The following is a 61131-nucleotide window of genomic DNA, read 5'->3' as shown; positions in this document are numbered from 1 at the left end:
TTATTCCAGAAATATATTATATATATTATATATATAGGTATTTTTAACTAACTGGAATTTTAAACAGATGCTGAGCAGAAGTAAGGAAGCCTAAGGCAAGTCTAAGTGTTTTTTCTTTTATATGGTCGAAATAGCGGGGCAGGGTCATAGAAATTCYGTCTCCCACCCTGGGGAAAAAGCAGCCTGCTCTACAGTGACCTAGTACTGTATCCTTGACCAGGTGGGGATTCTCTTAGGTTTAACTAGACTGGTTCTGTTAGTCCTTGTTAATACTCTGTGCTGCAGCGTGGCAGGATGGGGAGAGACACTTGATCAATGCAAATTAAGACCCCAGCCACCCGTAGCGAACCCAGGCTCGTTACTGGCATCTCCACAACAGGGGCACCTCTAAGGAAACGACCTTTCTATTATGCAGAAGCCCCAAATTAACTGATTTTTGAGTTATTTTGAGTTTCCATAGCAAAATACAAGGCACGTTTACGTTGGAAGGTGACCGAATCCCTTCCATAGAGGAAGGCAGTTGCACGCAGGAGGGCTTGGGCGTGGAGCTCTATTTGTATTTTATTTTAACTCTTCTCTCCAGTAAAAGAGCCGTGTTAGTTTCTCGTTGCAGGYGAGTTGTGGTTTGTTGCTGCCCCCGCTCCGGCCCGGCATTCCCAGCCTGCTCCCGTCTGCCGGCGCCCGCTTGTGTCCTAGCGCGGGATGYGCCACTTCTCCTCCAGGTCCTGGATGGATTTTAAGCATAAAACCCCCCCAACACTTTCCCTCCTCCCTGCACCCCCCTCAATAGCATCGCTCTTAAGGAGTTAGACCAGGCTTAATGAGCTCCCCTGGGCTTAATGAGTTATAGTATGTTTCTGTGTGCTTCCAGAAAGCTGCGGGACGCTGTCCTGAGAGTGGAGCAGCCGCTGCTGAGCAGAACCGCCCTTGGGACCCGTCCGCTCGGGGCGCGCGTTTGCTCTCCTTTGTGCCATTAGTTGACCATTTGCACTAAAAACCGCCCCGTTTTCCTCTCCGCTTGTGTTCGTCTCTTTTGTTCGTCCCTCCTCCCGATGGCAGCATCATCCCGCGTCCTTGTGCACGGCGTCCGTCCGGATGCGGGGCCGGCATTCCGCGTTCTCCCCATGTCTCCTGATTTCCGATTGCTAACGCTTTTTCAATCTAAAAGGTAAAAAAAGCAAGAAAAAAAAGTAGCTTCCAACAGGAAGATCCCCTGGAAGAGCACGAGGGCCCGGGACTCCTTTGCTTCGCACCGGTGCGAGCTGCATGTGCTGCGCGTGGTTCGCCTCCTTCCCTGGCAGTACTGTGAGTCCCCCGGGGGGGCTCGCTCCCCCCCGCTCAGATAACTTTTTCTGCATGTAAATTCTTGTTTGTGGGCTATTTTTTTCGAAGCAGAGTCACTTCAGAATGAAGCATCCGAGCGGGAATTGGCGTTCCTCGCTGCAGACTTTTACAGGGAGCTGTTGCTAAATGCTACCTTCCGATTTTCTTTTTTTTTTAAAAAAAAAAACCTCCGTGTGTATATAAGAGATYTTGTTTATTAGACTTGTAAGTAGACATTTAAAATGGCCTTAATTTAAAAATAATAATAATAATAATAAAAAAACCAACGCATCTGGATGCAACTGTCAAATTTAGGGACCATCTAATGGAAAGAAGTAACGGGGTTTGTTCCAGCGAGGCCGGGGCGGGTGTGAGGAAGGGGCTTCGAGCCGGCCCCCTCCACGGGCGCAGAGCTGCTTTTCCAGGAACCCTTTGGGAATCCGAGCGGTTCTTCCCACAGATCCTGCATTTTGCTTCCCCCGAGGCCAGTCCCGCGGGAGCAGCGCGGACCAGCTCTGCTCCAGAAAGGGGGGGTTTCTCTTCCACCCCCCCTATTTCTTTTAACATCCTTTGACTAAATCTAAAGCAAAATCAAGGTGTTAAATGCAAATGCATCCATCCACTGTAAATGCCGTCAAATGCAAAGCTGGGGCGAATCGCCGTGGTTCCAGAGCAAAGTGTTTTATTGTAAAAGCTGTTGGTGCTGTTTGCATTTTAACCCGTGCACAGTGGGGTGAGAGCTGCTGGCCCGTAGGCTGGAGAGCAAAGGAAAAAGCATCATTTGACCAAAAAAAAAAAAAAAAGGATTATTGGTAACTTCTTTCTCACTTAAAGACTTTTGAACTCATCTGGTGTCTCAAAGGGTTGCTGTCCCTGTGGACCTGCCAACTGAATCCCACCCTCTCCCTCCAGCACGTGTTTTTATATATATATATTACAAAAACAATGACAAAAAAGTAAGTTTCCGAGCTAGACTGTTGTATTTGCCAATATATTGGGGAAATAATAGGAATAAACCCTCGTTGTGTAAAATACTGTGATGCTCCAAGGAGAAGCGGCCTCGCGCTGCCCGGGGGCTCCTTCCTTGTGCGCAGCCGTCCCCGTCCCCTYGCCATGAATCTGCACAGGCCCCTGCCCCTCTCGCTGCTGCTTTTGCAGCCCTTTGCCTGCCATCTGGAACTGTGCAAAACCTCCCCGCACCCAGAACTTTGGGGTTGCTTTCCTTTTTCTTCCTTCTTTTTAAGAGACGAAAAAGGTTTCCAGGAAAGAGGCTTCAAATTCAAGTTATTAATCATTTGTACATTTTACAACTTTTTTTTTTTTTTATAAATTGCAATTAATTTAGTTTTCCAAAGCGTGCCCCAGCAMCATAGTGCAAACCACAAGAAGGGAAAAATCTGCCCCTCTGCACGTGCAGAAAAGCAGCGCCCGGGACCGCAGGGAATCCCAGGACCTCCCTGCAGCCCAGACCTTCCCTGTGTTCGTTTCTCCCAGCTCTTGTTTTCTGTGAGCCCAGGACCTAAAGCCCGAGCCCTCCCCGGGGACCTCTGCGTGCAGCGAGGAAGAGGAGGGGCCCCTTCGTGGCGCTGCGGGTCGGAGCGTGCGGGTGCCGAGCGCCGATTCCGCTGCGGACGGTCACTGTGATGGCAATGTGAAAGCGCAGGTAGCGGTTGTTACGTGTTTGTTCTTTCTAAAAAAACACCCAAAAAAGGCAAAAAAAAAAATATATATATTTGTAGTGTTCCTGTTCTTTGTATTTTTAGTTGCGTATTATTTATACTGCGCAGTGTAGGCATGGGTTGCATGTCGGGTTTCTATGCGGGCGCCGTGACGACATGAGAACTGTGTATTATAAATCATTTTTACCTTTTTAAACAGAATCATTGTGTGGACTTTCTATACTGCAAAACAAAGCACTACATGAAGTACTCTTATTCATTTGTGTTATTTATTTTATTATTTTGTGGGGGCGGCCGGGGTGGGTGGTTTGAACTGTGGTGTACATTGCCTTATGTGGGCTTGACCAGTTTTATCAAAATAAAGGCCTAACGGGGTAAAATGTGTTTACTGTTTTCTTGAGTTAAAGGACTCGGGGCTGCTGCAGGAAGGTGCGTGGTAGAAAGCAGAAATAGGAGGTAAATGCGAGCGGGGGCAGAGCTGGAAGGAGGAGGACGCAGCTGTGTGATGCAGTAAGTGCAGGGAGCGGGAGCGCCGCTCTGGGCATGATCCGGCTTCTCCGTGAGCGCTCGGTGGCAGGGCCGCTGTGATGGGAACCAGGAGCCTTGTCTCACCCTTTCCACTGCTTCTGCTCCCTAGTTTTCCCTTAAGGCAGTCAATAAATACCTGCTTCCATAGGACAAGCGGGAAGAAGCGCGCGGGGCTCCGGAGGAGACRGCAGCTCTCCGCCTGCTGCGGGATTCCCACCTCGGACCTGTGGGAGTTGGGAGCTTCTTGGCGTGAGTTCTGCTTTGCTGCTRTCGGTTCTGCAGTTTCCCGGGGTCAGGGGAAGCGGCTCTGATTCCTGTCTGGATTTCAGCTGTTCCCGGTGCATTCCTGGTGCAGGGAGCGGGCGCGTTGGGAAGCCCATCCCGGTTCAGCAGGACGCGGGCAGCGACGGGGCTGCTCTCCCGAGGTGACTGATCCTGTCTTGTCACTAAACAGCAGGCAGGGAAATGCCTAAATTACGGTTTCGTTTGGTTTAACTTGACTCTTTTTACTGAAATTTTTGAAGCGAACGCCACGCGTTGCATTTTTTGGTGCGTATTTTCTGCTCGCTAGAGAATCACAGTCCYCTAATCGCGGCATTTCCCGTGTGGACGGCTTTCCCATTTTGTGGATTGTGCTTGAGAAGTGGTTCGGCTTTAACAGAACATAATTCAGAGCAACTTAGGTTGCAAGATCTGTGTTTTTATAGATAAAAGGAAAAAATACTAATAGTTCTTAACCAGTATCCAGCCATTGGCTATTGCAATGGGCTTGTTCCACCTCCATGGCCAGATTTCCATGTTACTTAAGTCATTATTTGAGTTGGCCTCATCGTGGAAGTGGAGATGATGGTTCAGGCTCCGTATTCCTTAATCCTGCTTGTCCTCAGCCTATGGAACATCCAGAAGTTGCTGTTACCTCTTTAAATTTGCAAATAGGGCGGCCTCCTCATAGCTGTTAATGCTCAATGGAATAAAACTGATAAAATATCAGCAGAAAAATTAATGCCAGTGTTTGCRGGAGCTGTGTGGGGAGTGCACCGTGTTTAGGGAGGCACCACCGTCCCCATCCCTTGTAGGGACCTGGCTCTGTCGTTGCAGAGGGTCCGTTTAAAACAGTCCCTGCTGGCGCTTGGACACGTTGGCCTTTAGTCTGGCCTTAGCGCTCTGCAACTAACAACAGTTTGAGCAGTGGCTTGAAATACAAACACTGGGGAAATTTAATCCTGGGTTAATCTGTTTTAAGCAGTTTCACTGGCAACCAACAATAATATTGTGTAGAGGGGGCCTTTTATTCCGGAGCTGGGGCAGGGATTGGTGCTCTACACTTCCCTTCCGCTGCAGGGCTTTCCTTTGGATTTGGATTTCCGCTGCAGGGCTTTCCTTTGGATTTGGATTTCCGCTGCAGGGCTTTCCTTTGGATTTGGATTTCCACTGCAGGGCTTTCCTTTGGATTTGGATTTCCACTGCAGGGCTTTCCTTTGGATTTCCCCCTGGTTTTATGCTTGTGCAGGCTCCCTGTTTTGGGAATAACTTGGCGCGTGGCCGTGGGCAGTGGCAGGACTGGAGCTGCCTCTGGATGAGCTTGGGCACTGGGAGGTTGCAGCAAGGGCCGGAAGGGAGCTGCGTTTGAGTCCTAGGTTAATTAGCCGCTTAATGAGGAAGGCGCCGTGTCGCTCGGCGCGCAAGAGCGCGCCTGAAAATGAGACCAAACCCCAAAGAGTTGGGGTGCAAATAGGRGCAAATAGGAGGGGAATGATCCGTATCGTGTCGCTCAGAGGCTGCTGTGCTGTAAAATGCTCTCTAGTGGAACACTGTGTGACAGCACATACGTCAAGTACAGGTTTGCCTGAATCTAAGCTCTGTTTCCTATGATTTTTTTGTTTTTGTATTGCATATAGTTACAATCCCATACAGATAAAGCTTTAACGCGGTTGAAGGGCATCCTTTGCTGCAGGTAAGCGGGAACAATCTTCATGGCGGCGAGATTTTGAAATGGGAAAAGGCAGCGTTGAGGAAAGTGCATATTCTGCTCCCGAGAATGTTATTTCTACCACATTCCAATTCTGCCAAATCCTGATTTTAAGATTATTGAGACCTGTGCAGATTCATGGAGCCTTCGCTTCTTTCCTTAAAYGTGCAATAAAAATTCCTCCCCAAATAAGCTTAAATTGTCATAATTGAGTAATGGCTAAGGGAAGTCTCGGATAAGGCTTCAGCTGGTGCTAAGAGCTTTATCCTTGTAATGAATCTTGGCTAAATCCGTGCAAGTAGGGCAGGGGCTTGGGGAGGTGGGGGCAGCCTGAGCTAATACCATTTAAAAAGCAAAATACAAGGCGATATATTCCCCAAATGCTGCACACGCCGTTGGTTCCCATTGGAGACACCTGCTTCCCCAGTGCTGTGTCCTACTCCGCCTTTGGAACTGCTGTGTTTGTACAGGGAAACATAAAGTTCATTTGTACGTGTCCTGTGGATTATTCAATCCATGTGTTTTTATACCGTGGTTTAGAAGAAAAGGATTAAAAGGCCTCTGTTTATAACTCTAGTTTAAGGACTAGTAGCAGTGGAGTGTCAGTATTTCTTTCAGGAATTTTACAGGTTTAAACTTACCGAAATTGAGTTGAATTATACCATAAAAAGGGGCAGTTTTTTTATTAAACAGAATCTGCTCAGGCTGTTTGTGAGGAAGGGACAGCAGTGGGGAAGGGTCTTGGCTTACGTGCCATGATAGGAGCCTCCTGAGAAAGGACCAGCTGCAGCTTGGCTCACTTSGGAGACACTGAGCACAGGTAGAACCTTTGTGCTCGCAGGGTAAGCAATGGATATAAAAACAATATGTTAATATTATTATCAAATAATCAAAATATTGTTGGGGGATAAGAGACCTTAAATCTTTCTTTACTTCCTGGATCCTGAATATTCCTGGCATGAGCATCTRTACAGGCAGAAGACAGCTACGTATRTAAATGTATTCTATACATATCCACCCTTCTTTGGGCACCGTTATACAGCACAGTAATTAAAATATTGTATTTCGGTCAGCTACTAAGGTTATATTTGGGGAGAAACTGGTACTTTTGGAGACTTTTTACCTTAAAGAGATACTGCGTTCCCCTTTCCCTCCCCTTCTCCCCCGGCCGTGGAAGGATTCCTTTTAGAAATGGCAGTAAAATGTATTAATATGTGTGAAGGGCAAGTCTGATTTTAATAAAATTAACTACAGCTGCTTTGGGCAGCTCCTCTCATAGACTGGCAGCTAAAACCAACTTTATGTCGTTCATTGAGCTTGGGAAAAATGTCGGATTTATGCATTTTCAGAGACAGTATAATATACTGTTCTTTACAAGCTAAACTTTTTCTATTAAAATAATTTGTGGATTATTTCACTGATATATGCAATCCTCTATTCAGCTACAGCTTTGGTGGCACAGGAACTCTGGAAAAATTGTCCCTGCGACATAAAACTTCTATTTATTGTGCTTTTCTATAGGTAAAGTGGAAAACTGAAGTTGGCTTTAAGTGTTTGCAATCTGAGAAATGATGTGAAAAAAGCAGCTCAACTAAATGTACATTCTTTTCGATCTTTTCTTTTTTTGTGTGAAGGCTTTTGTCTTTGTATCTTTGCATTATTTGTAAATGAAATGTAATAAAAGTTGGACTGGTTTTGGCTCTGGTTGCTTAGCCGTTTCTTGCTGAGTTCTGCTCGTTGTTGGGTTTGGGTTTGTTTCGAGCGCAGCTTTTCAGCAGCGAGATAGGAAGGTGTTTTCCGGGCTCATGTTTAAAAGGAAAGCTCAAAATCAAATTATTTTGGCTGTGAAAGCTGAATTCTGTTTTCCCCTTTCAGAGGACACTGCAGGCTCATCTAGAAGACGCGTGTTGTGTTAAATGTTGAAAGGAAAGCTGCCGTCCYGTCAGGTTTTAGGGCTTGGTGGCAGTGCCAGGAGCATCTGCTTGCCTGAAATGAGAGGTTTTGTCGCGTTTTTGGACTGCTGCAGAGTTTGGGAGCGTTCTCAGGTAAGCAGCATTTCTCCCTGCCTGTGAACCAAGAGGAAAGGAGTGTGGAAATGCTCCGACTTGCCGAAACCAACGGTCGCCCCTGCAGCCGCGGCCCTTTGGAGCCGTTACCTGCGGGGAATGCTGCTGCACTTGCTGCTCCCAGGGCAGGGAAGCGGAGCCACCCCAGGGGACCTTTCSGGTTCATAAACTGCTGCTTCTCGTCACCTGGGACAGGATAACCGCCCCTCTCAGCTCTTCTGAATTAATCCTGCTTTTTCCTACCTCTTTATACGTGGCTGTGGGAAGGGGGCACCTGTATTTCAAGCTAAGGGGCAGGGAGCTGAGTAGCAAGCTGTCGGTCTGGATTAGTTTTTAGTCGAGTGTAACTGAATTGTGCTGCTCTAGCTGGGTGAGCGCTGCCTCTTTCATGTGCAAGCAGCTCTGTTTTCAGCTTCATAACAGTTCTGCTCATGCAGAAGCTGGAATTGGTTTCCTAGAAGCAGTGTTAGATCCCTGCCGTCCCCAAAGCTGCTTTGTGGAGGGGTTTCATGCTCTGCACGGAGGTGCATTTCTTCCTGTTAAGAGCAACCTAATGACTTTTTCCGGGGRGGTCTAGAACAGTAGCTGAGGATGCTCTGTGATCAGCCAGGTAGCAAGACTTGTGCAGCTCTTTGCTTAGGCCTTTGCCTCCAGCCTGTGACGCTCGCATGCAACGTGCTGGGCAGGCATGGGCCTGGTTTAAGTGCAGCTCTTGTTGCAAAGCAGCGTTCTGGGAGGAGAGGAGGAATCCTRTTCGCTCGTTACGTGTCTGGCAAAGCAGAAGGCAGGGCCTGGCCCCGCTCCCTGTACAGAATTTAACGTCATTTCATTGCAGAATGAGGCTCTAACAGAGCAGTTTGACCAGCAGCTCAGYGTTGAACAGGAGCTGCCTTTGTCACGAGGCGATGCCCAGGCTCCAGCATCCTGCAGCATCCTGCAGCGCGGGGCCGGGCTCTCCCTCAGGCCAAGGAGAGGCTGCTGCCTTTGCCTGTGTGGAAGAGCTGGGCAGCCGGCCAGCTTCCCGAGTACAGGAGCCCTCGTGGTGCCTCCGCGTTCAGCTCGCGCGAGCTCCGGGGCATTAACAACAACTGCAGCTTCCCCCCTTTCCTACCTGCCTTTTCTCCCAGCCTGGAGCCTTCATTTATCATTGTGAAAGCGGCTGCCGCAGGGTAGTAGGAGAAGGAGTTTCTTGAATGAACAATCCTGTGCATTTACCCTGCCTCTAGAGTTACTAATTCAGCTGAGGATGCTGCAGAAATACTATTGCTCTCAGCAGGTGAGGACTTCTCTGTTACATAGTCTTATGAGAAGTGTTTTGGAAGAGCAAAATGCATGGAACCAAGTAGAAGTATATTAGAGTATTTATTATCCACCCTTCCAGAACAAAGATCCTCTCCTTAAAGTGCTTTTTTTTAAATGTTTTGTGAGCAACTTGGACATAGGCTGCTCTTGCAACGTGCTTCTCCAACCAGCGCGGAGTTTGCTTCGCAGTAGGTCTTGAAAAGAATAATATACACTCTGAGAGCCTCCAAGGMAGGGAAAGATCCCTGGGAAACATCCATGCTAAACCTGCTTCAACAATTGCAGCTACTGCTCGTGGCTCCTCAGCACATCCCTTTTCTTCCACGGCGTGTAGAGAGCTAGWGTGTACAGCAGCATAGGCGTCTATTTACACTCGGTGTCTACACCTCTGCAATTGCACTTGGTTTTCATAGCGTTTAAAGGAGGTTGCTGCTTTAGGAAAGATGCCAGGTAATGCAGTGAATGTGCAGGGTGCAGTGGTACGTTACTTACAGTTCTTTATACAGTATACCAGAGGCAATAGTGGGGCAGCTGAGCACTTTTTTYCCTTAAAAAAAGCACTTTTTTTCTTTTAATAAAAAAAGAAGCAAGTGTTGTTGGACAGACATTTAAGGCAGAGGTTCGTCTTGCTGAACTCTATATGTTTCATAATCTTCTGGAATAGTATCTGAGGAAGAAGAGATTAAAGCAAACAGAGATCAGATGCAGAAAATCAGCATGAGCTAGCGCATGATTGTGTTGCAGTTGTGTMTGTGCTAACCGAGAAAAAGAAAGGGCAAAAGTTTCTGAACTTGACCTTCGAAGCCAACTCACCATTGCAGCGGTAACGCAGGTTCGACCAGATGATGTTCTCCTGGGAGAAGCAGAAGACTCCGAGCCGCCCTCCTCGCATGGTCGTATCAAGGACCACTCCAGTGTCTGCTACTACCTCAGGGCCTTCGTAGAAGCGAGCTCTGCAAGGGAACGGGCAACGGAGCGTGAGCAGGAGCCGAAGGAACCGCTTCCTACGCGGCTGTGTCAAAAAGTACACATTGTCCCTCTCCTTTACACTGCACCCAAGATGCTCCTTTTGTCGTTAAACTTCCAGCTCGGCCACAGCGAGGCACCCGAAGCCCTCACCTGATGTACCCAACTTGAGGCCGATGCTGCAGGAACCAGCGATAGGAAGTCTTGTCCTTCCAGCCGGAATTGCGCGGGTCTTTCCAGAGCAGCTTCACCTGGTCCGTGGTGTCTCCCGTGTGCCACAGGGAATTGCGGAGATACTCACCGGGGCCTGTCTTGGATTTCACTGCCTGATGTGGAGAAGAGACAGGCAAATTGTGTGAATAACAGCGTGATCCACCATCGCTGCTGTCCCCTGTATGGGGGAATGCAGCAYTAGGAGAAGGGCATGAATCCATTAGTGACTTCCAAGCACTCATTTCTTCACCTTCAGCTGGATTCCAGGCTCTGCGACTGCTCGGAAGGGGTTTGCCTGCCAGTAGGTCTGTTCCATCTGCTTCCACATGACCACGTAGAAGCTGGAACTGTCCTGGTAGCCGAATATGAAGCCGGCGTAATCGTCGTCTGTGGCCGTGTTCACGTGGAAGGTGCCCTCGAAGTCCACTCCGTTGAAGGCCGTGTAACCTTGAGCGTTAGGGAAACAAATAGTCTGTATTCAAGGTAAAATGCAGATTGTTCCCTCCAAAAACAGAGAGGGAGGGGGCTGTGCTAAACCAATCTGAGGATTCTGCTTTCTGCACAGAAAATATTCTCCTCCCAAACAGGGGGCAAATGGGTGAAATCATTAAGTGGTGACTGAAATATTCTTACAAGCTGCACTAGGAAGAAAGATACCCAGTTAATGATTCTTAATCTTGCAACAGAACAAAAATAAGAGCCTCACCTACAGCCAGACCAGGATCACTGTTCATSGTTTGAACTATTTCCATGCCCTGTGAAAGATGAGTGTTGACTTATTAGTTAATACGACAAATGTAAGGATTTACACGCCTTTTAAACAGTCAGGGGAGAGATACACAGGGGTGACACTGGAGGACTGGGCAGTAGCATTAAGCCCTGCCCTGGTTTTAGTGAAAACTGCATCCCCCTCAGTTCAGCCTTGGCACCAGCTGACTCACCAACCGGTTCTGAAAGTCACCTACCTGGTTGAGGACAATCCAGTTGGGGTCAATCTGTGCATCACCCTCAGGGTCCAAAACAACCGTCTGGAAAGCCCTGAAGTCTGTTAGTGTCACTTCTGCATTCTCTGGGCACACATCAATTCTGTCAATCACCATGTCCCTGTCGAAGTCCTCTTCACAAAGGTCTCCCACACCGTCACCTGAGAGAACACGTTACAAGTGACAAACTTCCATCAATATTCTGCTATCCTTGGCATGCAAGTTTTGCTCACAGTTGCAGATGACTCTGCCTGTGTCTGAGTGTGTGGGCTACAATTCTGCACCCTTTCTTTTCCTACGAGGCAGCTGTGAAGAAACCCTGACCCTCTCCCTCCTCCTTGCAGAAATGCTATGACTAGAAGAAACACCTTAAATCACACAATACTTGTCAAACACAATTCTTCTCAAATATTAATGTGATGCCAAGTTCCTGGAGMCCTGAAAAGGGCCCAGGACTATCTCAAGTCAGCACTGAGGAGATTAAACTGCCTGCCTGTCTTTGGTGGTCAAGCAGTCCATGCAAAGCTAACATAACAAGCATTTGTTCCTCTTACTGTCTGAGTCTTCTTGGCCGGGGTTAGGGACAAGGCGACAGTTGTCCGGTCCTGGCGGTTTCTCATCTGGAATCCCGTCATCGTCATCATCGTCATCGCATTCATCCCCTAGCCCGTCGTTGTCCGAGTCCAGCTGGGAGCTGTTAGGCACTGAGGGGCAGTTGTCCCGGGTGTCTTGGTGCCCATCCCCATCACTGGTGGGGAAAAAGAGAATGCAGGTAAAGATTCAATGCTGCTAGGGGCTTTTAAAGGAAGCAGGTAACTATTTTCTAGGAAGTGGAACGTAGCAAGAACAGGGAAAGCTGGTCATTTTTAGCCTTACGGAGTCTTATGCTATTGGAGTTGTACATAAAATAGATCAGAACTACTCCAGCTGTAGTTACAGAAGGTGCCCTCCCCATGCTCAAGGTTTCATGCAATTTAAGTAGAATTTGTGCAGGAAGCTCTCACCTGTCTTGGTTGGTATCACAGACATCTCCCACTAGATCATGATCAGCATCTTTCTAACAAAAGAAAGCAGTAAGCCTTTAATTTAACACAGATGAAACTCGGTAATTTGGAATAAAGGAGAGCTGTTAAAAGTGGATACCCTCACTGCCGCAGGGTTTTGATCAGAAAGAGCCCTCACACACATTTGCAAGTCACCCAGATGAACTGAAGCAGCAAGAAATGCAGGTGTGCAGGGCAAGAGGAGATACATCCAGAATGCTAAGATCCCTCCTTGTCATATTCCTCTGCACAAGGAGCTTTTTGATTTCTAGCTATTGCACYTCAGCATTACAGGATGGTGGCTGCAATTTGCAAGTGGCAATTTTGGCAAGTTACAAAGTGCACAGGCCACTAGCTGCGAGTACTGTCTTGAGCAAGAGAAATGGAGTGCCGGGACTGTGAACCTGGAGGCGGCTACTTACCTGGTCTGGGTTGCTAACTGTGGGGCAGCTGTCGCACACGTCGCCTACTCCATCTCCATCACCATCTTTTTGATCTGGATTAGGGACCTTTTTGCAGTTGTCTTTTGGGTTTTTGATTCCTGCAGAACACACAAAAAACGACCCATCCAGTCGGTAGTGCTGTTGGGATGCATGCAGTAAGAACCTTCTGGATGTAAAAGGATTGTTAATAAAACAACCATACTGCACTGATATGGGTCTCTAAGCACACTGCTGAAATAGGAAGTGACCCTAACTGCGTTCCTTAGGGAACACCAAGGAACTAAGGAATGTTGCTGCAACCTGGCACCGTATCCATGCAGGACAGAGAGACCCAAACCATGAAGCTGTCTGCAGTTCCCCAAACCATAACAGAGCCTGTTTCCTCCAAAGCAGACGGCTACATAATTCTGAAGTAAGTCAAGGTTACCTTTGGCTGTTTTACATGGAAGATTTCCACAGTGTCTTTTCAAAGCCTGAGACAGACAGGAACAATCTAATCAGCCACCTGGATGACTTCATTTCCTACTTTTCTGCATTTACCTACTACCCCAGCAAACCATGCCAGCAGGGAGCTACTTGGCAGGAAGCAGCAAGACCCAAACAGCACTAGATGCACTGGAAATAATCTGTAAATAAATACGTATGTGTCAGGCCAGCAGCAGTTGTGATTGCTGGCTTTGGACAGCAGGCTCTGTGTAAATAAAGCGTTACTAGTACATAGACTGTTTCCAAAACCAGCTACTTTCCTCTCCTTTCCCCCTCCCYGAAGGCAGCCCTGAGACACGCTGCCCTGCGATCCAGTAGCTTCTAACAACATGGATCTCCCTGCCCCTTTACAGGAGGTTAAATTGCAGCACAAAGCCGTGTCCTTGTCTGCGTTGAAGCCTGTCTGGTACGTGTTTCTTTCTGAAAGACACCACAGTACTCATTTCCGAATGCATATAAGAAGCATGCTAACAGAAACTAGCCTGGAAATAATGTGTGACAGAGCCTGAAACCCTGCGAGGGCTGCACTGTGAACGACCGTGGCTCGACTGTTGATCTTGGTATCTAAAACCTGAGCTCTGCTTTATCCTCGCAGAAACCAGCTCTGTTCCTGAGAGCACAAGCAGGCTGCCTGCCATCACGAGCCGTATCTGGGCACCAAGGAGCAGTGCAGGYGGCACCTCTTGCAGGAGGTGCCGCGGCTGCCCTTACCGTCACCGTCCATGTCATCGTCGCACTCGTCTCCTTTGCCGTCGCCGTCGATGTCCCGCTGATCGTCGTTCTTCACGAGGCGGCAGTTGTCGCAGGCGTCCCCGAAGTTATCCTTGTCCGCGTTGCGCTGGTCTGCATTGCGCGTGTACACGCAGTTGTCCTGCGGGACAGAGGCAGCGGCTGAACGGAAGCGTTTGGCACCGGGCACGAGATAGAGGCACGAGGGAGATGAGAATTAGGGGCTGTGCCAGCGCTGCCCCCAGTGCTGCATCTGCGGGTGGTCTTGGTTTCCTCTGTTTAGCCTCCCCCAGGCCCACCAGAGCTCAGGTAGGGCAGCCTGCACCAACTGGCATCTTCATATTATTCAGATAAGGAGGAAACGTCGTATTCTGTGACCTGCAGGCTTTCCAAATTCACAGTAAAGATGGGGGCAAGTGGTTTGCAGGACCTTTGGGTACATTTAGGCATCACAGGGTAAGGTATGTATTTAGGTATGTCAGGGTAAGCCTTGGAATCCAAACCTCAGCATTTAAGATCCCGTCTCCATCAGCATCGTCATCACAAGCATCTCCAATCCCATCCCTATCTGCATCTTCCTGGCCAGAGTTGGGGACAGTCACGCAGTTATCCTGAAAGAAAAGCAAGGATCAAGTGCCAGGGCCTGCTGGCAAGTCGTGCATATCCCAAAGCCTTTGGGTGGCACCCGGCAAGGGCAAAATCATCCCCTCAAAGGCGAACCAAGTCTCGGACACAGGAGTCTCAGAGCCAAGTCTCCAGCCCCTCTTACCTTGCGGCACTTCTTGTCAGCGCAGCGCAGCTTTTCATCGGGGACTCCGTCAATGTCCGTGTCCTTCCCGCAGATGTAGCCGTTCCCTGCCCACCCCACGAGGCACTGCAAGGTGGCAGATAAGCAAAGGGAGGCTGCTGTCAATTCCTCTGACAGACATTTGCCTCCAAAACTGACAGTCCTACATGATAACAGTGCAGACRGTTGCAAATCCAGGTATACAACTGTGCTGGAAAGATACTATCTGTAACAATTATGCTGTAAACAGTATTAAGCAGCTGAGATACAAACTCTCTGCTTATTCCTGAGTCTATAAAGACAGACACAGCAGCAAAACCTCGGCTCYAGGAGGATGCAACAGGACTTTCCCCGTCTCAGCTCTGTGCAGGGCCGGGGGGCCAGCGCGGAGCTCGGGAGGCTCCGTCTCCAGGAGAGGGCAGTGGCAGACCCAGCCGAGCGAGCACGAGGCAGGGGAAGGCGGCGGGCAGACCCCGGCGCAGGCCTTACCACGCAGGAGATGGAGCCATCGCGCTCCACGACGCACCGTGCCTTCTCGTGGCACGGGCTGGCTTCTCCGTTGGGGCAGCGTCTGGCTGTCTGGCTCTTGCACCCTGTCGTTTGGTCCCCAACAAAGCCGGGTTTACAAGCTCCACACTTGTAGGAACCCTGCAAGAAGCAGCAATAAGGAATTAACCTGAAGGTTAAGCCCCAGCAAACTGTTGCTGTAACCTGTCCTCAGCAGCTGGACAGCCCTATAGCCTAGAGAGAAGAAGTGAAAAAGAGACCAACACAAGGTTTTCCAGTAATATTTACCCGTGTATTGATGCAGATGGAGTTTGGGACACAATTTCTGGCAGCTCCTGTCTCACATTCATTGATGTCAGTGCAAACCTGTCCASAAAGAACAACAGAGACATTAACTTCATTCTTAAGTGGCTACCTTGCCAGGTTATAGAACTAGGACATTATTAGCTGCAGATATAAAGCCCTCAACATACCTTCCCGGGCCCCCATCTCAATGGTTTCCTTAAGTCAAGGATCCCAGCAAGACTCCTCACCCCAGGCAAGTTTTTCATCCTCTATAGAGTCATCAGTRATTTTAGCCTGGCAAAATAGCTTAGCTCTGAGCTGAGCTCTGAGCATCTCCTTAGCAGATAAAAGAGAGTCAATGGAGGAGGAAGGTCAAAGACTGTGTCCTAGGACCAGTGCTATGACTCTAAAAAACAGAGGCCACAGACTGTTCTGCCTTTTTATTTTTTCCCCAATATCTATGGAAAGCTTTTCCTAGYGCTGCATAGCAGCCTTCCCATTAACACAGTACAGTCACGTATCTCCCGCCCATATCTCCGAGGGCTCCACGATCCTTGGATTACAACTGAATATTTTTTTTTTGAAGAAAACAAGAATTAATGACTCCTSAAGGAGACAGAAGCATCCCTGGACCTTACCTGTTTGTTGGCCCTTGCATAAGCGAGTCCAACCCCTTCGACCGCTTGCCCAGTGAAGCCAGGAGGGCAGGGATCACAGTGGAAGCCGGGCACGGTGTTAATGCACTGGACCTTCGGGAAGCAGGGGTTTGCACTGCACTGTAAAACAGAAGGTGCAAACACAATATTCACTGCMTTCTTGTACGCCGTGCTGGGTGAAGCATCGATTAGTGCAGCAGATCCCACGTTTTGGGAGCTAACTAGAACGTTAGCTCCATCAACCCCACAAGCTCGCACGGATCCTTTAGCTTCGCTCTTTTTAAACTATAACTTGACAGAAGTGATGGGGCTTTGCGAAACACAACAGGCTGCTGGACTAGCCAAGTGTCACAAGACTGTGGTTTGAGAACAACACAGCTAAGGAATCCTATGGACACGCAAAACCAACAGCTGAGCACAGCTTTAGCCATGCAGAGAGCAAACTTGAGAGAAAAATCTCACTTTCTAAAGACAGTTATGAAAAACAACCCTCCTTCCCCCAAATCTACCTCGCTAGGTTTGATTTAAAGGTGCAAGTGAAGCAATCTAAACAGTGTGGTACTATTTACTGTATGCACACATCTCTCTTTGTGGAATGTTCGATTCTGTTCCACACATCATAAATCTCATCTCTAACAACTCATCAACTGTAAGCTCAGTAGATTGTAGGAGCAGAAGTTTTGGTTTTCCTAACTCACCTTCTCATGCAGAACAGCCTAAAGGGTTTATTTTGGTTGAAGCTATTGGAAGAAATCTTTTTCTTTTAGAAAGAAATGTTTCTTTTAGAAAGAAATAGATGTAAAGACCCCACTGAACAGAGCAGGAGGCAAGGTGAGAGATGCAGACCTCCTTCCAGGGAAATGTTCCTGTTCAAATGCTAAGGGAATTGCAGTGCTGGCATCAACCACGGGACAAACCCCAGCACTCCGAGCAAAGCCAGCCAACTCCATAACATCTCAGCTAGCTTGCCTGGCCGTTACCTCGTTGATATCTGTGCACTGGGAGCCGTTGCCGGAATAACCSGGGGGACAGGGTCCGCAGCGGAAGCCAGTGGCAGTCTCGGTGCAGGCCACTCCGGGGAAGCAGGGATTGGGGACACATCTGTTGAACTGTGTCACGGTGATGACCGGGCCTGTCACCTCGGTGTGCATACCTAGGGGACAACGGGGACATTAAGAGCGGTCACAGTCCATCCTCAGGTGGTCCCGTCATCTCAGGACGCTTCCCACGCAGGAGGCTTCCTTGCAGCCCTCCCCAAGGTTGGGCAGTCGTGTCTCTGTTTTATAAATGGAGCAAAATGAAGCCAAAGGCAGCAGTGTGACAGATTTCTGAGTCAGAGAAGACCAAGGCAGCCGACTCTCCTCATGCTTCTCCTTCAGGAAACAACAAAAAGGCAACACGACTGATGCAAGTCACATTATTCAATAAACGACTAAAAACAGTTCTCTGCAGTGAGCAGCACAGAAGAAAAATGTACATATAGCAGAAAAGAGACAGACAGAAAGTTTGAGAGAGTTTTATGAGCCACTTGTTTAGGCAACTGCAATGGGTGAATGTATTTCCGTGCCTCAGTGGGAGCAGGCCTAAGGGCATTGCTGTTTGATTTTTCTTGTTTTAATTACATTTAAATTGTTTTAGGTATTCCTAACATTTGTCTTAAGCAGTATTTTGCTATGTAGAAGGCACACCAAGTCAAACTGTATGGGATCTTGCCATGTATTCCCCTGAATATCCACTGAGCAGGAGTAGGGTGAGGGTAAAGAGTGATTTGGAGGTCTTCAAAATCCTCTTGGATGCCACCCTGTGTCCCAGGTGTCCCTGCTGGAGCAGGGGGATGGACTTGATGATCTCTAGAGRTCCCTTCCAACCTCAACCATTCTGTGATCCTGCGATTTACTACTTGTTTGGACAGAAACGTATGAAGCAGTTGGACGAGGCAGCTGGACACTGGGCATTTCAGCTCAGTAACTCACCACAGGCATCGCACTCCATGACCGTGTTCTTCAGGAATGTTATCTCCTTAATCTAGAAGGAAACAAGAACTGCCACTTAGCTAAAGGATGAGCTTTCCTCCCACGCAAACCYACTGCCCCACTGCCAAAAAGGCCCTTTCTCTGGAACTGCACAGCTACTTACAAGCAAATTAACTCTTATCCCAAAGCCTGTGTTACAGGCTGCCTGGCAGCTGGAATGGCTTGTTCCCCTGCTGTAGGTCACTCTTGTTGCAGTGTCCCTATAGTCTAATTAGGTAAAATATTATTCTGTGACAGATGCAGGAAGCACTAGATTTAAAAACATAGAAAATAAGTGCTACAAAGAATGAGGAATCTACTTTATTTGGGTCTTGTACCCTGGAAGATGCTGAACTAGCAGTGCTAGAGGTCTACTTCATCCATAGAGGTCTACTTCATCCATAGTGCAGGCACTGCAAAGGTAAAGCCAGGGAGACACAAATACATCTAAAGATCCCTCTCCAAGGCTCCTCTCTCCAGGCTTCCTCTGATCTCCAAGCTCTTCCTTCAAGTTTGCTTCAGCACACAGACAACCTGTAGCATCAGCAGTGAGGAGAGCCCGTTCCTTGGGTGGAAAGAGCATGGGAGAGGCTCAGAGAATCTGCATCAGGAAAATAGATCTGGCCTTTTGTTRCTCCTCCTTTTTGCCATCCTTAATGGCAAAAATATCATCCATTTTGCTTCCTTTGCCATTCAAAATGCTGATTCAAGAAAAAAATACATTTTAAAACATTTTTGCATGTATTAATAAATGATGATCTGCCACCTTGGCTCTCCAGTGATATATGCAAGTTTCTCCTCTGATTGGGCCTTTCCTTGAAAAAGGCCATTGAGAAAAAAAAAAAAAAAAAAAAAAAGAAAAAGAGGTGGCAAGAGCAAGAGCAAATATAAAACCTGTATGGAGAAGCAATGTTAAGCTGGAAGGGAACACTGGAAATCATTGCTGCAGGCTGCCAGGAACCATGTCTGACCTGATTCCTAGTAAACACTGGGTATTTATGCAGCAGCCTGAAATGTGAGAGCACCTCAATGCAACAGATGTTTTTGCAGATTAGAGGCCGCCCAGTTTGCCCTGGCACCGAGACCCGTCTGCCATTCCCATCATCTGGCAGGCAGAGGCTGCTGCCCTCAGCTCCCGCAGCGGAGAAAGGGAGAATGGAGCCTTTCTCTGTGCTTTCAAAGAGAGCTGACCAGACAAACCACCGGCTCCTCATTAAAAGGGGAAAAGATCTAAGCACCCAAGAAGCTCCAAAATCCCTTATAAACTGCTGGAGCCAGACAGGCTTAGGATTAAAGCAAAAAGAGAAAGGAGTGAATGCAGACCTTGTTTGGACTCCATAGGACTTTCCTTTCCAGGACCCTAATAGAGGGCTGAAAGGTCCCCTCCATCTCCCGGGTTTGGCCTCTCTTTCCCGATCTCCCAAGCCCACAAAACCAAGGAAAAAGTGACTTGTTTTTCCAGCAAAACATATGCCCACTGTATTCACATTTTTGTTCTTTTGCCACTTATGCTGGTTTTTGGCAGACATGCTTCCAAGGAACAAAATTTGCATTCAAATGAATCTGCTTTATCCCAGAATTACACATCTGACTGCAAGGCTGTCTTCTGATCCTCGTCTTCATAGCAAAATAATAATAATAATTTGACATGAAGCAAGAGGCCTCTGTGCTGCACAGCTTGGCACACAGGCAGAGGGCTCGGCGGTCACTCCTGCACCGTAGGAGACSGGCTCCCTTCCTCACTCACCTGCTGCTTTAACAAGTCTCGCACTTCCATCAGCACCCGGTTCGTTTGTCTCATCTCCTCCAGCATTTCAGGGCCAACTTCAACTCCTATCAGAAACACAGGGGTTGGAAGGGTTAAAAGCAAAACTAAACCCCCAACAGACAGATGAGCTATTAGCAGCACAAACCAACCAATATTAACTACCTCCGTTCAGTATTAGAGGTGAGGAATCCTCCACACCTACACCTCCCAATTCCCATTTTTTCTTGTTAAGGAAGCCCCCTTCCTACAGGTTTGCTGGAAGGAGCAGTCTTGCACATAGGCTGGCTTTGCTGTGGGCAGGACGGGGCAGGGCAATGAGCCCTGCCTGGCGCTCAGGTAGGCTCAGCCACCCCTCAGCAAACAAGCCGGCCTTGGCAGTGGTGGCTGCTCACCAGGCTGCCCACGAGGCTTTTCTGCCAAAGGAAGGCTTTTCTGCCAAAAGCAGCAAATTCAGAATTCAGGGCTGTGCAAGCTCCTGGAGGGAAGCTCTTTGCTGAGTCTAACGTGAGCGTGCTGCATGCGAGGAAGGAAAGGCACTCCAGCCATCGCCTGCGCTCATGTCAAATAAGCTATAGGAGACTTTTCTTCTCGCTGTGTGAAGGTGGGTCTTTTGTGGTAGCAGCAGCTTCTAATGGCCTTGCAGTGGCTTTGGGAACCATCTGCCTGTGAATGCAGCACTGAAAAAGCCTGTTTAAAGGTTGGACAGAGGATACAAGTCATCCTAAGAGGTCATCAGTTGCCTAGACCTTTGAGACATGCTGATAGTCTAGACTATATCCTTCAGCTTTGCTCAAGAATAACTGAATACAGCTCAGTAGGTTCTAGATATTTGCAAGTTTTAAGAACATCTGAACAGCTGAAAAGCAAAACAACCACCACCATAAATGGATGGAACAGGGTAGAGTTCAACTCTGATGTTAAAGACCACACGTCTTTGGAGCTCACATCTCTACAGCAGAACKAACTACAGTCCCCCTTGCTAGGGACAGGGGCAGGACACTGGCCCATACTACTGACTTGGTCCAGAAATTTAGGCATTCTTGGAAGATAAATGAGCCCCAAAGCCTGGTGGATCCTCTATGCACAGAACCAAAATGACTTGGGGAATATTTGTAACCTCTCAATACATTTTAGTTTGGGAACTAAACCAAAAGCAACACCGATGTGTCAGTCTGAGACAAAAATAATGAATGAAAGGACTTTTTATTTAAGACGAGGAGCATTCACATGATTTCTAGCTTCAGAGTTTTTGTATGAGCTCCGCATGAATGCTCCAGGCAGCCTCTGTTACACCTAGGAAGAATTTTCTATCCCTAGGAASAAGATGTATTTTAAAAATAAAGGATTTGGTTCTTTTCAGGTATTCAAATTCACAAAAAATATGGGTCATCCACTCAGAAACAAATTCCAGAAGCAATTTATGCACTTGCAGTCATCACTGTGCACCCTTCCCCTCGGGCTCATTCTCCCCACACCTGCTCTCTGATCTTTCCAGCCGGAGCCTGCGGGATCTCGGAGCTCCTCCTGGGTAAGAACAAGYCCCTCGCAGGCTCTCCAGGAAAGGAGAACCTAGAGGGAATCAGTTCCTAGAAGCTGGGTTTTCCCTAAGCTCTGTGTACACAAATAGAATAGCCAAGGATCCTGCCACAGGACGCTTGGGAGCTGCTGGGTGTCTAACTCAATCGCATGCAAAATGCAGATTAACATAAAATTACATTCTGTAATGACCTGCCAGRCAGACAAAATGTGCATTTGCCTTTTATTTTTTTCCCCCCTTAATTAAAAATCCTCCCTGTTTGGAAGGTGAGGTGGAAGGCAGAGAGCAGACTGAGCATTTACACACTTCAGCTTAGAATTTCATATGAAACTACAAMTCTGAATGCATTGTTTCCAGGCTTGGGCAGATGCAGTTGAAACATTATCATCTTCTTCCTTTCCCTGCGACAAAACAGAATTTACACAGCAGTACAGAAAGCATAGAGCTAATTAAAATTACTTACCTGCTCTTCTCTGCTGGCATGATGAAAAAGGACAAGAGAGGCAAAGGAGAAAAACTAAGGCTAGAGCTGAAGGCATCTTTGCATCTACAAGCAGTCTGGATGCCCGGGCTTCTCTTGCGATGAATTTTTAACCTGCAGGTTTGCTTCTGCTCCCCATTAGTGTCTGTGGTTTGCTATTTATGAAGTTGCATTCCTTCCTCTGAAGTTCTTATTCTCTGATGCTGGACGAGGGGTGGACGTCATTTCTGGCTGCTAGTCCACAGAGAACGTTACAAAAGTAAACAATATGAGAAAGTCATCAGCAGTAGTTTAATTTTTTTTTTTTTTTTTAGGCCAGCATGCACCAAAATAGGTCAGAAAATTCCAGAATTAAATCGATTCTTTTGGAATCGGAGTTTTATTTCTTCTTTATAGACATAGGATAGACAGATGATTCATAGACCTATCCCTCACAGTCTTTTCCTTCTAAAACTGCTCACAGAAGCCACGGGACATCTGGACTTCACTAGAATTTCAGAAAAGGCTCTTTAAACTCCCCAAAGACAACTCAAGCACTCATGCTCGGGGGGGAATTACTGAAACAACTTCTAACTCCAAACTCTTGCATCTCATTGCAGAAATGGATCAGCCAAAGGGACTAGCCCGTAGGGACAAATGTTCTTATTGTCCCTGCCGGGGTTTCCAGGGGCAGGACACAGCACAGCAGTGACTTTGCTGTCCCTTGTCGGAAGGAACGAGCCTCAGTCCGACACTTTCCAGTCAGTCGGTCTCAATCCAGCCCCTTCCATCGGGAGACACAGAGCGGATTGAGAAATCTGCTTAGAGCAGCCAAAGAAAACCTGTTCATACAAGAGTCTTAAGCTAGGACATCAAAGAAACTGCAAGTATAACCGTAACCTGCGAAAAGGTTAGTCTGAGGAAAGAAAGACCAGTGAAATATTCTCCTATTCTCACTGCTCAATTGTGAAATGTGCCAGCACGACGATCATACAACATCCTTGGGGACACCACAAACAGGAGAGTCACAGAGAACAGGAGATCAGTCTTTAAACCGTCACAGCAGCAGGATCCTTGCATATTTACATGACTTTTTTTCTAGCTTTGACCTCAGAGACCTCCCATGTTCAGAAGACGACTTTTCATCCCTGTGGCCATGCACAGTTTGAGGGTAACTGTGCAGTCTTGTACTCCCYGGTGAGCATGCATGTCCCCAGAGAAAGCCACCAAGCACTAGTTTCATATGGCAGGAATGCTGCAAGAGAGTTTACATTTCCTTGCACCAGCACAGGTTTATACTAAAATTAAAGCTAATTATCTGGGTGATCCTGCTTGTGTAGAACATGTCATCCATGTCACACACAGTGAGTGACTTCTTGCTGGCTCTTCTTGCCTGTTTGTTACTTGTGGTGAATGTAAGTGATTTAGCTGCAACTCACAACTGCATTGCACAGTTCTTAACATTCCCCGGTCCTTCTTGATAAATCAAAACCATGCCAACCCATTACTAAAGATATTTAGTATCTATTACTAAAGATATGACAATAATGCTTCTCCCAGTGATGCTCTGGGGAATATTATTTATAATTTATATTTTCTAGCAATAAATAGGGGAGGAATGAAAGCTGCTCCCATTCTACAGAGACCAAGCCGTGGCTCCCTCACCTTATGTTTGAAGATGTTGTTGTCAAACAGCACAGCTCTGCTCAGGTGTCTCCATACCTTGCTGAGGGCCTTAGCCAGGGCCTGCACAGTGACAGAATAATGCTCCTTATTGCTCACTTCATCTAAGCAAAATGAAACAAAGCATATTGGTCTGAATTACAGCAATTGTAAGTATTTGAACAATTAGGTCTTTTGCATATTAAGGCAATGATCATATGTCTTGGTGCTCTTTTTTTCCAGAAACCCAAGACCTTTCTCTTTGGTCTGCAACAGTTTCTGGAATCACTGCTACTCATTGATGGCAGCAAAATAACTGTACCAAGAAACACGCAGCTAGATTCCACACAGCCTTCTGGAGTTGAGCAAGACACGGTGTCTCCACAGGGTGAGGTCATTCCTACCCTTATTTTCCTTGGAATCATTCGACAGCTTTCTATATTCAGATCTGAAGACTAGAAATCCCTGTAAATCACTGCTCTTAAACACACAGTAGCAGATCAGTGTTCAGTCAGAGCTTGGACATCTTGGGGCCTGCATCCGTTTAGAAAGGACAAATTAAAAATAAACTAATATGTCTTGAACTTCTTATTATCTGGTGTGGAAAATATCTTCCAGATTTATTAATATTGCCTTTTTTAAGGATTACAGATACAAAAAAAAAAAAAAAAAAAGAAAAAAAGCAGTAGCTAGTGTTTATTTAGGCTTCAGTGTAACAATATTTTTGAACTCCGTACGGTGCCAGGACAGTTACACCTTTTTCCCTGGAGTTGACATCACAAGCGAAGCTAGCACACAAACAGACAACAAAAAGAAAAGCTCATGCTAATTTCAAGTTTAAATATTTTCCATTTCTGTGTTTTTAACTAATGTTTGCCAAGTGAAGGACAAAAGTCAGAAGGAAAAAGTGAATTTTTTTTTGCAATTTTGTAAGGTCAAATTCTAAAAATAAGTGGAAAACACCTACACCCTCTGAAGTAGTTTGCTGTTTTACAGTGTTTCATGCACACCTATGGCCATAGCAGAACAAATCATGCAACAAGTGACCAGAAGAGACTTCAAAAGCCATTTTCTCCATTTCTTCCCCATATAGGATCAATTCTATACTAAGGTTTCTCTACTCTGTTCTTAAAAGCCTCCTCCGATGGGAGAGAAGGCACAGAAGACACCTTACCTGTTCTGCTCAACTGCAATACTACATCTGAAGCTGTGCTAACCTTATATATTTACCCAATATTCACCTGTATTCCACTCATTATCAACTAGCTAATGAGTAAGAAGCCTAATACCTCAGAATTTTACAGCTCAGCAAAGAACACTTGCGAATTCCTAAGATCTCCATTGTGCAAAGGACTGGGCAGTGAGAAGCTTCATGTCCTACAGCCAACAGACACTTCAGTTTTGTCCTACCTTTCTACTGTGTGCTTCCAGCCAAAACAAACAAAAACCTATTATTTTCGTAACATTTTGAAAATCAAGATTTTACAGCTTGATCATGTACAACGCTTATTACATCCGTTGCTAAAACATAGTCTCAACAAACAGGATTCCTGAATGAYCTGTACTTACAACTATTTGTAATGCAGAGATAACAAAGTTTAGGTGTGACTTCTAAACAGTAGCACTAATACTTTGTGGAGGGCGGATGCATTATCTGACATAAACACCTAGAGCAAATGAGGTGATATAGGAACTCCACAGGTGCCAGTGTCCCCTCCTTGGCCAGCAAGCAAGACGCAGTGTCACAGAAAGGCTGTTCTTGGTTGTGTGTGTGTGAAGAGTTGCAGCTTGCTGCAGTCTGGTTCATGTCTCCAGCTTTCATTCCCTCCAAGAAACAAGATGCAAGGTCACGGAAGACCTATTAAAAGCATTTTTAATATTGCTTCCATTTAACCAGCGGCAAGTGCAACGACAGAGAATCAATCCTGCCTAACCGAGTGTCTGTGGCTTCGTTCTGCACCATGTTAACTTTACCACTCCTTTTAGTTGTTGTTTTCTATCAATTAATGGAATTTGACTATTATCTGTAAAGCCATTTACACAAGTTGCAAACACTGCTGAGTTATTGCAGTACCACATCCGTGAAAGACTCGAGTTCTAACTGCTGTTTTTTTCACGGAGCAGCAAGAGCAGGGCTACCCTGTTAGGGAAGACAAGCCAGGAATGAAGCAAGAGAGAGCAAAGTATCAGCAKGGCAGTGGCCTCACTCACCAGGACAGTCTCACAGCACTTGAGGATGGAGCAGGGGACCAAAAACAGGGTCCAGCAACAGTCCCACACAGAGAGGTGACAAATCAGGTCCAGTGTCTGTCCAGGGAACAAAGGCAGGAACAACAGGAGACGAAGCCAGAGACGGGGCTGCAAACAGCCACACTGCAAGTAACTCAGGGCAGGATTAAACACCTAGACTTAAGCTCAAGTGTAGTCCCAAGCTAAAGGGTAAGGGTGGTGGAGTGGGGGTGCCAGATGGGGCTGATCAGCACAATCAAGGCCAGTAGGGCCCTTAGGGCTGACTTGGTTAATGTGGGATCTTTCTCAGCTGCGCCCGCTGCGGCGCATTCCTTGCGGCGCATTCCTTGCAGCACACCTAGCACAAAAAGGAAACAAGAGGTGGATTTCCTCCTCCCSGAGTAGCCTCTGAGGAAGGCCTGGAGTTTTCTCTCTGCCCAGGATGAAAACCTGATGTTTTACRATAAACCTGGGATCACCTTGGATGCAATGCTCTATTTAAAATGCCTTCTACTGCTTCCAGGGCCTTGATGGATTCTGATACTGCAATTTCTTTGTCATCTGTGGAAAGATCACAGCGCTGTCAAACATGCTGCAATTCTGGGTCTCGCGCTGATAATCCTACAGTTTCCAGAATGCCTCAGACATGGTGTCAACCTAATCTGAAAATACCTCAAACTCCATTTAGACAACAGAGGGCAGGAGGCCAAGGGGCTTTTAGAAGCCCCCAAATTTCCTACCAGCCCTCATTGAGTTCTGCTTTGCCTCTCATTGAAGCTGCCAAAGAGAAACCGTGAGGCATCAGAAGCCCAAGGGGTGGGAAAGCAGYGGCATGCTCCGATCAAGGGCAGCTTCTTCCCTGCTTCTCCCTGTAATGAGGCCTGCAGATGGGGGTGTAAAATACTGCCAGAGCTCCTGCTCGCCATCGCCACCCTGCTCAAAACCATTCCCTCGCATGTTGTAATCATACACCCAGGAGGGTTGTTGCCTTACAGGAAACATCTCACATTTTTTCCCTTACTATTCATGCCATTTTCTATTAGGGACAATAAAGACTTCTAACACTGGATTAAACTCATTTGCAACAATGAGCTACTATTGCTCCAGGAGCCAGCGGGAGCTCAGACTCATTGAGGGAACTGGGAATAATTAACTGAATTGTACTGGAAAAAAAGGAGAAGACTGAAGGCTGTTTTGACCAAGAGAGATGCAAACTGATGCTATGGTTAAGCCATCATGTCTCCCTGGGAATTATTGTTGGGACTATCATTAATGCTTGGAGTATGCAGGGTTTTTTTCAGTAAAGCGGCTTTGGCTGTGGTCTCCTTTTTGGTTTTTGCTACTCAAAGACAGAGTCATAATGACAATAACACAGTTTTACTGATTGCTTTCGCTCGTTGCTCAGTACGTAACTAAGTCCCTTCCCAAAACTCTCAGGGATGGCAAAGCTTTATAACAAAGGCCGTTCTAAAGAGGCTGGCGTTTCTTTTCCCCTAAATGATGTATATAATCCATCCCTGTGGTCAGACCTGCTATTGTGTAATCTAGGGGTCTTCGGCAGCAGTGTAAACAGGAATTGTCTCATTACAGAAGGGACTGGAAGTGCTCACGGCTCTGAGATCACGCATGTAGGTGGGCAGACAGCACGTATGCTTTTTAATGGTCTATGGACCTCTCTTAGGGAGCGCCGAGGGGCTTTTGATCATTTACTAAACTGCTTAGCTCACGAGAAACATCTGCTATTGACCCATTCATAAGCAGGATATTGAACTGAAGGSACCCTGCAAATCTCCTCTGATATGTTGCTGGCACCATCTGCACATGGCTAGTTCAGTAGCTACACATAAATGCACATACTGTGTATAAATTATACTATTTCTGCACTGTACACACAAGTATTACACAAACCAGTGTTTGTTGTCCTCAAATTACTGCCTTGCACCCACAAGCTGGCACATGCCATTAGTCCCTGGCCACGCAGCTTCAAAAAAAGGAGGAGTTTCCATAGTGCCTTTCAGCAAGGAAGACCCCAATGAGCCTGACAATCTATTCATACCTAATACCACCCGAACACAGACACCTTTGGGACAGCTCGCGCTGCCAAATACATAACAGAGTGCAGAAGAGCAGAAAGAAGGAAACATTTTGCCTTGGGGCTCCAGAGCAAACCTTCCTTTTTATGGAGACAGCCAAGGAATGGTGAGCATCCACTCGCAGGAGACAGCACTGTGCTTTCTATGGTCAGATCCCAAAGACCCACAGAGAAAAGGTGAATTTCACAGTTTATTCTGCCTCAGAAGTGTGAAGTGGTAAGTTACCTTTTCCAACACGTTGGACGAGCAGTTCTGTTCACTGTGTTCACACAGAGCACAAAGCTGTCCTTTCTGTAGGTATCTCAAGGGAACATGGAGAAATTTTCCACGCCAGAAGTTATATTAAGGGAAGCAGTTGAGGTCTTCTTGGACACATTCAGCAAAAAGCTGTAGCTTTTTAATAAGTGTTGATTCAAGATTAACRATAGTTCTCTTGACGCTTCCGCTCTCACTGACTGTAACAGGAGCCATTTTCCTTCCTATTTGCTCCTTTTCACATAACCTCTCCATATCTTAGGAGAAGCAGCAGCAATGTGTCGCCTAAGGGCTATCAAAAGGGACTTTAGGGAATTGGGGCAGAAGATCAGGAACTCAGGTGTGTAGGTCGTATTCTCTTCCATTCTTCCCCGTGCTGGCAATATAGAAAGAAACAGGAGGATACAGTCCATCAACACGCGTATCCGTGGCTGGTGTCATCACCACAGCTTTGGGTTCTTTGGCAAGAGGAAGCCTTACATGGCACCAGGCGTGATGGCATCTCATGGGATCCATCTTTCTCAAAGMGGGAAGAGAGCCCTGGCCATGGGCTTCTGAAGGCCACGTAGTGAAGCTGCAGCTGCCCCAGCTAGAATGAGAGGCACATTGGGAACCCAAGAAGCTCATCACTAGATGCAATACTCCATACTTACAGATGAGACCACAGACTTAAATCCAGCTTTAACATGAGTAGTTTAATACTTACAAGCAGATATATGACTTTTCTTGCACGAGGGAAGTGGGGGGGAAATGTCTTTAGGAATTAATGATGAAAATTCTTCTGGTGTAGGTGCTGCCTTCAGTTGCCACGAAATCACAATGACTAGGAGCTTCGTGGAGGGCCCAAAGAATGGAGACATACATGAAGTGCTGACAGGTTGTCAAGGCTATACTCTAAAGTTATCTCATTATCCATATGTAAAATGAGAATCTTGAATATGAAAAACAAAGCTTTATTGTTTTAGCAAAGCCTTAATATTCCACACACAAAAAAACCATTCTTCCTCTTATGATGGTGGTAAAGAGGAACATTCTCTCTCAAAAATTTAAGCTGATAGCCCACTTCAACTCATTTGTGGCTTTTGTTAGAATTTGAGCAAAGAAGAATGAATATCCATCCTGGAAACTCGTTTTCAGGTCTCTGTCCCCCAAAATCTTGCCTACCAAAGGGCATCCACTCAAGGATGATAAACTCAGTGCCTTCAAGACAGACCCCATTATATCACAGCARATCTTCCACACTGCTGCCCCCTTCCAGGATTTGCCGGAGGCATTCCATAGGCAGTCTGTCAAAGATAATTACAGCTGTCATAGGAATGAATAGACAAAAAYGTTCACGGGCCCACGCTCCGGAGGTGGGGAAGGACACTTACCGTCCTCAGAAGCAGGAGCACTTTGTCTCTCTCCAAAGAGAAATCTCATCTGATGTAAAGGCGAGGTTTCAAACCGAAATGAGAGCACRGGCCCAGGCAGCTGAGCACTCGTTCACACTTGGTTAGATAACAACATTAAATACTCAGCTGCTCTCACGCTACAGGCCCCCACTCAGGCCTCACCGCAGACAGGTAACGCTCAGAAACCTCCCCGAGTTGCTGCTTTCCCCACGCTGAGGGGTATGTCTGTGCCACCTGGCCAAGACCTGCAGAAAATAATTAACAGGTAAAAGTCAAAGGATCATCTCAAAAGATCTATTAATATATAAGCAGTTTCATTTGTGAAACTGTTTGTTCCACCAACTGCTTGTTTCATTGCCTGTGGAAGCAAAGCAGCTACTGGCTACTAAATTCATGCTTTTCCTGGCACATCAATTGTCACTCTATCTTATCATACATCTCTTCTCACAAGCACATTCTATTTCCATAACCTTTGAGACATTACGGATTCTGTCTCTATTTCAAATCCGTGCTTCTTTGTACATCGTTTATAAACTCAGAGGAAAATTCAGCATCATCCAGACCATGGACTTTTTTTCCATCCCCCCCTAGAGAAATGGAAAAATGGCAGGGATGTGCACAGGCTCACAAGTGGTGGGAAGTTCTCCAGAAAGATGGAGTCTGGAGGCTGATCCAAACCTCCTGAGTTTTCAAGAAAAGATCAGACCAGAAATCTCAGAGGAATGAACTGGCTCTGGAGATTTCTGGCAATTCCTTTTCCTGGCCCCACCCAAAGCTGAAGAAACAGCCACAAAAGCAAAACTAATCTTTTTTTTTCACAATATTTTTTCAGTGCCATGGAATGGACAAAGATTCAGAGTTAGTCCTTATTTCATTTAAACTGCTCTTCCCATCGAAAGATCGCAAGGACACATATTCGGACTGGTTGCAGCAGTCACAGAATTACTCTTAATTTTAATTCCACATAGAAACCAGAAGTTTGGTCCTCTGTATTTTTGCAACGCTTCCTTCAGCAAAGGCCAATTGCTTTTGGCTAGCAGAGCACRCAGTTTCTTCCATTAACCTTTACTGAAGCCAAAACACTTTGGGTGTAAGCGACATCGAGTTCCTGAGACAATAACAGCCAGAGAAATACCTATCATGAGAGTGGAATCCGAGAGCTCTCCCTGCACTCCAGCTGCCTTGCCTCTCCTTGACATCGTTTCAGTCTTTGAATGCTCTCTGCACAAGTCATTACACCCTTCAACCCTTCTTCCAGGAAAGTGCACACAATTCCAGGAACCCCACGCCTCAGGTGAATAAATAGCAACCACAAAAAAGCAAATTTCTACTGGCAAAGCAGGAGACAACGTTGAAATTGCGAGGGTCTCTATGTACAAATGCAGCGGAGGTTACAGCAAAGGCCTACATTTCCCAAGGAAATCAAGTATCGATGCATGGCTCGGACAGGAGACCTTCTGGAAAGAGTAATGAACGTGTCTAACCCTGTATACTCAGCAAAATCTGATCTCACCGCCTGAGATCATTTGCTGGCTTCAAGTCACATCTGGGAGTTACTCCTCACATAGTGGGAAGGAACGTTCTAAGGAGATCCAAGTTTGACTTCTAAATCTCCCTATGAAACAGGAGCTTTGGCCATTGAGTCCTGCAGGTGCCTCCTCTCTTTTTTTCCCTTAAGATGAGGTTTTGTGGTGGCCTCTAGTGGAACATGGGAAGAACAGAATAAAAAAGGAGGAGGAGGGAGGCATGTGCAGCCTCCTGCAATGCTGACCAGACCTTCAGCTATTCATACGGACCACTTCTGAGTCACACTATACTGRAAAAGACCTATAATAACAGTCTTTAATGACATTTTTGATGTTTCCTGCTGGTTATCAAGTCCTGAGAACGCCCTGTGTTTTGCTTCAGCATTTCTGCTCCCACAGTACAGAGCATAAGCGAATGCACTATCTGACTAGAATTACAGTCTCCCTCCTCTCCATTTTCTATTAAGCCCTCAAATTCATAGAAATTAGTGTTATTCCTCCTGCTACAGAATTTTCTAATTGGGTTTTTCATCCTTGACTTTGGCTTGCTTTGGACTTTCCACAAGCTATTTATTACTCTGTGCACCTTCTCCCGCTGTAGAAGGTCTTCTGCATCTTGGCTAGTGGCCTTGCATTGCTCTTGATCCAAAGGAGTCCTTTGTTCAGTGTTTAATATTACTCTCTTTGTTTAAATGACATCATTACCAAAGTGCTATTTAGAATTATTGCTCTGCAGACCTTCGCATCCTTTTTACAATCATCTCTTCCATTAGGATCACACAGTAGCCTGGTGCCAGGAAGGTGGACTAATRTGAGTATCTTGCCTAAGATCTTGCCTGGTACACCACTTACTTGCCAGGAAGTTTCCCCATAGTATCTTTTATTTGCCTTCATACTATAGCTGAAATCGAGGCCATAGGATCTAGTTCAACAACACTTCATTTTCTTAGCAACATTTGCTAACAACTGCGTAAGATTTCTGTGTTCTGGCTTCTTCCAAATGACATACGGCTCGGGGATTTCTAGACCAGAACGGAGAAGCAGTTTGCAAGCTTTTCTTTGATCCTAAATCAAGGGCAGTAACTCATTTTGTAGTACATATGGCCCTGTTGCACAGTGTCTGGACCTCATGATGGGTTGTAGGCTTGCCATGGGCCTGCAGGAATCAGGGAGACTGCACTCCCATTTCAGCACTTGTAGCAGCTGCTGACACATTATGAATCTCAAAACCTCTGCAAATCTGGGAGCTCGCTGTCCTCTTGATCTTTTCATATGCCTGTTGATGAAATCCCGCCAGCGGCCTGGGTACATTCCCGAGGAGCTCCCGACTTCTGGGAAGGCGTTACRCAGCTACACTGTCACCATTCACGACCTGTGTTCAGTACTGGCTTGGTTCCTCCTCAAATCCACAGCATCCTGCAAGGAAAACATTCTTYGCACGTCAAGTAAACCTCTCCAACCTGAAACCAGTCTGGTTTAGGCACCCAATATCTTCTTGCCCTGCATTCACCCCAAGTCTGCAGAAATACAGGGCTTTTAAGAAGAAGGTTTCCATGCTGGCAAAGATACTTCAACACCTAATACCTTTGTTCTCCTTCAATTATAGATCTGCATTTTCTGAAGCAAGGAAAAGAGGAAAAACAAATTCTAATATTACTTGCTCTACCCTGGAGCAGCTACTACAGGATGTTACATTTACTGTTTTCTAAATTTTTAGTATATACAGTGCAAAAGCAAGCACTAGTTCATAGATTCTGTATTTCACATTAAAAGGAGCTGACACGTCAGTGAAAAAGCCAAAGAGAATAAATCTTGTGAGCTGGCAAGGAGAAAATTAGATGGTTGGTATTTCAGGACAAGGATCATCTTGGGTGCATATGTCATATTGCCACATTATATGGTTTAAAACAGATTCCTACATGTATAAATTTCAGAAAATTTTAGATTGGGATGCTAATAGGTATTAGCAAAACCCAGAAGGTAACATAGCTAATAACTGGATGGCTTGCATCATTTCATTTTTAAGACAAGTGCCAAACTAACAGACTTCTCCCACAGCAGGAGGAAGGATTTACTTGGAACATATGTTGAGAATGGAACCATATTATTCACTCAAACAACTAGCAAATAAAATGACAGGGTGGGTCTGAAAAAATACGGCTTTTCATGCAATTTGTTCTCTTAAGATACTGTTTGCAAAGAAATAGCCTCACATTTAACCCTGTTCAAGTTAATTCCTCACAGTTAAAAACATGTCCAGCAGTAGAGCTTGCAGAAGGTTGTTATTGCATTGGAAACTAAAGCTAAGACTTGAAGTATTTACAAACTCAAATGAGATACCAGAGATAACCTAAAAATTCAACACTCTCATATTTTAGTCACTGAAACAGAGGGACACACACCAGTCCACAGAACTCAAGCGCACACACCAAAACCATTTGTGAAGTACTGGGTTTTACATTATGCCAAAATAACCTCACTGCTTCTCCATCCASCTAGGATAACTGCCAGAAATCAAAACAAAGAAAGATGCACAGTCTTTGTAGTCAATCAAGAGCTTCAGATTATATTTTCAAGCTGAGATGAAACAACAGTTATTTTGAAGAAATCCTGTTTAAAGAACTGTTGATGCCCCTCTACAAACAGAATATTTTTAACAAGTCTGTTCCCTCCAGAATTCCTACAAAGAAAGTCTTAATAGGCAACAGTTGCTCTCAAGTATCTTCTTGAATATAGTCATCAATCCCAGCACTTTTTCTTGGATTTTAAAGATGATGCYTTTCGCTAGCAACATGGATTTTATGGCCCATTGCAGAGAAGTAGCTAGCTCACTTCATCTAGTATTTTTGTTACCAAAAATTGTGCACAAAGCCATAATTCCTGTTCTTAAAAGGGTTTWTTTCTCTACATTAGTTCTCTGAACTCAGATTCTGTGTTATTGTGGTATTGCTTATGATGAAAACGGTCTTCTGAAATTCATACTCATACAGCTATTTTCAAGGAGCTTTGAAAGATTTAAATATATTTGGGCAAAGGGGAAGGATTTCAATTTCTGTACTAAAACAAGGTGTTTTTAAGCATTGTGACTTGTGCAGATCCCCTAAACAAAGCAGTTCACCCAACTAGAGGTGCCTTTGTCTCATCAGGGCTGGAAGTAAAGCTCTACTGACATTAGGGATTCATAGATTGCATGTGCTTTAATATATGTGTTGCATTACCTTTGATCTAATGCGGATTAGGATTGTGTCTTTTAATTCCACCAGAGTCCAATAAACCTTTCAACATCTGCACAGGGTTTTTAAATGGTCCACTTATTTCATGAAGGCATTTATMGGAGATTTGTTCTTATGATATTTGCATCAGCCATTAGTTCCTAACAATCAAATACAAGTGAAAATCAAATGCAAGTGAACAAATCCAGAAAGGCCTCATAAATGCTCCAATATTTGTAGGCTCAACAGCTAGCAATGGAACAAAAATACAGCCAGCTCAACCACTCTGTGTCCCGACACCACTACATTCCAATAGGAAAAGGTCAGGAAAGATTATGAAGTTCTGGGAAAAGATCCATCTTAGCTCTTAATACTTATTAGCACATTTTATAAAGTCCATGAAGCTTTTTAGAGATTATTTGGGATGATGGAAGCTATCGAAATGTTATGATCCCACATGACCCTTCCAAACAAAAGAAAAATATATGTTGCTATGAATCTGCATAAAGCTGTTTGGATTCATTTTTTTCCAATGCCATGTTAGCTTTCCTTCTATGTCCCTCTTGTGGTGACTAAGCAGAAGTGTAACATCTGCAATGGAATGGCTAAACCACAATCCTCCAAATTTTGCTTTCTTGTGGCATTTTTTTCATTAAACGATCTTCTCTTTCAAGATTCTTGAAAGAGAATAGGTGCTAAAATGCAGGAGAAGTGACAAAACAGGCAATAAAATGACTAAATATGCAAAATAATTTTCCTGATTACAGTTATAGTCATATAATATTTTCATATAATATTTTCATGCATTGCAAAATCTGTATAGAGTTTTCCAATATGTGAGTATTTCTTATGAATTCTTTTGCTGAGAACATGCAATACCAACTTGCAAGATATCTGATAACACAAAAATCCGCTTTATACTTATTGTCCCGTAGCCAGAGATGTTTTATCCCAGGATAAACATCCCAGGATAAGAACACTTGATTTTTTTTTGGCCAACCCTGTCATGTAAAATAACAGCTCTGCAAAGATTTTTCACATGCAATTTGATTGGCTCTGAACCCTGCACGTCACCACAACACTTCCCAACACTATCTCCAAGGCTTGGAGTTTGCAGAGACCAATCACTTGGTTCTGTTTTTATAACAGCTTTTTTTTTTTTCTCTCTCTCCACACTTCTCTTGTGCAGTCGTGAATGAAGGATGTTAGCAAATCCCAGCACTAATTTCTCTTGGAATTGAAATGGGTTTCAAGGAAAACTCTTTGGCATTATTCTGAGACAGGATTTAATTATTTCTAACAGCTTACCTGCAGGACACATTATTTCTGCACTTACAGTACAGAGAAATCTTTATTATCACCTCTTCAAGATAAAGAGCTTAAACTTTCTTATTTATGGCAGCAAGCGAAGCATCCTCTTAAAACTCTTCTAGATCTGTTCTCTTGGACGTTTTTCAGAATTATGATTAAATAATTATGCTATGAGATAAAGACACAGCCTCCTCCAAAGTCATGCCTCTACACTGGTATAAATACATTAACCAGGAGCCCAATGGCCACAACTAATTGCCAGTTCAATCTAGCTTGCCCTTATCAAAACACATCAGAGTGAACTAAAGGTTTCCCACAGCCAACACAGGGAGGGTTTTCTTCTTACCTGTGTAAGAGGGAACGGAAGCTCCCGGAGGGTGGGGGATCCACAGAACCTCTTTGCAGCCCTCCAGCTTCAGCACCTTAGACAGCAGCRCGATTCCGACCGAGGACACGGCCCACGGCGCTGGTGCTTCCACACCTGGAGYTCTGCTTCTGATGACACTAGCAGCACCACACCTGCAGTTTTCCGTATGCTTGCCAGCTAACATCCCCCTGAAAACATTCGACAATTCTTATTTTCCATAATATGCAGAGGATAGGGGAAAAAATCCAGGCGACCATTAGCAACACATCAAAACTTTGATCACTGTCCTAAACTTTTGAGGATTTTGTAAACCAGCCGAAAGCTGATGTGTGATCTGTTAATTAATAAACAACTATCTATACCAAATGGCTACCGAGTTTTATAAATTTCCTCTTCRATTCTGTTTCATACTAATGTTGAGYTCATTTTATCACAGTTAAACTTTTCCSTGAACTATAAAACAATTAATTTCCAGTTTGCTTTATGGTAATASCCCCTGCATGCTTTCCAAATAAGAACCATCAGTTATAGGCGGTTCTTAATCTAATTGTGTCATTCAGGAATCAAAACAGCCTGAACATTCAGATTGTCCTGTACAACTGCTGAAGTTATATACGATTTATCTTGATGTGACCATGCTAAATTGCAGCARTCATGTAGAATCCAATTTTCATTTTACCTCTTGATTTTAGTGATTTGTTTGATTAATCTGCTTTAATCTTAATCTTGATTTAGCATGCTTTTATAGTAAATTTCTAGTGCAGTCCAGTTCTTCACAAGTAAATCTTTACCTTCTGAAGGCAAAGTGGAATTCAAATGGTTGGTGCGTGAAAATGGTAATACCTGTATTATCTATACTTGCTTTCCCCAACAAAATTTTGTACACAATATTGCCTAAGGGATGCATTTCAATCTTCAGATTGACAGCTGCAAATCCAGTACCACATACTATTCCAGTTCCAAACTTTACATTAACAGCAACAACAAAATTACAGCTGCTTTAAAAAGTACATACGTACAGCTCACAGCTGTCTATCAAAAGATTTCCATAGGGAAAAAGGATCGAATATCTASCTTTTCACAGCAGTGCTCTTCACAATACAAAGGTTATCTTAAAAAAAAGAGAAAGAAAAAAAAGAAAAAAAGGTTTTCTGAAATGAGGGCAGCCAGGTTTTCTCAGGAGCTGTGGGCTCAATCACCCACCTTCCTCACCTGGGGATTTTCCAGGGCATTACCCYCATCCTGTGGCCATTCAGCTGTTATACCGTTAAATTATGACCGCTGTAACGGGCGTTACCGCCGAAGTCCCAAGCTCCAGGCTGCTGGCTGGGATCGAAGGGCCCCACAGGGGCAGGATTCCCGTGGAGGGGACACAGGAGAAGGGGGAARCAGGGGCATCACCCTGGCGCCCCCCAGACCTACCGCCTCCACAGGGCCCCCGCCACCACCCCAGGCTCGCCCGCCACCGCCACGTCCCCGTTGTCGCCTCCACCAACCTCCCCCTCACAGGGCCCAACGGCCATCACGGGCCGCCCTTCCTCCTCARCTCGAGGGCCCATTGGCCGGCAGCGCCGTCAGTCACGTCGCAAGCCCCGCCCCCTACGCTGCATGCGGGGGCGGCAGCTCCCCCCACCCTCCCCCGGCAGGTGGCTCGTGTTGGGGGGGGAGGAAGGGGGCGGAGCGTCGCGAGCCTCTTCGCGCCTTCCGCGGAGGCCCCGCCCCGCGCCCGCCCCTCCCCAGGTGTGTGCGTGCTACGTCACCCCCCCCGCGCGCACGCGCCGTGCTGGCGTCGCCGCCGTTCCGTGCGCCGCGCGTCACCGCTCCTGGCCTGGCGCGCGCCGCGGCCGCCGGACGGTTCCGCTGCGGGCTCGCTGAGGCGGCGGCAGCGGCAGCTCGGCCGCCTCGCTCGCCCCTTCTCCCTCCCTCTCGCGCGCCCGCCTTCCGCCCTTGGCTCGGGCGGCGCAGCGGCGGCTTCGTCGGCGGGCGCGGCCTGGTGCGCGCCGCGGATCCAGCCGCTCGCGTAGGCGCCGCGCTGAGGTGAGGCCCGGCCGGCTCGGGCCTGCGCGGGGGGGGGCGGGGAAGCGCCGCCGCTCGCCGCCGCCATGAGCGTGGAGGCGTACGGGCCCAGCTCGCAGACGCTCACCTTCCTGGACACCGAGGAGGCCGAGCTGCTCGGCGCCGACACGCAGGGCTCCGAGTTCGAGTTCACCGACTTCACCCTCCCCAGCCAGACGCAGACGCCGCCCGGGCCCGGGCAGGCGGCGCCGGGGCAGGGCCAAGGCCCGGCCGGAGCGGGGCAGGGCCCGCCGGGAGCCATCGAGGCCCAGGTGAGAGCGCGGGTTCGGGGTGGGGGGGTCACCGCCACCGGGGAGGCGGCGCGGGGGGGTCCGGAAGGGGCGGGCGGGCGGCGGAGCCGCGTGGTGCCCGCGCGGGGCGGGGGGGGGCGGCGGCCCCGGCGCTTTTTGGCCGCGCGGGGAACGGAGAGAAGGGGCCGACCCCGGCGGAGCCCGCGGCCCCGCCGCCCGGTTCCCCCCGGAGGGCACCGGCAGCTCCGGGGAGGCCCTCCCCGCTCCAGAGCGCGCTGCAGGTGGCCCCCGCTTATCGCAGTCGCCCCCGTGGAAATCCCGCTCTTTCGTTATTGCTTCCTTTTTTTTGTTTACTTTCTAAACTCAAAAGGTTTAATCGTTGTTTGTTCTACTTTTTGAGTATGTTTTTGCCCTTATTCTCTGCTCCCTTTGCTCCTGCACAGTTGCTAAGCGGGTTTGTTTTGGTTTGGTACAGCAGCGACCAAAGTCACTCCCCCTAGTACGGGAGCAGCGTGGCTTTATACTCCCTTTGGAGGTCTCTTTTTTGCAGTAATTTCGAGAAATTTGCCTGTATTTTCTTAATGCAGTTGATGGTTGGTACCTTAGCGCTCATCTATCAAAATACATTTTTGTGGAAATGACTTTACAGAAGTGAAAGCAAAGAGGGAATTGGGGTGTTACACTCGCATGGTAGGAATTGTTTTTACATGRAGATGCTGCCTGTCTCTGTGCTTCATCTTGGATATGTTTGTAGAAAATAAATAAAATAAAAAAAAGCGAAACTGGGGTCTTCATTAAAAGGTGGTGGAATGTCCCGATAAGCTTCATTACATCCAGATAAGCAAACGCTTATGTAGAACTATTGTTAGCAATGGATTGATTGTAGATTATCCCTGTTTTAAGAYGAGTTTAAAGATGCGTTGAAATGCTGCAGGTAAGTTATGAGTCTTGCAAAGTGGCTGATTTGGTTCCATAAATGATATAGCTGTGGCTACACAAGTGGACAAAGTCAAACCAGGCCAAGCTGTYGAGGTGTTGAGAAGCTACAGGTGTGCAGAATAAGGCCAAGAGTGATATTAGGCTATTCTGGCCATAGCAGATATATCCCAGGGGATTTGGGGGACTTTCTCCTGCTTTAAGGTTCTTTATACACCTTGGGAGTAGCTGTTGGGATGTGCCTTGCCTCAGGTTAGTGGGTTTGTGTCTAGCTAAAGGAGGGGGTTACTGTTGTGTCCCCATGGACTGTTTGCTTTATTTTATATTCATTAGCAAGTTGACTTTAGATTTGGCAAGATAAATCTTGTTACTGTTTGGGCAGCAAAAGTATTAAATCTTAATAAAACGTATGTCTCAGTACAGTCAGTGTATGCATTAATTAGTTAAAAGGGTGGCTTTAATAAAATCTTAGTTCTTAATGCTAGAGTAGATTGTGATCTTTCCAGAACTCTTTGTAGAGAACTTTGAGCCAGGAGAACAAAAACCCAGCCCTGAAATAAGCTTAYACTGAAAGACCAGACTGGAGGATTATTTTTTTGTCTAAACGTGTTTGAAATGCCTTTGAAGTAAAAAGGGGGAAAAAAAAAAAAAAAAAGGGCTCACGCGGTTATTGAGAATTTTGTAACCATCCTGGCAAGGAGAAAAGGTTGAAGACTTTTTATTTATTCTACTGAATACTTTTAAGCTGTTTTTTTTTGCCAAATGTTCTTGATGCCAGAAATTGTATTTTAGGGAGAGGGGAATGGACCTATTAGAACAGTACCTCCCAGAAACCAAATCCCTTGATCTGTTCAGACTTGTGCATTTCAACAGACTCATCTCAGATAAGATCAGGAATTATGTATTTTTAAAGATTGAGGAGTACTGTATTACTTTGAGTGAAAATGTAAACCTGCCATGTATTCTTTKATAGTGAAGATGCTAAAAATGTAACTTGCAAGACCTGAAAATCGTTCACGTCCATTTTTCCATAGTTAATTTTTGTTACTGTAATTATAACTAAAGCTAATTAAATGTGTAATCCTTATTCAAAGCTGATAAACATTGGAGGCATGTCATCGTGCCCTGCTGCTCCATATTCTGATAGCTTCTTAGTGCCTGAAGTTTAAAAAGATGAGTTAAGCAAGACAGAGAACCTAATTTCTTAAGAAAATGTGCTTAACTATTCCATAAGAACTTTCTTCCCCTATATGTTTATATATACAGTTTAAGAGGATATTGTTGCAATAGATTAGTGCACAAGGGACAAAAGATAGTGAGAGGCTAATAGTGCAGAAGCAATCCTGCTATTTCTCTTTAGAAAAGCGTTTTTTTTTTTCACGTAGCATATTTAGCAAAACCAACTATTATGTTCAATTTCAATCCTTTTAAGAAACAAATCAATTTATCTTATTCCCCAGCCCTCTGGACAAGGACTTAGGATGTTAGGAAGCAGTCACGTGTTCTGGGTCGGTGACAGACAAGGCACCTTGTCTTAACGTGCACTAAGCTGTTTGAGCAAGTGATTGCGGGAAGACGGGTCAGYGATCAGATTTTGGGGACTCAGTTTATCTCTCAGCTCTACCAAAGACTTTTTCTCTTGTATCAGAATGACTTTCTGCTTGTCAGTTCCCCATCCAGAAAAGCAGCTTTTGTTTGCTGCCCTGGAGGCTCTGTGAGGTGAATATTCCCAGTAACACTTCCATATTTTGAAAAGAAGAACAAGTAATAGATAATATCAAAGCAAAATATTTTTTCTTTAGCTTTAATGTCTAGAATATCACAAACAACAAGTGATCAACGTAAAGCATAGGATACTGACCTGAATTAGGACAGCATGACTAGGTGCCCAGTGCCTGCTGTTCAGTGTTGGAATGTGTTGCCATGGCTGATTGGAGTGCAGTCTCATAAGTCTTTGAGGAAATTATGTATTTAACTACCCTTATTCCCGTCTGTTGAGCTGTACSTCTCCAAAATAGAACTGCACTGCTTGATTGTTGCCTTCTGGACAGTTATTTCTAGGGCTGAAAATGAGCAAGAGAGGGACTGGTGCCTTTGAGCTCCCAAGCTTTCCAGTTGCTCGATGTAGCTGCTAAACTTGCCTTGCCAGAGGTTTCAGCCCTGGCAAAGTCTCTTTAAAAGCAGAGTAGTGTGCCCCCTCCCCCAGCTCCTCCTAAAACAGTTGATGGTGCCAGATTTTTTAATAACCTGCACATAGACCCGCRCCGCAGCGAGGTTTAGAACAATAGTTGAGTCACTTCCTCGTTGTCTGCCCGCCAAGGCCTCGTGCGGGCGCCGGGCGCTTCGCGGTGGCAGGTGACGGCGCTGCTGCCCACGCCAGCTCGCGGGCTGCGACCGCTGCAAGCACCTGGGGTGCAGCACAGGGCGACCGGCAGGTCTTGTGGCAACCTGGCTTCCCATCCGTTCTTTTAAGGGCCATGCCGCTGTGTTACAAGCAACCACCTTCTAGGCCATCGGAGTGTCTCGTGAGCACCCAGGAACGGATGGAACTTGTCAGCTGCTGTGTGTGAGAATGTGTTTTGGGATAGAAAATGGAAGATGCACCTGTGAATGCACAGTATTCATACTTTAAGAAATTGAAATCGGCTTAAAGCTTCAGTATCCCCTGTGTTTCAGGACCAGTTAAATTGTCTTATCATGTTGTGAAGTGGCACTTTTTACTTAAAATGGATATTTATCTGCCAGCATCTGCAATGATGGTGTTATGCAATGAGCTTATCAGACTGGGGTTCATCATTCTGATGTATTTTATGTGCTGCTGTAGTTTTTTTTCCTTTATTTTCCTTCACTTTCCATGCAGAAGCTGCCYCTTGGTTGATTATTCTTGTTAAAAGCCTGTCCTTAGAGATAATAGCAATAAAAAGTCATACCAGTTAGATTGCACGTTTAGCAAACACATCTCATGCCTTTTCAAAGGCAGTAAAACAAAGCTTGTGTTGTAGAGTCTGATCCTCTGTTGCTGAAGGCAAATGTGAAGCATCATAAACTTTTTTAATTTAACTTGCATTAAAACTTAAGGTTCAAAAATGAAACTAATTAGTATAGAATCTAAATGGGACTCAGAGGATGCTTGGTTTGGATTGCATATTGAGTTTAGTTTTTCCCTGATAGCAGCATATGAACTTGCTGAAGCTTGCCTAAGATGTTAGTTTGTGGAAATATAGTAGCCAGTGGTGGAATTAAATTATGATACCTCTAATTGCGAAGGGGCAATGGCTGCTTTAGCCACACTAAAATCAAATATGTGATGCTTCTTCCCCTTTGAAAAGCATTGTATTTAAGAAGTTGAATTCTGTATTTCTCTGGAACTGTGTAGTTTTATGGTACCTGCTTTCTTTATACTTCCCCTTTGTGTTGAAAAGGAACATGCAAGGAAAAATATGTATTTTTACCATGACTAGGAATATGTATGTGTGTAAAGGCTGCTGACAGAGTACCAGATGTTGCATAACTCCTGGTTCTGGTAGCTAGTGTGTCATTAGTTAAAGGAGCAGCAACTTCCTTGCACTTTTGCTTTACTCTGAGAACTTGTAAGATATAATAACTRATTTTGATTTTGCGCTGTTCTTGGATAATTTATCATGACACTTTCTAATGGAAATCATAGCTAAATAAATATGAGAAAAATACACAGTAATTGAAAAAAATATTACATAATACCTGCATAGTAAATGGCCATACTTGATGTAGGTTTTAGACACCTGTGGAAGGCTTGAAAAATACTRTGCTGAAGAACAGCATCTGTTATTTCCTGCTAGGCTTATATGAGAGTAGGTTTCTTGTTAACCCTGTATCATGAAGGTGTGTTTCTGATATCCTGGAGAAGGGAAAAAATGTGATTTGGTAGATAAAGAACAGCAAAAGTAGATGAGGGAAGTCCTATACAATAAAGATGCTGTTTTAAGGTCAATTCCTATAGTAAAATATGAGGAATAAAAAAACTATCTGATGCTGCTAGAACTGTTTGAATGGTTTTTTTTTTTTTTTTTTTTGCTAGGTAAGACTAGAGAGAAATGTATTCTGCAGAAAACGCAATTGCCTGCATTATTAACTTTTTTCTACTTGGGGTTTAAATAGTCCAGTAAAATAGGAGTGAATGAAATAAGTGTTGATTATATAACTTATGTATTCCAGCTCTTGGAGAGCATACCTGGATTTTGTAACTTAACCACTGGCTTTGTGTTTCAGGTTAACGGACCWGATGGCATTCTGCAGAATGGAGCTGTAGATGATAACGTGGCTAAAACCAGCCAGCTTCTGGCAGAGCTGAATTTTGAAGAAGATGAGGAGGATACCTATTACACGAAGGACCTCCCTGTGCATGCCTGCAGGTAGCACTCAGGATTTACCCGGTTTAATATTTCCAGAGGGCAAGAGCACAGGTTTCTGAATTGAATAACAAGCTTGTATGAGTAAAAAGTATAAGCTTAGGGGTTTTCTGGAATTTGAGAATAACAGATCTGTGTACTGGCAGGAAAATAGTGCCCTCTGGTGAGCTGTTGCCTGCACTGACAGTTTCCACTTCAATAGATCTTTGACCTTTATAGAGGAGTATAAGGCAAAGCCAGATCGCGATGGTGAGAGTGCGAAGCGTTAAAGTATTTATAACTCAAAACCAAAGTTTAACTACTGCTTTTGCCAACACTCAGCTGCTCTGATTTTTAATTTCCTCTTGTTTTTGTACACTATTGGATACTTGAAATTTTGTATTTGAATTTTCCTAGAAGCAGTCACCCAGTCACTTCCTTTTTTTTCCTCTCTCTTTTCTCAATCCTAGCTACTGTGGGATCCATGACCCAGCTTGTGTGGTTTACTGCAACACCAGCAAAAAATGGTTCTGTAATGGGCGTGGAAATACTTCTGGCAGGTAAATAATGATGGCAGTGACAAAGTCTTGCACTAGGGCATGTTTCTTTCAAAGCGTTTCATTTGGTTCTGCTTTTCTCTTTAATGTCAACTGCTATATTGTCTTAAATGGGGCTAAATCTGGCTTGAGTATTAACCTCATAAAAATGTGTATCCTCTCTGGTTTCAGCCACATTGTTAATCACCTTGTGAGAGCGAAGTGCAAAGAGGTGACTCTCCACAAGGATGGGCCTCTGGGAGAGACTGTCTTGGAGTGCTATAACTGTGGATGTCGTAATGTGTTTCTCCTGGGCTTTATTCCAGCCAAAGCAGACTCTGTGGTGGTTTTGCTGTGCAGGTGAGAGAATGCCTTTATTGGCAGGCTTGTTATCAAGTCCGTTGCATCATCTTATTTCTAATGGGCAATTCSTGTTTTCATTTTGTACCTAATTGTATTTTATGTTCTAATTTGCTACTCTTTGGTTGGCTGTACAGACTTGAGGAGTTCTACACAAGTAGATAATACARTAAAAACATGTTTTGTTAGGCTATGCAGATGCCTTAGTAATACAAAAAGGATCTCTTACAAATGAAGCTGTCCTTGATGGAATAAATGTATTCCCAGAACAGTAATTGATAGTAGGTGTTGAAATAATGATTAGTTCTTCTACATGCTGAGTTGACACAGCAGGCTATAGGGTAGATTATTCCCTTTATACTTTAACTGAGATGTTTGCATCGTTGAAAAACGTGGTAACATGATTGTACATATTTCACACGTTAATCTTGTTCCTAGATTTGTCTAATTTAATAATTTTTTTCAAAATCTTGGTTGTGCAGGCAACCATGTGCCAGTCAGAGCAGCCTGAAGGATATTAACTGGGACAGTTCACAGTGGCAGCCTCTCATCCAGGACCGCTGTTTCCTTTCATGGCTGGTAAAGATTCCATCTGAACAGGAACAGCTGAGAGCGCGTCAGATCACAGCTCAGCAGATTAACAAACTGGAAGAACTTTGGAAGGTAGCAGCTTCTCTTTACATGTCAGTGGTGTTTAGCCAGGTGTTAATTTTGTATTTTTTTGCGAAAGAGGGGAAGGACAAGATTGTTTTAGCAACTGGGAATTTAGCAGAAAATTCAAAGGATTGGTTAAGCAGGAAAGCTGCATCCCTAGGATTTTCAGGTCATTCGGAACTGCACTRTTTGCCAAAAAACCTGCAGTTTGCCGAAACAATTTTCTTTCTCCTTTGTGTTAATAGCCCTTCAATCTAATAGTCCTTCAGTTTTYGAAAGGATGATTGGGTGAGTAAGGAACTGAAGTCTACACTGGGTTTTCAGTTATTACTTTTTGAGAACTTTGTTCTACATTAACAGAGGTAGAGGAAAACCCAACTGGATGTTTGTTGTAACAGGTTAGAATTGTGCCTTGTATAACCTTGGGGCAGTGATATGTAAACATGAAAACTGTCAGTGTCTAGCTTGAAAAGACAAATCTTAAATCTGAAATAAGTGAGGAACAACACTGTTACCTTTGTATCCTTTGTGAAAATAAGTCTATCGAATATATAATGTTTTTTCATGGAATTTATTACTGCCGTTGTAATAACAAGTAAGAACTTGCTGGTTTCTGTTCTTAGAACTTTTATTTAAAACAYTTATGCTTTAAATTCTAGGAAAATCCATCTGCAACCCTGGAGGATTTAGAAAAGCCAGGTGTTGATGAAGAACCACAGCATGTCCTTCTTAGATATGAAGATGCTTATCAATACCAAAATATATTTGGTCCTCTAGTCAAGCTTGAGGCAGACTATGACAAGAAACTCAAGGAGTCTCAGGTAGTGTTCAGATTTGAAGAGACTTCTGCTCAAATCCTTAAGGGCTCAATCCTTAAGAATAAATAGATATTTAACTGTTGGGTGGCAGTGTCATAGGAGTTTCGTTGGTCTCCACTGTTTGTTTATTTGGGGGAGAGGGAGAAATTTTTTTTAAAAAGTTGAGAACTGTGATAGTTAGCAGTTCTTTAAGAGCCTAATAGATGTCTGTCTTTGTCATTAGACTCAAGATAACATCACAGTCAGATGGGACTTGGGCTTGAACAAGAAAAGAATTGCTTATTTCACTTTGCCGAAGACTGATTCAGGTAATAGCAGCTTAGCTGTAGGTTTTGTGTGTTTTTTATTTGATGAATAAACTCAGTGTTTAAAGAACTGTGGTGATCTGGCCTGGGGTGTAAAATAGTTCTACAGAAATTGTCTCGTTGTTGGATTTTTCTGAGAACTTTTCTCTTGCTTTGTAGATATGCGCCTTATGCAAGGAGATGAGATCTGCTTGAGGTATAAAGGAGACCTGGCTCCTTTATGGAAGGGAATTGGTCATGTTATCAAAGTTCCTGATAGTATCCTTTACTTAAGCTTTTAAGGTGGAAGTTAAGTAGATCACAGGTAGTGACATTGCGAATTAAGGAGTTTTATCAGTTTGAATTTCAGGCGCGCTTCAGAAGAAACAGATTTCTCCTAGCTCTGCTTATTTCTACTTCCACCACTGTAAGCCAAATACACATGCCTGGAAAGTCCCCTTCTTAAAAGTTTCTTATCTGTAAAATGTGTGAACAGAAATTTAAATATTCACTGTGGAAAATTATTAAAAACTACAAAGCACGTCTGTACTCTTGACAGTGGGAGTATTAAAGACTTAATGAAAGGTTGAAGTCTCTTAAAAGAGTAAAAATGTGTAAAAGTAGTTTTTAACCCATTAGAAATTCTGCCAAACAGGGAGCTGCTAATAAATTGTAATAGGGAAAAATAAAATTCAGATGTTTGCTATAGATTACTACTTAACGAGGTTCTACAGATTATGGTGATGAGATAGCCATCGAGCTGAGAAGCAGCGTTGGAGCACCTGTGGAAGTTACTCATAACTTCCAAGTTGATTTTGTATGGAAGTCTACTTCATTTGACAGGTACTGGGAATACATCTTCTTTATGGTGCTAATTTAAAGGATGCTGTGGGGTTTTTTGGTTTTGTTTAAGCTTGATGTGCATTTTGCYTGGTTAACCTTTGTGCTGGGCAATTTGGGATTGTTATGTTTCTAATGCATACTGATTTTTCTGTCCTTTCCTCATTTCAGAATGCAGAGTGCTTTAAAAACATTTGCTGTGGATGAGACTTCAGTGTCTGGGTACATCTATCACAAGCTGTTAGGGCACGAGGTAGAAGATGTAATTATTAAATGCCAATTGCCAAAGCGCTTTACAGCACAAGGACTGCCTGATCTCAACCATTCTCAGGTAATGCCATTCCATTTTTACTACAAAGAATATGATGAAATACTTAAGAATAGAGCTTGAGCAACTTTGCTATTTTGTGTGTAGGTAGTTACAAACTTTTGGTTTTGAATCAGGTTTATGCTGTGAAGACTGTCCTGCAGCGTCCCCTGAGTCTCATTCAGGGTCCCCCTGGTACAGGAAAAACAGTGACGTCGGCCACAATTGTCTATCATCTGGCTAGACAGGGCAATGGGTAAGAACTCCTTTCTAATTTTTTTTATCTATTAAAGTTACTTTATTCATAGTCCTATAGCTGACTTATTCTTGAACGTTGAAATAAGTTGACACCTCAAACTGAAAAGATTTTCTAGATATATACTCTTCTAGCAAGATTTACACTTGTTTTGGAGAACATTCTTCTGTAGCCTATTTTTGGGGATACRTATGCCAAAAGTTCTGACTTTGTTGTAAGTCTTTCGGGGGGAAAGAAAGGCAATTTATATCTCACTGAGACTTATCTTGTCATTTTTTCTTCAATCTTTAAGGCCTGTATTGGTTTGTGCTCCAAGTAACATAGCTGTAGATCAGTTGACTGAGAAGATTCACCAAACTGGACTGAAAGTMGTTCGCCTGTGTGCTAAAAGTCGTGAGGCAATTGACTCTCCCGTGTCCTTCTTGGCGTTACACAACCAAATCAGAAACATGGATAGGTATGAAAATGTTGGAAGGGGAGAGGAAGGGGGAACAAAACGGACCTGAGATTTTTTTTCTTCCGTATGTGTGTGTCACTTCCAGCTTTGCACATCCGATCTCAGTTTGTGAGTGGCACAATAAAAAGCCTGAAAAAAATCTGAAGTTCTGTATTGTAAAAAGCTGTTAATGGGGCTTTAAAGCAAATTCCTTTGTTTTGCAGTATGCCAGAGCTTCAGAAACTGCAGCAACTTAAAGATGAAACTGGAGAACTGTCATCTGCTGATGAGAAACGTTACCGGGCACTGAAGCGAACAGCAGAGCGTGAATTACTTATGGTAATGTTCTCTTGCTTCTGGTATCTTCCATCCTTTCATCTTGTCACTTGAGGCTTAGTTACCATTTATTGGTCAAACTGAGAGTACAGGTTAACTTTGGGGGTGTTTCTGAAGTGGTATTAGATAATACTTCTGCATGGAAAAGTATATCCATTGTATTTCATTCTCCAGAATGCAGACGTGATCTGTTGCACGTGTGTGGGAGCTGGTGATCCAAGACTGGCAAAAATGCAGTTCCGCTCCATTCTGATTGATGAAAGCACACAGGCTACGGAGCCAGAGTGCATGGTGCCCGTTGTCCTGGGGGCAAAGCAGGTAGGAGCCATGGCATTTCATTAAAGAACTTAAAGTGATATTTTTCACAGTTATGGKTAAGTAGGAATACAGCAACCTTTTCTTTCTGGAAGACTTTCTCCTAACACAGCTATTCTTTCTTTGGTGTAATCTTGTTGGTCCCTCTAAAACAAACTGGAGACTGAATAAAATGTTAGTGTAAGATAACCAGTAATACAAGTGGATAATTCCCTTAAGATAGCCCTTAGGTTAGATTTGAAGTTTGTTACAAGATGAACCAATTAATTCCAAATATATTTTATATTAAGATATTACTATCATTTTCAGTTATAGGGCAGATTTCAGAATATCAGAACTTAGATATTTACGTTGTCATCAACGATGAGTCTTCCTTTTTTTTCCCAGCTAATTCTGGTGGGTGACCACTGCCAGCTTGGTCCTGTTGTGATGTGCAAGAAGGCTGCCAAGGCTGGTCTCTCCCAGTCTCTCTTCGAGAGACTTGTGGTGCTGGGGATCCGTCCCATTCGCCTCCAGGTGCAATATCGCATGCATCCTGCCCTCAGTGCTTTTCCATCCAATATCTTCTATGAGGGTTCACTCCAGAACGGTGTTACTGCAGGTAAACCTACAAGTTGCCTTCTCTGCTATTTTAAGGATTGTAGGGAGAATATCTTTAAATACATTCTTTTAAGGAAAACTGCTGCTGTACTTATTTACTGTAGGTACTGTAGTGTTTTTCCTTACTATTTGTTTTGTGTGTTCTTCAGCTGACCGTGTGAAAAAGGGATTTGATTTCCAGTGGCCACAGCCAGATAAACCAATGTTTTTCTATGTTACACAAGGACAGGAAGAAATCGCCAGTTCAGGCACCTCTTACTTAAACAGGTAAGCAAAATTCAGCACTGACATAGAGCCTCATTTAGAAATACCTCAATCTGCTGTATCTCACATGTAAAGAAGATTCATATATGAATCTATTAATGATTCTGGAACACTCCTAGGAGAGAAAGTCTGAATTAAGAAAACAGAAGGGGAGTGGAATACACCAATTCTGCTGCCTATAAAATATCTAGGCATTTCTTTATGCCACAGAATTAATTTTATTAGGGCCAATAGCTTGCCAGAGGTATGTTAGATTTGATGCCTTAATTCTCCTTAGATGAAACAAATCTCTTCTTGTAGGACGGAAGCGGCCAATGTGGAGAAGATAACAACCAAGTTATTGAAGGCTGGTGCCAAACCAGACCAGATTGGCATTATTACTCCCTACGAAGGTCAACGATCTTATCTGGTGCAGTACATGCAATTCAGTGGTTCCCTGCATACAAAACTCTACCAGGTATGGAGCAGCTGTGCAGGCTCGAGAGAACACTCACATGCAAAGAAGCTAAAAATTTCAGATATTGTGAGACTTCATAGAGTGGTTGTTTTAATCTGATAGTATGTGTGTATTTATGCTTCTCTGCAAATTTCTGTGAATTTTGGTTCATTTCARTTAAAGTTGACCAAGCAAAAGATTCTCAGACAGTTGTATGTTCAACATAGTCTCTTTTGCAGTATTGAAACCTTGGTGTTTTCACTGAAGGAAGACTTGGTGGAAATAACTTTCTTGTGCCAAGAATGATCTGTCCTTCTGATTCAGGTTTCTCAGCTGGGAGCAACAGGGCTCATTTGSAGCTGCCTTACTACATGACTTTGGAATAGTCAGAAATCATTTTGGCAACATACCTAGAAAAAGGATGCTCTCTTTGGTGCAAATGTCAGTTTGGGGRAAATGGGAGAGTCATAAAGCAGCGAATATAAAAGAAATTTGTCCTGAACCGAGACTCCCTGTTCTCCCTTAGGGGAAGCTAATGACTAGTGGAATTATCAAATCATTCAACGTGATAAATATAACATGTTTGTTAAATGAARGGTTCTGTTACTGTGCAGCCAAAGTGTTTTGTAATATTTGTTGGTAACACAACTGTTTAGCGCTATGCTTCCGTGATGTACATGGTTTTTCCTTCATTCCAGGAAGTGGAAATTGCGAGTGTGGATGCCTTCCAGGGACGAGAGAAGGACTTTATTATCCTTTCTTGTGTAAGGGCCAATGAACACCAAGGGATAGGATTTCTGAATGACCCTAGGCGTCTTAATGTGGCTCTTACAAGAGCAAGGTAGAGTAAAATTGAGAGTATTTCATGTGTATTTCAGAGACCTAATCCGATAAAGTATAACGCAGTCTGACTATTGAAAGATTTTTTTGTACTTTTTTGTATTTTCCCCCCTGCTTAAGGGGTTCTTGGATGATTTCCACATGTCCTTCAACTTACAGGAGCAATCTAAGATYAATCAGTGCTGATTTGATGTCACTAGCCTGTAGAAGCAGGCCTATCTTTTCCATGTTGGCAGGATGCAATGAACTCTGGTGTCTACCTGCTTCTCTAGCCCTTCCATCTTTACCACGACTTCTTTTAAATAGCTCTAATCACTGAAATCACAGGAAGTCGTAGAATGAGGTCGATACTGTTGGATTTCCTTGGCTCCTGCAAGCTGTTGTCACTGTAAAGTGGTGGATTAAGTTCACTGCCCGGCAGGAGTGTCAGAAGAAAGTCCATGGTTCCTGAGAAGCTGCAGCAGTCTCCTCCTTTCGAATATTTTGTTACACTACAAAAATATTTCCATGTAAACCTAACCTTTGCATCAGGGTGTCCCACAATGACCTCATGCACTTAAAGTACCTTGATTTACTGCAAAATAATCTGCTGAATCAGGCTGTTGTGATGGTAGTAGTACTTATTTTTAGTCAAAACTGACTTTGTTTTCTCTGGCTATTTGCCGTTCTACAGATACGGAGTGATTATTGTTGGGAACCCAAAAGCGCTGTCTAAGCAACCACTTTGGAATCACCTGCTGAACTACTACAAGGAGCAGAAGGTTCTGGTGGAGGGACCGCTGAACAACCTCCGGGAAAGCCTCATGCAGTTCAGCAAGCCCCGGAAACTTGTCAATACCATCAATCCTGTAGGTTGCTATTTTGTGTCTTTCAGATGCTTGTGGTATGAAACAATTTGGGGTTAGATAATCAGGGTGAAGTATGCAGTCAACCACCCACCTCACACACCCATGCCTTCCATGCCTTTTTTTGCTGCTTAGGTATTGGACTGTGTTCCAGTAAGTTGCTGCTTCAGCTGTTGAAGTCGAGCGCTTTCTAGAAAAGCCTTTTCTGTCCTTTATTTTGTAGTCAGTAAAAAAGTTCAYGTGGGAGGTAATCTGAGGTGAATAAAACATCAAGTCATTATTTTGTAGGCAAATAGCAAGGTTATTAGACATGAGTATTTGAGACTGAAATTTGTCAAATACTTCATAGTGCAAAATGGGTTCATAAAATCACAAGTGTTTATTTCTCTTGTTGTCCATGATAYGTGGGAAATATCACACTATATTAGAACTAGTTTGTTTTTCTCAGCAGTTTTAAAGTAGGCATTCTTATCCAAAAAGCTTATTTGGGTTGCATGACAAATGAGTTTTGTGCAGAGGCTTTGTCTAACTTCCTGTAATGCTTCCAGGGTGCCCGTTTCATGACTACTGCCATGTATGATGCACGTGAGGCTATTATTCCAGGATCTGTCTATGACCGGAGCAGTCAAGGTAGAAGCAGCTATCAAAATCAACATCTTTATASAGTTTTCAATTAGTCCTTGGGAGGGTAGTGTCTTACAGACTTCACACTTTTAAATGTCAAGTGTCACTACAGAAAAATACAGAATTTGAGAGCAAAGTTTCTCAGTTCTGAGCTAGTTAAAATAGATGACAAGGGTTTCCATAATGTCTGCAAGGCAAATATGAGGGACTTGTGTGTATTGCATATTTCAATATTCTTGAATAAAGGATATACGAAAGGTGAATGTGCGACAAACCTCTCTGAAATTTGGAAGTACAAGGTAAATAGTGAACTGAAATCACTGCGTCTTTTGTTTTACCTTCTCTGCCTTCCCTAGGGCGCCCATCCAACATGTACTTCCAAACCCATGACCAGATCGGGATGATTAGTGCTGGCCCCAGCCACGTCACTGCTATGAACATTCCCATCCCTTTCAACCTCGTGATGCCACCGATGCCACCACCGGGATACTTTGGCCAGGCCAATGGACCAGCTGCAGGTACACGGGGCACGGGTGTAAGAGGGCAGAAGCCTTGGAGTTGCTTTTGCTCCTCTTGCTCCTGGGTTGAAGCTAGATGACAATGTGCTTGAGTCTTAGTTGTTGAATGCAAATCATTCAACACAGTGAGTTGCTTTGCCCTGTCTACCCCAACACTTCTACTTCTTAATTCTCTGCACTTGCTACTCTGAATGCTTAGAAGTATTGCCTCTTGCTAATCACCACTCGAGTCTTTGTAGAAGTAGTTAATTCCTGCTCTTGTCTGTGTGTAAAAGCTCTCTCTGATGGCTGGGATAAACACTTTTCCAGGACGTGGGGCACCAAAAGGAAAGACCGGTCGTGGTGGGCGGCAGAAAAACCGTTTTGCGATTCCTGGAACTAGTCAGTCAAACCTTCCAAATAGTCAAGCAAGCCAAGATGTGGTGTCCCAGCCTTTCTCCCAGGGTCCCCTGACTCAGGGGTATATCTCCATGAGTCAGCCGTCGCAGATGAGTCAGCCTGGGCTCTCCCAACCAGAATTATCACAGGTAAGCAGAATTTTATCTGCATGCTGTGTTTTCAAAATGTTGGTTTTTAACTCCTTGCTGCTTCAGCAGCTGGTTATTGCAGAAAGCCTAATACTTTATTGTGAAATGCCTAATACTTACGGATTACAGTTTGATTTGTAGAAATTCTGCAGCAGGAAGGTAGATTTTTAAAGCCACTCTCATGTTTTATCCTTGACTTTGGCTGCTAGGCAGTACTTGGTGCTCTGCAAGGGAGCCCTTGAGCTTGATGACCCCTCGGAGGCCTAACACCTGCTCTCGTTTGCAGGACAGTTACCTTGGTGATGAGTTTAAATCTCAGATCGATGTGGCGCTGTCACAGGACTCTACTTACCAGGGTGAACGTGCATATCAACATGGCGGAGTGACGGGACTGTCACAGTATTAGAGTGTAAGGCATTTGTTCAGTCCTCTGCCACCTCCTCCCCGCTTTAACTTCAGTACCTGTCCCAAGAGTGGCACCCGTAACGCAAATGCTCTCTTGCTTGCTTGCCTTTCCAGGTTGAGGAAGAAGAGCTAAGCTTGTGTGGAGCTTAGTTCATCAGCATTTTATTCTGGGTAATAAAAAAAATAAAATAAAATGGATACCTGTTTTCCACTGCTAAAACTGAAGCACCACTGTGTGAGAGCAACAGGAGAAAGAAACCAACCAACGGAGAGGAGAGAAAGAGAGAGAGAGAAAGGAGCGCGCGCGAGAGAGCCCACTGCTAGCTCACTGAGACAAGGAGACTGACCGGAGAGGAGAGAGAGCACCGACGGACTGGCTGGCGCCTCACGGGGAAGGCAACTCACCCCCAAATTGAGTGGTCAGCTGAGTCCCTGCTCCCCCAGTCAAACATGCTCGAGAGAAGGGCCTTCCGCAGGTGTCACTTCATTCCATCCTTCTCTCTGCGAGCAGGGCATTACTTTTCAGAGCAGACGGGGAGAGGAAAACCCTCATCTCAGAGTTGTTCTCGTTTTAAAGGGGTACTATATTTTAGCAGTAACTGTTTACACTTTTTAGAAGCAGAGTATCTTGAGAGAGAGTTCCCGAGGAAGCGACAGCAAGCCAAGCAGAAATCCGGCAGGTCACAGCTGATGCTCAACTCTGAGATGCAGGTTTTGTTGTCCAGCACTGGCTCTGAAATCCTAGTGTCATCGTGTCGCCCACATTCTGAACGGGTCTTTGTGACAAGGTGGTTTTAAAGAGATTCTTTCCAAGGAGCACTGAATTTCTAGAAGTTTGTCTCTGAATCCTTAGTGGTGGACCTGGGAGATCCTTGTTCTGAGAAGCTTAAAAGTTTAAAACCAAACCAAATTAGAGCACCAACCTTGAGAACTTTGTGTGATTTAAAGTTGCAGCAATCAGCCTCTTCTTCCTACATTGGATAGCAGTTAGAGTGAAAGGAGCCTGCGCGCTTGAGCAGGAGGAGGGTTTCCAAGTGTTTTCTGTATGCTTTAATTGGCTACTGTCTGGACTCTACTCTGTGAAAAACAAGCCTTTCTGTAAGATGAACTGTGCGCTTAAAAGGGGATGGGTTCCTGTGCCCTTCGGCCCTGGAGGAAACGATGCTACTAGGCCTGCTTTGTTCACTCCCACCGATCTGGGGAAGAAGTAGTGGAAACTGGGGATTATATTGGTTTTGAAGTAAAGCCTCTACAATGTTAGCGAAGCAGGTTTAGGGGAAAAAAAAATGGAAAAAGCAGGCAGTTGTTGGAAGGTGGCCTCTGATAGGTGGGTATAATTAGAGATAATGGGTTAGGCTTTTGTGTGGCTTCTTCAGGGATTAATGCAGAGAGCTGAACGATTCAGGTGTTTAAAAACCAACCCGGAGCCTATTTTTCAGGTAGTGGCCACGGCTGTGCCATCAATGCTGGCTTGAGAAATAGCTGGAAGTCAAAGCGGAGAACAGCACATAAAAGAAGCCATCCAATTTCTAAGTTGTACCCATGTCTTAAGTCATATGGGAACACTGGGAGCATTTTATTTGTGTCTAAACCTTTTTAGAAACAGCGCAGAGACCTGAAATTCCTACAAACCCATTTTTACCAGCCCCCTAAATTAGTCTAACCTCTACCTCCTAATTGGCTCAGATCAGTAGAGTGTGAATTAGTAACCTAGGTGTTTTTAAAGTTGGAATTAAGTTAGCTTTATACTCAAAGGGCTCCAAGTGTTTCTAGTCTTTTTTTTKGGGGGGGACGGGGGGAATTCAAAAATACCTCTCATATGAATGTACTTAAAACGATGTAAACCCCACTTTTTGTAACTTGGGGGGGTGGTGGGGAGGGAACCCCTTTCATTACTGTCCTTTCTGTAGATTGTTGACCCGCTTTCATCCCCTGTATTTGCTGTAGTTTTTCGGAGTGTCTCTCCCCCAGCACGGACGCGGTGTCGCGTGCCCCCCAGCCGGGAGTCGTGTGCACGTAAAACCAGAGCAGTTTGGATAGTTTTCCCAGTCCTGCAGTGAACGTAGTTCGAGAACTGCATCCGAAATGAAACGTTCCACAAATATTAAAAAAAAAGAAAAAACCAAAATTCTTGTTTCAGAAAAAGCCTCCAGAGTTTAGACTTCCAAAATGTGAAAGAATGGAGACACAGGCCACCTTCCTTCCTTGTGAGATGGACTGTTTTATTTATTAACATTGCCGAAGGGCTTTTAATTTTTTTTTCCTTCTGGTTAGGCTGCGTAGTTGCATAGTTTTGAGCTAGGTTGAAGCTGTAGCCCCCCTTGTGCAAGGCAATCCATTGAGTAATGTAACCCCTGCTCTCCCCCAGCCCTTTCTTTCACGGATTGGCATGCTTGCCTCTGCTTCGTGCTGTTTTTCTTTTCCTTTGTAGCAGTTAACTCTGAGTTTTATAAATCCAGACATCAGTGCTAGCACGGTGTTACTCTTTTGATTTTGTCTCAGTTTGTTTTAAACCTGTTTGTCATCAATAAAATATTAATAAACAGCTCTTGCATTCAAGGTGGCCCTTCCCTTTCAATGATGAGCCCGCGAAGCAACCGTTGAAGCGGAGTCTGATTGTATAAACTTCAAGTTTATTACTTTTTTTTAAACACAGGCTAGTACAAAAGTGTGGTGTGTGCATAGCAGACATGGATAAGCAACTGAACGGTGAGAAGTCTGTTAAGGGTCCTACCCGTGTTGCCTCCTYGGGCTCCTGCCCCTGGGTCCCTGAGCCTTGGGAAGCGGCTCCGATGGGACTAGAGATGCAGGAGCAGCCTGGAAGGGCTCCTGCCTGCTCCGTGCAAAGCTTGAACTTGCAGTGGCTCTTTCTGGAGTGGTTGACTGGCCCAGGTAGCTCAACCTGAGGCCACCCTGTGCGGCCCAAAGGGCCCTTCAAACACGGCTCAGCTGCTGCAACCAGCGCTGGGCTTCGGGGCTGCTTTTGGCACTGACCTGCGGGCTCAGATAGCAGGTAAGAAGCAGCAGGGAGTATTTAGGCTGCGCCTACCTTTGATTTAATACTGGCCAAAGACGGTCTCCGTTTCTAATTGCTCTTTCCCTGTTCTTGTTGGGTGCTGTGAGCAGAGGGGCCAGTGACCCTTGTGCTCAGGAGTCTTCCTACTCCCCCAGCACCCTTGCACCAACTAGTGCACTGTTTTTAATGCTGTGCAGCTTCAGTGGGAGACGGGGAGAAAGCTCTGATGAGCTGGGGTGAAGGGCTAAGTCCTTGCAGCTGCTCCTGTCTCAGTTCCAGTGCTCCCTGCTCATCCCTGCCCAAGGACTAGGCTCGGACCTGCCCCTGTGGGTCTGTGTCAGCCCTCGGGTACCAAAGCTGCGCCCAAGCTGGTCATTAGCCCCAGCTTGGGGTGTTGGCCAAACGCCCTGGGCTGGCTGCAAAGGAGGATTCAACCTTTAGTGCYTCCCTATGCGCTTGTTAACTGGATGGTTAAGACGGGACAACGTAGCTACGCTAAAGCTCGCGCTAAAGAACAGAACAAAAAGCTTCAAGTCTAGTTCAGATTTCTTTTCTCCACAAGGCCCTGAGCTCCAGCTGCTGCCAGTGCCTTCCCAGCCCAAAGCTGGGAAGAGGGAAGGAAGGAGGTGGCTCCACAGCTGCTGGGGAGCCCAGGCTGCAGCGCTGGGATTTGGGAGCCGGAGCTGCTGGCAGGTCCCCAGCACCGGCCCAGCTGCGAGGGGGAAACTGCCAACAGCTGCAGGCTGGACCTCGAGGCTAAAAAATACCAAAAAAAAGGAAAAATAACAAGCTCAACAACAAGAATCCTTAAAAAGCGCCCTGTAGAGCTGCAGAGCCCCATGAACACGGTGCCTGAGTTCACAGCGGCGGCTGCTGCAGGGGACCMTGGGCCCGGATTGTGGTGTCACCACCAAGGGACAGGGACGCCCACRCAGCTCCCACAGCCCAGCAGGGAGGCGGGTGTCACTGCCCCATGGGTCTGAGCATAGGCCGTGCCCCCCATCAGTGCACAGGCCCCTGTGAGCATCGGCCCTCAGCTCGCAGCCAGGCCGCCCCATTGGTGGTTAGCCGAAAAATGGAGCTGTAAACCAGGCCTCAAACCAGGCTGCGGACTGGGCCTCAAACCAGGCCTCAAACCAAGCTGCAGACTGGGCCTCAAGACTACAGACCGGGTCTTAAAGCAGGCTACAGACCAGGCTGCAACCAGGCCTTAAGCCAGACTGCGGACTGGGCCTCAAACTAGGCTGCAGGTTGAGCCACAGGTTGCAACCAGCCTTAAATCAGGCCCTAGACCAGGCCTCAAACTAGGCCGCAGACCAGGTCTTGCTCCGGCCATGGGGAACTTGCTCCCCGCAGCGTCGGGGCTCGCGAAGCGCTGCCGCCGGTGCCATGCAGCAGCCGCCTTGGTCACCACCCCGACACAGCCAGSCTGTCCACGGCCTCCAGCTCCGATGGAACCACACGCGGGACACCGGGAGCGACACCTCAGCGGGCAGCCTGGAGATGGAGGGGTGGAATCTACCCCAGGAGCCCAGTCCCTAAGGAGCAGCACGGAGGGGACGCAACACATTGGGGTTTATTCCATCACTCGTTCCACGGCGCCCCACGCAGACCCCGCCACCCGCGCGCGGCCGCCCGCCCCAGGCCTCCGCTAGCGGCAGCCGCACTCGTCCACCACCATGTCCTCGTAGTGCCGCAGCACCACGTTGTCGTGGTTGTCGTAGTAGAGGATGGAGATGGGCGAGAGGCGGACGGGGACGCAGCAGGGCTGCGGCGTGCCCGCGGGGTCCAGCGAGTGCACCATGGTCTGCAGGATGGCGTGGTTGGTGCTGTTGAGCTCGGCCGTGAGCGGGAAGGGGCACTCGCCCAGGCAGTAGTTGGCCAGGTAGCCCTGCGGGGCGATGATCCAGTTCTCCCAGCCCACGTCGCTGAAGCTGACGTAGAGGCGCCGCGGCTTGCACAGGCTGCTGGGCGTCAGCGGCGCGGCGGCCGCGCTCCGCCGGCGTCTCACGGCGCCGCCGCACGCCCGCCGCGCCAGGCTCACCACCAGCAGCGACGCGTCCACGAAGGCGTCGCAGGCGCCGGGCCGCCCGCCGGCGCCGCCATCGCCCGCCGCCAGCTCCAGCGTCAAGCCCAGGTTCCGGCGGGGCTGCCGCCACTCCCTGGCCACCGCGCTGAGGTTGAAGAGCAGCGACTTGTGCAGCTGCGCCAGGGACTGCTGCAGCAGCAGCGCCCGCGCGGGCGCCGGCCCCTCGCGCAAGGCCGGCGCGGCGCCGCGCAGGAGCCGCAGCCGCAACGCGGCGCCCCGGCCCGCGGCGTGGTACGAGTTGTGGCTGAAGCGGAGCTCCAGGCGCGCCAGCGTCAAGCGCTCGCCCGCCTCCAGCGCGGAGAGGTTGAAGAAGAGCCGCTTCTGCAGGCACAGGGGCGGCGCGTGGGGAACGAAGCGGCCTGGCGGGGAAGGGGGGAGAGAGGCGGAGGTGCCGGAGCTGCACGCGGAGCGGGAAGCACCCGCAGGCTCCTGGTCAGGGCAYGACAGGAGCGGACGGAGCGGCCACAGGCGCCGGGAGCCGCTGGCCACGAGGGCAGCGGTGCAGGGGGGACCTGGAGTGCATGGGGGCCCCACTGCCAGGCTGGGCTCTGACCCGCTCACCAAAATATCATCCCCCCGGCCAAGTGGTTGTTATGGGAGGGGAGCAAGGGCAAACTGCAGCAAGCTAAAGCGGGGGAGCAGCCCTTTATGAGCCAGGCCTCCATTTCCATCAGAAACCTCAAATCACAAGCGGGGTGAGCCCGGCAGCGGCTCGAGAAGTGGGGGACACTGAGCCCCTCGCYGGGGACAGCTTAGAGATGCCACCGGCTGGAAGAGCCGCACACAAGGGGAGCCAAAGGACGAGGGGGCCCGGCTGAGCGGCCCCCRTCCCCATTCCGAGCTGGGCGCCCAGGAGATCCCAGTTCTCCTCCCTCCAAGGTAACGCAGCAGCAGCGTCTAATGGGGACCCCCAGCGTCTCTCCTCCTGCCATCCCCCCGATGGGACAGGAGGGGATCAGAGGGGCTCCCAAGGCAGGACCCGGGCCATGGCATTTCTGTACCTTGGTCAGCGAAGACGCGGATGATGTTGCCAGGGACATTGAATTCCTCCACCCTACACGCGTCCTCGGGGCCTTTGCTGCTCAACGGGGACATCTTTCTCCTCTGGAAGATCCGCCAGAGCACGGACGGCACCGGCCCGGGGCTCTTGGGGCTGGGCTTGGCGCTCAGCCCCAGCGATTTCAGCAGCAAACTTTCCTGCGGACTTAACTCCATGGCCAGGAGGGCGGAAAGGAGGGTGCAGGCCAGGGCGGCTCGGAAGGCGGCGCGTCCGGAGCGGGGCCGCATTGCTCCGCTTCCCTCAGCAGACAAAGAGCAGGGGATGGGGACAGCGTGTTGGAGGACAGGCCGGGGGGGTGTTGATTGCCTGATTGGAGCCTTTGATGAGGTTAGTGCTCAATTAGCACAGAGGGATTCCCAGGATTGGGCAGGGGGTGCGAACTGCCCTTCCCGGCGCCCGTTAACCCTTTGAGGCCGCGGTGCCGAGGAGGGCAGCTCCCCTCCTCCCCGGCGAGCTCTCCCATCGTCTCCATTGAGGTCCAGTGTCGGGGAGAAGGCGGCTCCGTCCTTCCCTTCGCCCAGCTGGGCCCGAGGGAGCGGCGGGGACGTCGTGGATGTGTCACCGGGATAGAGCCGTGGCCAGTGGCCCCATCTCAGGCCTCGCTGCCTCCTTGGGCGCTTCCAAACCTACTCCTTGTGCCCTGGTCTTTGACCATTCCCTAAATGCTGCCGCCCTCCAGCTCTTCACRGCTCCAAGCTCCGCTCTCCAGCTCACAGCCTGGCACTCCGTCCCGGCCATGGCAGCAAAGCCGGAGGTGACACCATGACACGAATGCACCGCGGACCGGCCAGGCCCCCTCCAGGCAAGAAGGTGACAGCAGGAAAGCCAGGTTATCCATGGATAAAGCGAGGAGCTCCCGCCTCTGCTCCATCCTGCCCCTGYGCTGAAAGAGCCCCGGGCAGATGGGCCTCTGGCCTCATCCCTCCTGCAAATCCATCTGGAGAGTCAAGGAACCAAAGCACTGAGAGAGCCCAACACGCCCGGCCTCCTTGGRACACCCCGCTCTGGGGTGATGAGCACGAAGGTGACAGATCCTGTCACAGCTTGGGACCTTTTCCATCAGCCAAAGTGACACTTTGATTTCTGTTTACTGAGAAACATCCCCTACGGTTGYCAGGGTCACATCAGCACGAGAGACCAAAGAGTAAAACCACCGGCCACCCTCTAATCCTTGGAATTAATGTCCTCCATTCCCCCTCTGCGGGCTATCACCTCCGCTTCCCGGGGAGCAAGGGGAGCCACGGGACTGACCCCACAAGGAAGGACATGGGATGAGCGCCGTCTGCAGGGCTGTGACGTCCTCGGGGACCTCACAGGCCTCAGGGCTGGAAAATCAACTCACGGAGACGCTACTTTAGCGAGMGG

General features: G+C 46.3%; 3 protein-coding genes and 1 long non-coding RNA gene across 5 annotated transcripts; 1 reads left to right on the top strand and 3 right to left on the bottom strand.

Annotated features, from left to right (window-relative positions):
- Positions 1-9220: 9220 nt before the first annotated feature.
- On the bottom strand, positions 9221-29468 carry COMP (cartilage oligomeric matrix protein). The gene is made up of 23 exons (XM_026038800.1): positions 29355-29468; positions 27952-29286; positions 25616-25711; positions 23408-23529; positions 21746-21997; positions 19725-19810; positions 17939-17990; positions 16946-17118; positions 15948-16085; positions 15313-15390; positions 15007-15165; positions 14500-14604; positions 14234-14341; positions 13713-13872; positions 12495-12613; positions 12034-12086; positions 11584-11777; positions 11012-11190; positions 10753-10801; positions 10297-10493; positions 9987-10159; positions 9681-9820; positions 9221-9534 (listed from the first exon to the last, which is right to left on the bottom strand). Exons 5-23 carry the CDS (start codon positions 21819-21821, stop codon positions 9476-9478), a joined length of 2298 nt encoding a protein of 765 aa, XP_025894585.1. The 5' UTR covers positions 21822-21997; positions 23408-23529; positions 25616-25711; positions 27952-29286; positions 29355-29468; the 3' UTR covers positions 9221-9475.
- A 4671-nt stretch (positions 29469-34139) lies between these two features.
- Positions 34140-35870, bottom strand: LOC112946903. Its single transcript, XR_003249305.1, has 2 exons — positions 35771-35870; positions 34140-34274 (listed from the first exon to the last, which is right to left on the bottom strand). It is a non-coding gene; the product is annotated as an uncharacterized LOC112946903 (long non-coding RNA).
- A 2023-nt stretch (positions 35871-37893) lies between these two features.
- UPF1 (UPF1, RNA helicase and ATPase) lies at positions 37894-56109 on the top strand. Of its 2 annotated transcripts, none has more exons than XM_026038835.1 (24): positions 37894-38118; positions 43282-43424; positions 43871-43960; positions 44129-44296; positions 44779-44959; positions 45610-45771; positions 45992-46076; positions 46233-46331; positions 46787-46895; positions 47064-47223; positions 47337-47455; positions 47748-47912; positions 48116-48230; positions 48402-48545; positions 48930-49143; positions 49292-49409; positions 49707-49863; positions 50541-50683; positions 51356-51530; positions 52076-52157; positions 52508-52669; positions 52979-53196; positions 53483-53605; positions 53716-56109. In XM_026038835.1, the coding sequence occupies exons 1-23, from the start codon at positions 37894-37896 to the stop codon at positions 53600-53602; spliced, it is 3354 nt and encodes a 1117-aa protein (XP_025894620.1). In that variant the 3' UTR covers positions 53603-53605; positions 53716-56109. The 2 variants fall into 2 exon arrangements, with proteins under 2 accessions (XP_025894620.1, XP_025894619.1); XM_026038834.1 differs by having other exon boundaries at positions 46778-46895.
- A 1359-nt stretch (positions 56110-57468) lies between these two features.
- GDF1 (growth differentiation factor 1) lies at positions 57469-60655 on the bottom strand. The gene is made up of 2 exons (XM_026038836.1): positions 59708-60655; positions 57469-59065 (listed from the first exon to the last, which is right to left on the bottom strand). The coding sequence occupies exons 1-2, from the start codon at positions 59991-59993 to the stop codon at positions 58269-58271; spliced, it is 1083 nt and encodes a 360-aa protein (XP_025894621.1). The 5' UTR covers positions 59994-60655; the 3' UTR covers positions 57469-58268.
- Positions 60656-61131: the final 476 nt, after the last annotated feature.

Source organism: Nothoprocta perdicaria, unplaced genomic scaffold (genome assembly GCF_003342845.1).
Source record: "Nothoprocta perdicaria isolate Ctin4 unplaced genomic scaffold, notPer1 scaffold_218, whole genome shotgun sequence".
Classification (NCBI taxonomy): Eukaryota; Metazoa; Chordata; class Aves; order Tinamiformes; family Tinamidae; genus Nothoprocta; species Nothoprocta perdicaria.
The sequence above is the reverse complement of the archived record's forward strand: the minus strand, read 5'-3'. Positions and strand labels throughout refer to the sequence as shown.

What these genes read in the sequence shown, in the direction of transcription:
- GDF1 (XM_026038836.1), bottom strand. Translation starts at nt 59,993, where the DNA reads ATGCGGCCCCGCTCCGGACGCGCCGCCTTCCGAGCCGCCCTGGCCTGC. An exon ending in CCGCGTCTTCGCTGACCAAG is followed by an intron (nt 59,066 to 59,707) that starts GTACAGAAATGC and finishes CTTCCCCGCCAG; the next exon opens with GCCGCTTCGTTCCCCACGCG.